The 72,089-nt window shown below is 47.7% G+C and overlaps 1 protein-coding gene and 1 long non-coding RNA gene across 2 annotated transcripts in view; one reads left to right on the top strand and one right to left on the bottom strand.

The window, feature by feature from the left end:
- Positions 1 to 20,766: 20,766 nt before the first annotated feature.
- Positions 20,767 to 41,709, bottom strand: TTL (tubulin tyrosine ligase). Its single transcript, XM_040427335.1, has 3 exons — positions 41,370 to 41,709; positions 34,944 to 35,022; positions 20,767 to 21,004 (listed from the first exon to the last, which is right to left on the bottom strand). Exons 1-3 carry the CDS (start codon positions 41,524 to 41,526, stop codon positions 20,767 to 20,769), a joined length of 474 nt encoding a protein of 157 aa, XP_040283269.1. The 5' UTR covers positions 41,527 to 41,709.
- Positions 41,710 to 57,239: 15,530 nt separating this feature from the next.
- LOC120999887 overlaps positions 57,240 to 72,089 on the top strand; it is a 22,420-nt gene continuing 7,570 nt past the window's right edge. Inside the window, exons 1-2 of the long non-coding RNA XR_005778665.1 lie at positions 57,240 to 57,253; positions 60,404 to 60,409. This is a non-coding gene — a long non-coding RNA (uncharacterized LOC120999887). The remainder of the gene's footprint in view (positions 57,254 to 60,403; positions 60,410 to 72,089) is intronic.

Here is a 72,089-nt window from a genome sequence, read left to right as displayed (position 1 = left end):
TGCTGGTGAGGTCCTCTTCAGGTATGGAGTTTAGCCTGCTCACAGTGTACTGTCTATTTCCCATACACCAGACGGACCTTTTCTATGGGTTATATACAGAGAGGTTTTCCTGCTGGTGAGGTCCTCTTCAGGTATGGAGTTTAGCCTGCTCACAGTGTACTGTCTATTTCCCATACACCAGACGGACCTTTTCTATGTGTTACCTACAGAGAGGTTCTCCTGCTGGTGAGGTCCTCTCAGACATGGAGTTTAGCCTGCTCACAGTGAACTGTCTATTACCCATACACCAGATGGCAATACAGGTGCAGAAGATGTCTGGCCTTGCAGTTGTAGTAGCAGTTGGTTGCAGCAGTGACAGTGTGGAACATGACGGACAAGGTGCAGGAGATGTTGTCTGGCTGTGGTGGGTTTGCAGTGGCGGCAGGAGCGGACGAACCTAGAAATGATTTTCTTTTGCCAAACATTTGCTAACCAAATCTACCTCTGTCTATCACACATAATTTTTTCCAGAAACAGTTGCATTACACCCACATTTTTCACTTTCACAAGGGGTAACAGGACAAAATAAACCCCACATGATGTATAGCCGCACGGCAGGCTTCAGAGTGGAAGGAGCACCATATGGCGGTTAGGAGAGAGTATTTAGCTGGAATGGTAATGGGGAGCTATGTCGCATATGAAGACACCCAGAGGTGGCCCTAGAGGAGTGGAAACCCCCAAAAGTGACCCCATTCCAGAAACTACACCCCCGTACGAACATTTTAAGTGGTGGAAAGGGTACTTTTTACCAAACAGGTGTCTCACAGAAGGCAGAAATACTAGAGAGAGGATTTCAAAGCACACATTTGTAAAAATGAAAAATTACTAGCAGACCCCAATTTTTCACTTACACAAGGGGTTAAAGGAGAAAATGCACCTCAGTATATGTTCCCCATTTTGCAAACACCCCATATGTGCTCATAGTCTGCTGTATTGGCGCACAGCAGGCCTCTACAGGCAAAGTGCAAAATATGGTTTTTGCAGGCCTGAATTGGCAGACATGGATTTTAGCTGCCATTCAAACCGCTTCCGGTTTATGGTCTGACTGTAAATTGGAGTTTGGTAGAAAATGTCAGAATTCCAATATTGTCTAACGTTTGGCTTCTTTACTATGCCCATATGCAGCACGAGTCCCCAAAACTTCATCATCTCTGCTGCATCTACTGGGGTCCAACCTATGGGTCTAGCGTATGGCGAACTAGGGTTCTGAGCAATGAATTGTTGGGCGTATAAGTTGTTTGGGCCACCATTAGATTTACAAAATCTTCAGAGAAGAAGATTTTGAAAAAATCTAGCTCAGTGAAGTCCGTACAATCTATCAGAATTCCTGAGTGGCCCACGAACTCCGGAATTTGGGGCTGATAATCGTCAGGGGGTGGGGTCCATGTGGGCTCACTCTGGGGGGCTGCCTCCGCTGCTACCCTGTGGCACCTTCTAAAGCAGGCATGCTCAACCTGCGGCCCCCCAGCTGTTGCAAAACTACAACTCCCAGCAAGCCCGAACAGCCTACAGCAGGGCATTGTGGGAGTTGTAGTTTTACAACAGCTGGAGGGCCGCAGGTTGAGCATGCCTGTTCTAAAGGGTCCCTCATCAGCGGATGATGATGAGGGGGTAGAGGAAAGTCGGCATCCTCTTCTTCCCCACTGGCAGACTCTGTATCGGAGGCAAGCATGGCGTATGCCTCTTCAGCTGAGTATAGTCGTTACTGATGAATGGGACATTTTTTTTTTATTGGGGTGTGACGTGTGAAACGTGTAAACCTTTATTTAGTGTGGGGAGTGTATGTAGTGTTTTCACACGTGAAGGGGCTTGTAATAAATTTGAAATTAGAAGAAAAGTTCTAAAAAAACAAAAACCTTTTCTGCAAAAAAATAAATAAATACTTGTAGCGCAAACTGAGCAGTCACGATCAGTAATGGACACTACTGATCGGTGCTCAGTGGTTGCAAAATGCACGTACGCAGATGGTGCATTCGTGCTGAAATCTAAACTGACACTGAAATTGAGATATATATATATATATATATATATATATATATTTATATTATCTCTCTCTATCTATCTCTAACTAACTACCACTAACTGCAGTTATTTTTTCACACACAAATGTGAAAAAAAATCCTCAAATGTGCAGATGCTACTGAGCACACTACTGATTGTGCGTGCTGCAGAGCACCACAGATCGTATAAAACGTTACTACATTGGCAAAAATCTTTACTTATATCTATATATATATATATAGAAATATATAACTCTATATATATTTATATAAAGCCCTAACTACCAGTTCTTTTTTAACCCGAAAAAATTTTATATGAAAAAAATTTGCTAAAAAAATCAGCACAAATAATCCTCAGGTGCTGATCAGGCAGGTATGCACTGAAAAGCACTTGGCAGTCACAGCTCGCACACAGAAAAAGTGATGCAGAGCTGGAAAATGGTTAAAAAATAAAATAAAATTCCCAAAAAAGTGCACGGACCAAATGGTGTCCGTAAAAAAAAGGATGGGGGAGACGGGGGGTGGGAAGGGACAGGAACGGAGGGATCTGGAACAGCTGCAAATGAAAAAAAAAAATTGTGCAGCTATTCCAGATGTTGTTCTTCTTTTCAGCAGCAAAGGCGTTAAATTCGTAGTGGTGGTACAGCACAAGTCCCAGCAAGCCACAGCAGCACAGAACCTATCTGCAAGCAGTCACTAGCTAGAATGGCTGCATGCAGGGACGTTCTGCCTCTTCCTGTGCAGCTATAGCGCTGCCATTGGCTGGAGCGTTGTTTCAGATAATCGCAGCGCTGGCAGGGGACCCAAAACACTGGTGTCCCCTGCCTCACCTCGGATGTGACCAGTGCTGACCAGTTCAGCACAAGCCACTGTCCCCTGACCTCCTCCCGACCCTCCCCGCAGCTGCTGACAGCTTCCTGTGCTGCGATGTGACCGACACATTGATCATCCAACCGCAGCGCTTGGAGCTGCAGGAGAGTGGAGCTGCACCATGCTGCTCTTTCCCGGCATAGCTGCCTGCCGGTAAGAGCAGCCATGGTGAAGCCATTCCACCCCGATCTTCCCCCAGACCTCATGAAGTACATGTACGTCATGGGTCTTTAAGTCCCATCAAGATATGACGTACATGTACGTCATGGGTCCTTAAGGGGTTAAAACAGCACCCAGCAGCTATGGTGCTCACTCGCGGCTGCCATATTTATATACCCACCCACCGAGGTACAGTCCTGATCAAAAGTTTAAGACCACTTGAAAAATGGCAAAAAATCATATTTAGCATGGCTGGATCTTAACAAGGTTCCAAGTAGAGCTTCAACATGCAACAAGAAGAAATGAGAGTGAGACAAAACATTTTTTGAGCATTCATTTTAATGAAAACAACGAATAAACTGAAACAGGCTATTTTTCAGCTGATCAAAAGTTTAGGACCACATGCCTTTAATAGGCCAAATCTGTGCAAAGATGTGGATTCATTGTCATTTTCTGTCAGGTAGTCAGACGTTGTGATGGCAAAGGCAAAAAAACTCTCCCTTTTTGAACGTGGTCGGGTTGTTGAACTGCATAAGCAGGGTCTCCCACAGCGCGCCATCACTACTGAGGTGGGACGCAGTAAGACAGTCATTTGGAATTTCTTAAAGGGTTTCTACCACCAGAAATACTGTTATGTAGCTGACTGACATTAGCGATGCACTAATGTCAGCACTACATAACAGTATGTTTCTAACATTAGTCCCTGCAGCCGTTTTTGTAATAAAAAAAAAGCACTTTTATAATATGCTAATGAGCCTCTAGGTGCTATGTGGGCGTAAAATCAGCACCTAGAGGCTCCGTCCCGAGCCACTTGAGAAACCTTGGCGCGGTGCTCGGGCTCAGACATGTCCTCCAAGCAGGATATGTTGGCTAATTCTCAATTTTACACCAGTATGAGGGTTAGTAAGACCGCAGAGTGCACCTGTCTTTGTTTTTGTTATGTTATTTTGACTGTCTATCACACCCACACAATTGCTATCCTGTGTAGGATGTCTATTGTGGTACTTGTGGTCCGCTGCAGGCATCCTCCATTGTATGCATTTTTGCTGGGGATTGCCATTAGCAACGGGCCACAAGTGCAGGATCTGCCCCCCGGTATAGATGCACCACTGCATATGGGGTTGAGCACTTCCTGCTTTTTAATACCACGCCAATTTGTAGTTTGTATTTAGAATTTTTTGAGGTGTAGAAACTCCTAGTCTGAATGTGCCTTTATTTCCATCTCCAGGCAGCATTCTGATGCACATGTGAGGCCCGGGCTATATCAGCCAGTCTTGGGTGGGGCTCAGAGCTCTCTGCCTCCTCCCATTGTATGCATGGTCACATGCTGGAGGTTACTGGGAGATTGCTTTGAGTCGGACCTTGAGCTCCTGTAATTCGCCCACTGGCTCCTGGTATTGCCCATATGGCCCAGGTAGGTTTAGTGTTAGGTTCCCAAGCTACTTAAGAAACCTTGGCGCGGTGCTCGGGCTCAGACATGTCCTCCAAGCAGGATATGTTGGCTAATTCTCAATTTTACACCAGTATGAGGGTTAGTAAGACCGCAGAGTGCACCTGTCTTTGTTTTTGTTATGTTATTTTGACTGTATCACATCCACACAATTGCTATCCTGTGTAGGATGTCCATTGTGGTACCTGTGGTCCGCTGCAGGCATCCTCCATTGTATGCATTTTTGCTGGGGATTGCCATTAGCAACGGGCCACAAGTGCAGGATCTGCCCCCCGGTATAGATGCACCACTGCATACGGGGTTGAGCACTTTCTGCTTTTTAATACCACGCCAATTTGTAGTTTGTATTCCGTCCACTCACCCATTATCCCGCCCAGGTCCTCTGTTCTGCCCGCCCCGCTCCTCTTGATTGATGGCACAGTCCACCGCATCGTTGACGAAATCCCGCGCCTGCGCCGTTCACTTCTGTCTTCGGCGCAGTGAGTGAATGATTCCGCACTGCGCCTGCGCCGGATACGTCACAGTGAGGAAGCCGGCATCAGGAGAGCGGCCTTCACTCACTGCGCCTGCTCCGAAGTGAACGGCGCAGGCGCGGGATTTCGCCAACGATGCAGGGAACAGTGGCATCAATCAAGAGGAGCTGGGCGGGCAGAACACTGGACCTGGGCGGGATAAAGCGTGAGTGGACGGAGCCTCTAGGTGCTGATTTTACGCCAACATAGCACCTAGAGGCTCATTAGCATATAATAAAAGTGCAAAAACGGCTGCAGGGACTAATGTTAGAAACATACTGTTATGTAGTGCTGACATTAGAAACCCTTTAAAAATGATCCTGAGGGTTATGGAACAAAAAAGTCAAGTGGAAGACCCCAAAAAATTTCACCACCACTTAGCCGGAGGATCCAATTGGCTGTCCGTCAAGACACTGGACGATCCTCGACCCAAATTAAGGCCCCTACTGGTGCTGACTGCAGCCCCATAACCATCAAATGGCATCTGAGACTGAAGGGCCTCAAAAACAAAAAACGTCTTCAAAGACCTCGTCTCCTTGAACGCCACAGAACTGCTTGGTGCAAGAGAGCACCAAACATGGGACATTTAAAGGTGGAAGAAAGATTTATTCTCTGATGAGAAAAAATGTAACCTTGAATGTCCTGATGGTTTCCAACGTTACTGGCATGACAAGCAGATCCCACCTGAGATGTTTTCTATGCGCCACAGTGGAGGGGGCACCATAATGGTCTGGGGTGCTTTTTCCTGCAGTAGAACAATGGAGCTTCAGGAAGTGCAGGGGCGTCAAACGGCTGCTGGCTATGTCCAGATGTTGCAGAGAGCATTCCTCATGACTGAGGGCCCTTGTCTGTGTGGTAACGACTGGGTTTTTCAACAGGACAACGCTACAGTACACAATGCCCGCAGGACAAGGGACTTCTTCCAGGAGAATAACATCACTCTTTTGGCCCATCCTGCGTGTTCCCCTGATCTAAATCCAATTGAGAACCTTTGGGGATGGATGGCAAGGGAAGTTTACAAAAAATGGACAACAGTTCCAGACAGTAGATGGCCTTCGTGCGGCCGTCTTCACCACTTGGAGAAATGTTCCCACTCACCTCATGGAAACGCTTGCATCAAAACAGCCTGTTTCAGTTTATTCGTTGTTTTCATTAAATTGAATGCTCAAAAAATGTTTGGTCTCACTCCCATTTCTTCTTGTTGCATGTTGAAGCTTTACTTGGAACCTTGTTAAGATTCGGCCATGCTAAATAGGATTTTTTGCAATTTTTTTGCCTTAAACTTTTGATCAGGACTGTATATTTACGTAGGGTGGTCAGAAAGGGGTTAAAGCATTGTACAGGGAGTCCCCTTGTAGCAGTAAATGCTGCTCCTCACAGATCCGCAGGGCGGTGTAATGTGTGCGTCTGTTAGGCCATTGTTTGTGTCGAGGGCAGTGAGTGTTGGAGGCTTCATCCGAAGTCGCTTCGTTTAAAACTTCGGATTAATACTGTACAGTGATTAATCTACGTACAGTCTTTAAAAATCAACTACCTGAGTTATTCAATGGAGTCTCGCGCAACTTCGTGAATAACTTACTTCGGCTCCGAGGAGCCCATACATTCTAAGACTGTACAGAGCCGAATCACTGTACAGTGTTACTCCCAAGTTTTGAATGAAGCATCTGAAGCTTCACTCAACACTGACCATTATAGACGACTGCGCCAGTCTCTATGCACAGCTACAAGCGCCGAGAATACAGAAGAACTGCAATAAAAAATAATTAATTAAAAAAATAGAGAATTGAACATAAATATATAGAATACATTTTTTTGGGTTCAACAATAAGTTTTTATTAAAAACAGTAAAACCTGCAGCTTTCACTTCGACTTGTACAGTAGAAAATACATAAGAATAAATATCGGGTGCGGAGAAGATGAAAACCTGTTCTATTTAGTAAAAAATGTGACATACAACGTGGCCTCCCCAGATAGCAGCCCGCAAACAAAATCACACTGCGCCCCCCCCACATACCAAATCACACAGCACCCCCCCTGCATCCAATATTACTTGGCCCCCTCTCTGCACAATATTACAATGCCCGCCCCCTGCATACAATATTATACGGGGGCCCCCCCCTGCATACAATATTATAAGCCCCCCCCCCCCTGCATACAATATTAAACGGGGCCCCCCCGCATACAATATTAAACGGGGCCCCCCCCCCCCCATGCAATATTAAACGGGGCCCCCCCCGCATACAATATTAAACGGGGCCCCCCCCCCCGCATGCAATATTAAACGGGGCCCCCCCCCCGCATGCAATATTAAACGGGGCCCCCCCCCCGCATGCAATATTAAACGGGGCCCCCCCCCGCATGCAATATTAAACGGGGCCCCCCCCCCGCATTCAATATTAAACGGGGCCCCCCCCCGCATACAATATTAAACGGGGCCCCCCCCCGCATACAATATTAAACGGGGCCCCCCCCCGCATACAATATTAAACGGGGCCCCCCCCCCGCATACAATATTAAACGGGGCCCCCCCAAGAATACAATCCCACAGGCAGCCCCCCCTATCCCACATGTCAGCCCCATCATAAAATCTCACACAGGAGCCCCCCATCCCACATGTAAGTCCCCCATCATACAATCCCACACGGCAGTCCCCCCCCATCCCACATGGCAGCCCCCCTCACACCATTGTCCCCCCCATCCCACATGGCAGCCCACCCCATCATACAATCTCACACCGTAGTCCCCCCCATCCCACATGGCAGCCACCCCCATCATACAATCCCACACAGCAGCCAACCCCATCATACAATCCCACACAGCAGTCCTCCCCCATCCCACAAAGCAGTCCTCCCCCATCCCACATGGCAGCCCTCCCCATCATTCAATCTCACACCGTAGCCCCCCCATCATACAATCTCACACTGTAGCCCCCCCCCATCATACAATCTCACACCGTAGCCCCCCCCCATCATACAATCTCACACCGTAGCCCCCCCATCATACAATCTCACACCGTAGCCCCCCCATCATACAATCTCACACCGTAGCCCCCCCATCATACAATCTCACACCGTGGCCCCCCCATCATACAATCTCACACCGTGGCCCCCCCATCATACAATCTCACACCGTAGGCCCCCCCCCATCATACAATCTCACACCGTAGGCCCCCCCCCATCATACAATCTCACACCGTAGCCCCCCCCCCATCATACAATCTCACACCGTAGCCCCCCCCCCCATCATACAATCTCACACCGTAGCCCCCCCCCCATCATACAATCTCACACCGTAGCCCCCCCCCCCCATCATACAATCTCACACCGTAGCCCCCCCCATCATACAATCTCACAGCGTAGCCCCCCCCATCATACAATCTCACACCGTAGCCCCCCCCCCATCATACAATCTCACACCGTAGCCCCCCCCCCCATCATACAATCTCACACCGTAGCCCCCCCCCCCATACAATCTTACACCGTAGCCCCCCCATCATACAATCTCACACCGTAGCCCCCCCATCATACAATCTCACACCGTAGCCCCCCCATCATACAATCTCACACCGTAGCCCCCCCATCATACAATCTCACACCGTAGCCCCCCTATCATACAATCTCACACCGTAGCCCCCCCATCATACAATCTCACACCGTAGCCCCCCCATCATACAATCTCACACCGTAGCCCCCCCATCATACAATCTCACACCGTAGCCCCCCCATCATACAATCTCACACCGTAGCCCCCCCATCATACAATCTCACACCGTAGCCCCCCATCATACAATCTCACACCGTAGTCCTCCCACATGGCAGCCCCCCCTCTCACACCGTAGTCCCCCCCATCCCACATGGCAGCCCCCCCATCATACAATCCCACACAGCAGCCCCACCATCATACAATCTCACACCGTAGTCCTCCCCCCATGGCAGCCCCCCATCATACAATCTCACAGGACAGTCCCCCCCCATCCCACATGGCAGCCCCCTATCATACAATCTCACACTGTAGCCCCCCATCATACAATCTCACACCGTAGCCCCCCCATCATACAATCTCACACCGTAGCCCCCCCATCATACAATCTCACACCGTAGCCCCCCCCATCATACAATCTCACACCGTAGCCCCCCCCATCATACAATCTCACACCGTAGCCCCCCCCCCATCATACAATCTCACACCGTAGCCCCCCCCCCATCATACAATCTCACACCGTAGCCCCCCCCCATCATACAATCTCACACCGTAGTCCCCCCCATCCCACATGGCAGCCCCATCATACAATCCCACAGGACAGTCCCCCCCCATCCCACATGGCAGCCCCCATCATACAATCCCACACAGCAGCCCCACCATCATACAATCTCACACCGTAGTCCCCCCCTCCCATGGCAGCCCCCCATCATACAATCTCACAGGACAGTCCCCCCCCCATCCCACATGGCAGCCCCCCATCATACAATCTCACACCGTAGCCCCCCATCATACAATCTCACACCGTAGCCCCAACATACAATCTCACACCGTAGCCCCCCCATCATACAATCTCACACCGTAGCCCCCCCATCATACAATCTCACACCGTAGCCCCCCATCATACAATCTCACACCGTAGCCCCCCATCATACAATCTCACACCGTAGTCCTCCCACATGGCAGCCCCCCCTCTCACACCGTAGTCCCCCCCATCCCACATGGCAGCCCCCCATCATACAATCCCACACAGCAGCCCCACCATCATACAATCTCACACCGTAGTCCTCCCCCCATGGCAGCCCCCCATCATACAATCTCACAGGACAGTCCCCCCCCATCCCACAGGACAGTCCCCCCCCATCCCACATGGCAGCCCCCCATCATACAATCTCACACGGCAGCCCCCCATCATACAATCTCACACCGTAGCCCCCCCAACATACAATCTCACACCGTAGCCCCCCATCATACAATCTCACACCGTAGCCCCCCCAACATACAATCTCACACCGTAGCCCCCCCATCATACAATCTCACACCGTAGCCCCCCCATCATACAATCTCACACCGTAGCCCCCCCATCATACAATCTCACACCGTAGCCCCCCCATCATACAATCTCACACCGTAGCCCCCCCATCATACAATCTCACACCGTAGCCCCCCCATCATACAATCTCACACCGTAGCCCCCCCATCATACAATCTCACACCGTAGCCCCCCCATCATACAATCTCACACCGTAGCCCCCCCATCATACAATCTCACACCGTAGCCCCCCCATCATACAATCTCACACCGTAGCCCCCCCATCATACAATCTCACACCGTAGCCCCCCCATCATACAATCTCACACCGTAGCCCCCCCATCATACAATCTCACACCGTAGCCCCCCCATCATACAATCTCACACCGTAGCCCCCCCATCATACAATCTCACACCGTAGCCCCCCATCATACAATCTCACACCGTAGCCCCCCCATCATACAATCTCACACCGTAGCCCCCCCATCATACAATCTCACACCGTAGCCCCCCCATCATACAATCTCACACCGTAGCCCCCCCATCATACAATCTCACACCGTAGCCCCCCCATCATACAATCTCACACCGTAGCCCCCCCATCATACAATCTCACACCGTAGCCCCCCCATCATACAATCTCACACCGTAGCCCCCCCATCATACAATCTCACACCGTAGCCCCCCCATCATACAATCTCACACCGTAGCCCCCCCATCATACAATCTCACACCGTAGCCCCCCCATCATACAATCTCACACCGTAGCCCCCCCATCATACAATCTCACACCGTAGCCCCCCCATCATACAATCTCACACCGTAGCCCCCCCATCATACAATCTCACACCGTAGCCCCCCCATCATACAATCTCACACCGTAGCCCCCCCATCATACAATCTCACACCGTAGCCCCCCCCTCATACAATCTCACACCGTAGCCCCCCCATCATACAATCTCACACCGTAGCCCCCCCATCATACAATCTCACACCGTAGCCCCCCCATCATACAATCTCACACCATAGCCCCCCCATCATACAATCTCACACCGTAGCCCCCCCATCATACAATCTCACACCGTAGCCCCCCCATCATACAATCTCACACCGTAGCCCCCCCATCATACAATCTCACACCGTAGCCCCCCCATCATACAATCTCACACCGTAGCCCCCCCATCATACAATCTCACACCGTAGCCCCCCCCATCATACAATCTCACACCGTAGCCCCCCCATCATACAATCTCACACCGTAGCCCCCCCATCATACAATCTCACACCGTAGCCCCCCCATCATACAATCTCACACCGTAGCCCCCCCATCATACAATCTCACACCGTAGCCCCCCCATCATACAATCTCACACCGTAGCCCCCCCATCATACAATCTCACACCGTAGCCCCCCCATCATACAATCTCACACCGTAGCCCCCCCATCATACAATCTCACACCGTAGCCCCCCCATCATACAATCTCACCCCGTAGCCCCCCCATCATACAATCTCACACCGTAGCCCCCCCATCATACAATCTCACACCGTAGCCCCCCCATCATACAATCTCACACCGTAGCCCCCCCATCATACAATCTCACACCGTAGCCCCCCCATCATACAATCTCACACCGTAGCCCCCCCATCATACAATCTCACACCGTAGCCCCCCCATCATACAATCTCACACCGTAGCCCCCCCATCATACAATCTCACACCGTAGTCCCCCCATCATACAATCTCACACCGTAGCCCCCCCATCATACAATCTCACACCGTAGCCCCCCCATCATACAATCTCACACCGTAGCCCCCCCATCATACAATCTCACACCGTAGCCCCCCCCTCATACAATCTCACACCGTAGCCCCCCCATCATACAATCTCACACCGTAGCCCCCCCATCATACAATCTCACACCGTAGCCCCCCCATCATACAATCTCACACCGTAGCCCCCCCATCATACAATCTCACACCGTAGCCCCCCCATCATACAATCTCACACCGTAGCCCCCCCATCATACAATCTCACACCGTAGCCCCCCCATCATACAATCTCACACCGTAGCCCCCCCATCATACAATCTCACACCGTAGCCCCCCCATCATACAATCTCACACCGTAGCCCCCCCCTCATACAATCTCACACCGTAGCCCCCCCATCATACAATCTCACACCGTAGCCCCCCCATCATACAATCTCACACCGTAGCCCCCCCATCATACAATCTCACACCGTAGCCCCCCCATCATACAATCTCACACCGTAGCCCCCCCATCATACAATCTCACACCGTAGCCCCCCCATCATACAATCTCACACCGTAGCCCCCCCATCATACAATCTCACACCGTAGCCCCCCCATCATACAATCTCACACCGTAGCCCCCCCATCATACAATCTCACACCGTAGCCCCCCCATCATACAATCTCACACCGTAGCCCCCCCATCATACAATCTCACACCGTAGCCCCCCCATCATACAATCTCACACCGTAGCCCCCCCATCATACAATCTCACACCGTAGCCCCCCCATCATACAATCTCACACCGTAGCCCCCCCATCATACAATCTCACACCGTAGCCCCCCCATCATACAATCTCACACCGTAGCCCCCCATCATACAATCTCACACCGTAGCCCCCCCATCATACAATCTCACACCGTAGCCCCCCCATCATACAATCTCACACCGTAGCCCCCCCATCATACAATCTCACACCGTAGCCCCCCCATCATACAATCTCACACCGTAGCCCCCCCATCATACAATCTCACACCGTAGCCCCCCCATCATACAATCTCACACCGTAGCCCCCCCATCATACAATCTCACACCGTAGCCCCCCCATCATACAATCTCACACCGTAGCCCCCCCATCATACAATCTCACACCGTAGCCCCCCCATCATACAATCTCACACCGTAGCCCCCCCATCATACAATCTCACACCGTAGCCCCCCCATCATACAATCTCACACCGTAGCCCCCCCATCATACAATCTCACACCGTAGCCCCCCCATCATACAATCTCACACCGTAGCCCCCCCATCATACAATCTCACACCGTAGCCCCCCCATCATACAATCTCACACCGTAGCCCCCCCATCATACAATCTCACACCGTAGCCCCCCCATCATACAATCTCACACCGTAGCCCCCCCATCATACAATCTCACACCGTAGCCCCCCCATCATACAATCTCACACCGTAGCCCCCCCATCATACAATCTCACACCGTAGCCCCCCCATCATACAATCTCACACCGTAGCCCCCCCATCATACAATCTCACACCGTAGCCCCCCCATCATACAATCTCACACCGTAGCCCCCCCATCATACAATCTCACACCGTAGCCCCCCCATCATACAATCTCACACCGTAGCCCCCCCATCATACAATCTCACACCGTAGCCCCCCCATCATACAATCTCACACCGTAGCCCCCCCATCATACAATCTCACACCGTAGCCCCCCCATCATACAATCTCACACCGTAGCCCCCCCATCATACAATCTCACACCGTAGCCCCCCCATCATACAATCTCACACCGTAGCCCCCCCATCATACAATCTCACACCGTAGCCCCCCCATCATACAATCTCACACCGTAGCCCCCCCATCATACAATCTCACCCCGTAGCCCCCCCATCATACAATCTCACACCGTAGCCCCCCCATCATACAATCTCACACCGTAGCCCCCCCATCATACAATCTCACACCGTAGCCCCCCCATCATACAATCTCACACCGTAGCCCCCCCATCATACAATCTCACACCGTAGCCCCCCCCCATCCCACATGGCAGCCCCCCATCATACAATACCACAGGACAGTCCCCCATCATACAATCTCACAGGACAGTCCCCCCTTCATCCCACATGGCAGCCCCCCATCATACAATCTCACAGGACAGTCCCCCCCATCCCACATGGCAGCCCCCCCATCATACAATCTCACACCGTAGCCCCCCCATCATACAATCTCACACCGTAGCCCCCCCCATCATACAATCTCACACCGTAGCCCCCCCAATCATACAATCTCACACCGTAGCCCCCCATCATACAATCTCACACCGTAGCCCCCCCCATCATACAATCTCACACCGTAGCCCCCCCCCCCATCATACAATCTCACATGTGTAATGTACTGACACATATGTTTTGTTTATATTGTAGTTTTACAAAGTTATTCAGAAAAGAGAATACATACAGATCTGATGTCTCACGTTTCTTGACTTCTGAATTATTGTTAGGCTGTCCGACTAGTGTTATACAACAGTCAATAACGCGAAGAAGAACAGTAACACATACCCATACTCCTATCTCAAGTCGTAATGGCAAAACAGTTTAAAGGGATTCTGTCACCTCTTTTCGGTTATAGAGATGCGGACATGCACGGCTAGATCGCCGCTAGCATGTCCGCAATATACCTGTCCTATAGGGCGGTGTCCTTTTATTTTGTTTAAAAAATGATTTTAGAGATATGTAAATGAGCTTTGTAAGGTGCCCAAGGGGCTGTACGAACCTTCTTGGTGCCCAGCCACCCCCCCTGTGAAGGAGCCCAGCACCGCCTATGTCCTCCGAATCTCCTCCTTTCGTCACAGTTAGATTGCCGTAATCTCGCGATGCGCAGTGCCGGTATAGTGTTCCCTCCCTGTGCTGGCATCAGCCTCAGGGAAAGAACTGCGCATCGCGAGATTACGGCGATCTAACTGTGACGAAAGGAGGAGATTCGGAGGACATAGGCGGTGGTGGGCTCCTTCACAGGGGGGGGTGGCTGGGCACCAGGAAGGTTAGTACAGCCCCTTGGGCTCCTTACAAGGCTCATTTACATATCTCTGTAGACTATAGGTGGAACTAGTGTGCAGTCATTGTGGATTACAGAATCGTGACATGATGAAACTGTACAGTGATCCCTCAAGATACAATGGCCTCAGGATACAATATTTTCAATATGCAATGGTCTATTCTGATCCATCAAAAGTTGAAACTAGACAACATACAATGTCTCAGACTCAGATCCAACCAATCAACATGGCCATTTAACTGGTAAAATACCTTAACTGGTTGTCTAGTAGACCCTCTGTGGTACTAAATGTACTGTACTGCCCCCTGTCTATGCCGGGATGAACTGCTCCTTTGGGCAGAAGTTGAGTGGCGACTTGCTTTTATTCCTCTGGCACATCTACGCACTATGCAAGACCATGAAGAATCTCCTGTCCACACCATAGAAAACGGTTTACAGCTTTCAGCATCTAGTCCTGTCTGTTTTACCCAGGGACTTGCTTTATCTATCTTGGTTATCTGCTTATTTCTTAAGCTGGGCTGACATTATGGGCTTTGGAACCAATTACTGGTTTTCCATAGAGTTATAGACAACTTACAATGGTTGTCCCAGAACCAATTAATATTGTAATTTGAGGAAGTGCTGTATTGGACTGGTTTCAACCGGGATATGCCCATTATGCAGAAGTATCCAGTCACAAATGCGGTGTGTCATCGGGTGACAGGATGTCAAAAGAAACAACTAAAACGGCTCTTAAAAATCCCATTTTATACAAAAATTTATAAGAAGTAATGGCATTATACAAAGTTCAACTGCTGAACTCATATGAACATGGTTCCATCATCCACATGTGCACCAGTGTACCACAGAATATTAAAAGGGGTTGTCCAGCTTTTGTAAATCGATGGCCTATCCTCAGGGTCTGACAACCGTAACCTCTGCCGATCAGCTGTTCTGTGCAGCTCATTCGTTGCTGGAGCTACAGAGCACCGTCAACGTTCTAGTGGACAATGCTAGCAACTGCAGCGCTGCTCCCACTGACTTCCGGCGATGGGGCTACTCAGAATAGGTGTTCTGTGGGGTGTCGCTGATCATTCTGAGGACAGGCCACTGCATAAAAAGGTTTGCAAACCCCTTTAAGGCCGAATGCACACGGCCGTCAGCGGTCCGTGGTAACACGGCCTGGATTCCTGCTGAGAGCAGGAGCGCACGGCGTCATTGGTTGCTATGACGCCGTGCGCTTCATGCCGCCGCTGCGAGTGTATTACTGTAGTGCAGCGGCGGCATGAAGCGCACGGCGTCATAGCAACCAATGACGCCGTGCGCTCCTGCTGTCAGCAGGAATCCAGGCCGTGTTACCACGGACCGCTCATGGCCGTGTGCATTCGGCCTAACTGTTAAGCTACATATATGAAAAGGCACAATTGTTCAACACTAGTTTTTGCAACCCACAAACGTTAAAAGGGTTGGCCAATGTGTTTGTGAGATGATTATAGGGCACTTACTAATATAGCCGTTGTTAAAATTCTGCCCCATTTTCTGTATTTCATAAGCTATGCCCCTTTGTTTGCCAAGTCTTTTGTGCTGTCCATAGTGAGGTCCTGTCCATAAAATGGCTGCTTATGGAGGGTCATGTGACCAGGCAAATCACCCCCATGTGAGGTCTCCTCCATTCTAACACACTGCTCCTGCCGTCTGCGCTTGTTCTGTTGGGAGTTTTGTGCAGCAGTGTGTTTGAATGGAGAAGGAATCACATGGAGGTGATTTGCCTGGTCACATGACCCTCCATCAGCAGCCATTTTATGGACAGGACCTCGCAGTGGACAGCACAAAAGACACTAACAAGGGGGCATACCTAATGAAATATAGAAAACGGTGCAGAATTTCAGCAAAGGCTGTATTAGTAAGTGTTATACGGTCATCCAAGCCAAGGAAATTATCTGCATGGAATAACGACCATGTTATGGACTTTGAATCCTCACAGGGCCGGCGCCACCAGTAAGGCGACTTAGGCAGTCGCCTAGGGTGCCATTTAGCAGGGGGCGCCCGTTGCGGTGTAAAAAAAAAAAAAAAGTTGGTTATATAAGTTCGGCCGGCGGCGCCCCTCATGCTGCGCCTCCTGAGTCTCCGGCGGCCGGAAATTCAAATTAGAGCGGCAAGCGCTCAGGACAGAGTCCTGAGCGCTTGCCGCTCTAATTTGAATCTCCGGCCGCCGGCTCATTGCTGAGCAGCCTGCGCCTGCTGTGTGTCTGCTCTGTGCTTTTGTTAATGTAGCGTGGCCGAGCTCTCTTCGGTCCGCGGTACTGGAGCTTTTGTTTCCTGTACCCGGCCGGACTGACAGGAAGTGCTCACTTAGTGTGCACTTCCTGTCAGTCCTGCCGGGTACAGGAAACAAATGCTCCTGTACCGCGGACCGAAGAGAGCTCGGCCACGCTACATTAGAGGTGTGTGTGTGGGGGGAATAATGACAATGACATTGACAAGGGAGGGGGGGGGGAATAATGACATTGACAAGGGAGGGGGGGTGGAATAATGAGAGTGACAAGGGAGGGGGGGTGACAAGGGAGGGGGGGTGGAATAATGAGAGTGACAAGGGAGGGGGGGTGGAATAATGAGAGTGACAAGGGAGGGGGGTGGAATAATGAGAGTGACAAGGGAGGGGGCGGGGTGGAATAATGAGAGTGACAAGGGAGGGGGCGGGGTAGAATAATGAGAGTGACAAGGGAGGGGGCGGGGTTGAATAATGAGAGTGACAAGGGAGGGGGCGGGGTGGAATAATGAGAGTGACAAGGGAGGGGGCGGGGTGGAATAATGAGAGTGACAAGGGAGGGGGCGGGGTGGAATAATGAGAGTGACAAGGGAGGGGGCGGGGTGGAATAATGAGAGTGACAAGGGAGGGGGCGGGGTTGAATAATGAGAGTGACAAGGGAGGGGGCGGGGTGGAATAATGAGAGTGACAAGGGAGGGGGCGGGGTGGAATAATGAGAGTGACAAGGGAGGGGGCGGGGTGGAATAATGAGAGTGACAAGGGAGGGGGCGGGGTGGAATAATGAGAGTGACAAGGGAGGGGGCGGGGTGGAATAATGAGAGTGACAAGGGAGGGGGCGGGGTGGAATAATGAGAGTGACAAGGGAGGGGGGGGGAATAATGACATTGACAAGGGAGGGGGGAGGGGGGAATAATGAGAGTGACAAGGGAGGGGGGAGGGGGGAATAATGAGAGTGACAAGGGAGGGGGGAGGGGGGGAATAATGAGAGTGACAAGGGAGGGGGGAGGGGGGGAATAATGAGAGTGACAAGGGAGGGGGGGGGGTATAATGAGATTGACAAGGGAGGGGGGGGAATAATGACATTGACAAGGGAGGGGGGAGGGGGAATAATGAGAGTGACAAGGGAGGGGGGGGTGGAATAATGAGAGTGACAAGGGAGGGGGGGGGGGTGGAATAATGAGAGTGACAAGGGAGGGGGGTGCCGGGGTGGAATAATGAGAGTGACAAGGGAGGGGGGTGCCGGGGTGGAATAATGAGAGTGACAAGGGAGGGGGGTGCCGGGGTGGAATAATGAGAGTGACAAGGGAGGGGGGTGCCGGGGTGGAATAATGAGAGTGACAAGGGAGGGGGGTGCCGGGGTGGAATAATGAGAGTGACAAGGGAGGGGGGTGCCGGGGTGGAATAATGAGAGTGACAAGGGAGGGGGGAGAAGAGAGTGACAAGGGAGTCCCCAGAGCCAGACTGCAGCCAGAGACCAGATCATCTTATTGTCCTGGTGGTAAGTAGACAATGCAATATGTTTATTATGTAATTGTTTAGTTATTAATACTACATTGGAAACTAATTTACCTCACATTTAGGGTCCATTCACACATCCATGTGTGTTTTGCGGATCCACGAAACACGGACAGCAGCAATGTGCGTTCCGCATTTTGCGGACCGCACATTGCCGGCACTAACAGAATATGCCTATTCTTGTCCGCTATTGCAGACAAGAATAGGACATGTTCTATTTTTTTCCGGATTGGAATTGCGAATCCGCAATTCCGGATCGGGGCCGCACGTCATGCGGCCCCATAGAAATGTATGGGTCCGCAATTCCGTTCCGCAAAAAAAGACAGCTACAAGAAGCTGGATTAACCCTAAGGGAAACCTAGCAATTCTTTTTATTTAAAAGCTGAGAAAGGGGTGGAACATATGTGATGTCATGATATGGGCAGATCATCTGATAAGGGGGGGGCGGCAATTTTTATCTTGCCTAGGGCGGCAAAAATCCTTGCACCGGCCCTGAATCCTCAGCATGTTCTTTTACTGCCCCGGATGAGCTCCACTGAACTACAATGGACTGCATGCAGATCTGCTCTCTAATATGAGGCATAAACACAAGTTTCAGCTGCAGAATACAGTTAAACAAAGTAACAGAAGAGTTGTCCAGGTTGGCATAGCAACATATCAAAGGTTTTCATCAGTAGGGGTCCTAGTGCCGAGACCCCCACAGTTTGCTATAATGAGGAGAGAGAAGCGCTTGAACAGCCCGCTCTCTCTACTTACTGCAGTAATGGTCCTAATAGAAAGTCTATGGTCTGTCTGGATTGGGTCTCTGTTAGCAAGGAGAGGGAGCTGGCTGTGTGACCGTTTCTCTCTCCTCGTTCTAGCGTTTGGTGGGGGGTCTCCGTATTTAGACCCCCAGCGATCAAAACCTTTGATATGTCCCTATGACGAATCCTGCACAACCGCTTTACCTGAAAACAATCTCAGTTATCAATTCTTTAGGGTCCATTCACGTCAGTATTTTGTAATTCGCATTCGTTTCGCTAATTTGCGGAACGGAATGCGGACCCATTCATTTCATTGGCCCCGCAAAAAATGCAGACAGCACTCAGTGTGTTCCGCATCCGTTGTTCCGTTCCGATATGTGGATCCGCAAAAAAATATCCGCAATTGCAGATCCGTTTCCAGGAAATAGAAATAATTATTTTTTTAATACCCTACCAACATATATTCCTCCTTAGTTTTTTTTTTTTGCAGAAAAACAGAACGGATGCGGATGTACAATTCGGAAGCACGGAACCGCAAAAAACGGAACGAAAATCTGGAAAAGAAAAATACTGACGTGTGAATGGACCCTCTGCTTTCCCCAACAGCAGAGGTTTGGGAAAAGATGCATCAGACATGGTGGATGCTTGATCCTTTGTTCTCAAGGGAGAAAAGTCACCACCAGAGGTATCTGACAGCCAGTTCACAGTGTTCGCCAACGAACACATGCGGGCTGCCATCTTAACTCACAAGTCCGGCGAGGCACAGGTAAGCCCTCACCGGGAGCAGGCAGTTCCGAGAAAAGCCGCCGGGGGCCTTCATCGGGCTGTTCTCGGAACTGCCTGCTCCCGGTGACCGCATTTGTTTCAGACCGGCTCCCGATATAGGCACAGGTGAGGGCTTACCTGTGCCTCGCCGGACTTGTGAGTTAAGATGGCAGCCATCACTGCTGACAGCGTCTTACACTCCCATAATAAACACATGCATGCTGGGCTGAGCCAAGTGTGCATGTAAAGACGAGCATTTGGCAGACAGCCATCTAAGGAATATGGGCACCTTAACACACGATACTAGATTTACATCTCTGGAGCTGGAAGCACTAAATACTAAGACTCTGATCAAATGGTAAATGTAACAGAGAATGGGTCAGCAATTTTAAGCAGAGGTGGCTGAATATGGTACAACCCTAAATGAACCATTACAACATCACATGCGCAGAAGTGATGGATGGAGGCTACTGCATAGGTTATACCAGATTTGAAACCCGGACGGCCTGGTGCCCTTTCCCAAAGTGCCACTGGACACAGGCTTTTTGCGTCTGCTCTAACCAATCATCACTACTAATAAGGAGAAGAGTGCGGTTCCTTTCCGTACGTTTGGACTAACCTTTGGCACCGGATGAGGATTTTGCTATCCACACATTTCCTTTTCCACTCTCCTTTCTTCCGTTAAATGATTCTAGAAACTCTTCACGCTCGTCTGTACGGGTGCTGTTGATTAGATCTTGGAGCCCGTTCCTTCCTTTTGCCACAGGAGACTTCTGATTAGTTGGGTAAATGACATACGATTCTGGGAACCACGTGCAGGACTCCAAAAGCTCAGGACTCGTTTTAATTAATCTGTAAAATAAAATGATTAAAACTGTAATCACATTATACAAAATTCATAAATTCACTAATATGACCTGAATATAATGCATACCAAAGCAGACATATATACAGCAACATAGATAGACCACCTCACCAAGACCAGTAAAATGCCAACCCATTGAAATAAAGCTAAGGCCTCAAGCACACGTTCTATCAGCAGACAGCACACTGACCCATTCATTTCTATGGTGACATGCACACATCAGATTTTTATGTGGATCCGTATAGCCTTTCCGCAGTTTCTAGAACATAATGTACTGTGGACAAGAATAGCCTTTCTATTAATGGGGGGGGGGGGGGGGAGAGATATGGGGTGCACACAGAAGGAGTTTTTATTTAGCGGATCCGTTTTGGGCATGGCCGTGTGCATGAGGCCTTAAGGGGGTTGTGCATGTTTAAGGGGGGGGAGGTCCTGTGCGCTCTGGCCTCCGTTGCTCCACTCTGATCCCTGGATGTAAACTTCCAGTTTGACGCTGCTGCAGCCAGTTGCTGGCCACAGTGGTGACCTGCTCCCCTTGTGTCATGACAAATGGTCAGGTCACACAATACCTGCAACTAATTTGGGGGAAATGCCTATTAAAAGGAAGACATGGCACTTATTAACCACTTCAGCCCCCAGTGCTTAAACACCCTGAAAGACCAGGCCACTTTTTACACTTCTGACCTACACTACTTTCACCGTTTATTGCTCGGTCATGCAACTTACCACCCAAATGAATTTTACCTCCTTTTCTTCTCACTAATAGAGCTTTCATTTGGTGGTATTTCATTGCTGCTGACATTTTTACTTTTTTTGTTATTAATCAAAATTTAACGATTTTTTTGCAAAAAAATGACATTTTTCACTTTCAGTTGTAAAATTTTGCAAAAAAAACGAGATCCATATAGAAATTTTGCTCTAAATTTATAGTTCTACATGTCTTTGATAAAAAAAAAATGTTTGGGTAAAAAAAAAATGGTTTGGGTAAAAGTTATAGCGTTTACAAACTATGGTACAAAAATGTGAATTTCCGCTTTTTGAAGCAGCTCTGACTTTCTGAGCACCTGTCATGTTTCCTGAGGTTCTACAATGGCCAGACAGTACAAACGCCCCACAAATGACCCCATTTCGGAAAGTACACACCCTAAGGTATTCGCTGATGGGCATAGTGAGTTCCTAGAATTTTTTATTTTTTGTCACAAGTTAGTGGAAAATGATGATTTTTTTTTATTTTATTTTTTTCATACAAAGTCTCATATTCCACTAACTTGTGACAAAAAATAAAAACTTCCATGAACTCACTATGCCCATCAGCGAATACCTTGGGGTCTCTTCTTTCCAAAATGGGGTCACTTGTGGGGTAGTTATACTGCCCTGGCATTCTAGGGGCCCAAATGTGTGGTAAGGAGTTTGAAATCAAATTCAGTAAAAAATGACCTATGAAATCCAAAAGGTGCTCTTTGGAATGTGGGCCCCTTTGCCCACCTAGGCTGCAAAAAAGTGTCACACATCTGGTATCCCCGTACTCAGGAGAAGTTGAGGAATGTGTTTTGGGGTGTCTTTTTACATATACCCATGCTGGGTGAGATAAATATCTTGGTCAAATGCCAACTTTGTATAAAAAAATGGGAAAAGTTGTCTTTTGCCAAGATATTTCTCTCACCCAGCATGGGTATATGTAAAATGACACCCCAAAACACATTCCCCACCTTCTCCTGAGTACGGAGATACCAGATGTGTGAGACTTTTTTGCAGCCTAGGTGGGCAAAGGGGCCCATATTCCAAAGAGCACCTTTCGGATTTGACAGGTCATTTTTTTCAGAATTTGATTTCAAACTCCTTACCACACATTTGGGCCCCTAGAATGCCAGGGCAGTATAACTACCCCACAAGTGACCCCATTTTGGAAAGAAGAGACCCCAAGGTATTCGCTGATGGGCATAGTGAGTTCATGGAAATTTTTATTTTTTGTCACAAGTTAGTGGAATATGAGACTTTGTATGAAAAAAATAAATAAAAAAAAAATCATCATTTTCCACTAACTTGTAACAAAAAATAAAAAATTCTAGGAACTTGCCATGCCCCTCACGGAATACCTTGGGGTGTCTTCTTTCCAAAATGGGGTCACTTGTGGGGTAGTTATACTGCCCTGGCATTTTCCAGGGGCCCTAATGTCTGGTAAGTAGGTAAATGACCTGTGAAATCCGAAAGGTGCTCTTTGGAATGTGGGCCCCTTTGCCCACCTAGGCTGCAAAAAAGTGTCACACATCTGGTATCTCCGTACTCAGGAGAAGGTGGGGAATGTGTTTTGGGGTGTCATTTTACATATACCCATGCTGGGTGAGAGAAATATCTTGGCAAAAGACAACTTTTCCCATTTTTTTTATACAAAGTTGGCATTTGACCAAGATATTTATCTCACCCAGCATGGGTATATGTAAAATGACACCCCAAAACATATTCCCCAACTTCTGCTGAATACGGAGATACCACATGTGTGACACTTTTTTGCAGCCTAGGTGGGCAAAGGTGCCCAAATTCCTTTTAGGAGGGCATTTTTAGACATTTGGATACCAGACTTCTTCTCACGCTTTGGGGCCCCTAAAATGCCAGGGCAGTATAAATACCCCACATGTGACCCCATTTTGGAAAGAAGACACCCCAAGGTATTCAATGAGGGGCATGGCGAGTTCATTGAAAAAAAAAATTTTGGCACAAGTTAGCGGAAATAGATTTTTTTGATTTTGTTCTCACAAAGTCTCCCTTTCCGCTAAGGGCTCTTTCACACTTGCGTTATTGTCTTCCGGCATAGAGTTCCGTCGTCGGGACTCTATGCCGGAAGAATACTGATCAGGATTATCCTAATGCATTCTGAATGGAGAGTAATCCGTTCAGGATGCATCAGGATGTCTTCAGTTCCGGTACGGAACGTTTTTTGGCCGGAGAAAATACCGCAGCATGCTGCGCTTTTTGCTCCGGCCAAAAATCCTGAAGACTTGCCGCAAGGCCGGATCCGGGATCAATGCCCATTGAAAGGCATTGATCCGGATCCGGCCTTAAGCTAAACGTCGTTTCGGCGCATTGCCGGACCCGACGTTTAGCTTTTTCTGAATAGTTACCATGGCTGCCGGGACGCTAAAGTCCTGACAGCCATGGTAAGTGTAGCGGGGAGCAGGGGAGCAGTGTACTTACCGTCCGTGCGGCTCCCCGGGCGCTCCAGAGTGACGTCAGGGCGCCCCAAGCGCATGGATCATGTGATCGCATTGGACACGTCATCCATGCGCATGGGGCGCTCTGACGTCATTCTGGAGCGCCCGGGGAGCCGCACGGACTGTAAGTATACTGCTCCCCCGCTCCCCGCTCCTACTATGGCAACCAGGACTTTAATAGCGTCCTGGGTGCCATAGTAACACTGAAAGCATTTGGAAGACGGTTCCGTCTTCAAATGCTTTCAGTACACTTGCGTTGTTACGGATCCGGCAGGCACCTCCGGCAACGGAAGTGCATGCCGGATCCCAACAACGCAAGTGTGAAAGAGGCCTTACTTGGGACAAAAATTTCAATCTTTCATGGACTCAATATGCCCCTCAGCGAATACCTTGGGGTGTCTTCTTTCCAAAATGGTGTTATTTGTGGGGTGTTTGTACTGCCCTGGCATTTGAGGGTCTCCGCAATCATTACATGTATGCCCAGCATTAGGAGTTTCTGCTATTCTCCTTATATTGAGCATACGGGTAATGAGATTTTTTTTTTCCGTTCAGCCTCTGGGCTGAAAGAAAAAAATGAACGGCACAGATTTCTTCATTCGCATCGATCAATGTGGATGAAAAAATCTCTGCCAAAAAAAGAAAAAGGAGGGGAAAGGCGTCTGCCAGGACATAGGAGCTCCGCCCAATCTCCATACCCACTTCAGCTCGTATGCCCTGGCAAACCAGATTTCTCCATTCACATCAATCGATGTGGATGAATAAATCATTGCCGGGATTTTTTTTTTTATATATACAAAGTGTTTGCCAAAGTATATGAACACCGCCACCTCCTCAGCTCATATGCCTCGGCAAACGTATCTTTTACTGCAGAGGAGAAATCTCGTCTTGCAGCGCCGCATACACCGACTTGCGTGTAATCTGACAGCAGCGCAATGCTTCTGTCCGAATGCACATCAGTGCTGCAGCTAGTCGATCGGTTGGTCCACCTGAAAGGTAAAAAAAACAAAACAAAAAAGAAAAAACCAGGCCGCAAAGCAATAACTTTATTAACTGTTGAACAGAACATAGAAACTTTTTTAAACTTTTTTAACTGAACATTTAACTTTTTTACTTACCGGTATTTTTTTTTTTGTTTAGTTTTTTTTACCTTTTATAGAACAAACCTCTCCTTCCCCATGGGACAATGTGCAAAGCGCAAATCGCCCAAAGATGTGGCGAAGTACGTTATGCACTTTATCCTAGGTGAAAGGAGAGGTTTGCAGCAGCTGTGAGTGAATGGGCCCTAATAGCCCTGTGTACCTGTCCTGGTGAGATGTGATCCCTATGCTAGGTGTACCTGTGTGTGGTACTTCCGGAAACACTCTCCATAGCATAGGGCAGGGTGGTCAGCACAGTCAGGACAGAAATAGCGGGTGTCACGCCTTATTCCACTCCTGCTACAGACACGACATCTTTTTCGGGGTGACGGTTGGGTTGAGGTACCAGGAACGACACTGGGGAAATGTCGCTCGTGTAGACGGCTAACTACACTGGTGGATGGGGCCACGGAACCTCCTGGGTAAAGGAGGTTCTCGATGATCTCTTCCTGGAATTTGAGGAAGGATCCTGTTCTCCCAGCCTTACTGTAGAGAACAAAACTATTGTAGAGCGCCAATTGAATTAAATATACAGACACCTTCTTATACCAGCGTCTGGTTCTGCGGGAAACTAAATACGGAGACAACATCTGGTCATTGAAGTCCACCCCTCCCATGAGCGCATTATAGTCGTGGACACAGAGGGGCTTTTCAATGACACGGGTTGCTCGCTCAATTTGGATTGTCGTGTCTGCGTGAATGGAGGAGAGCATGTAAACGTCACGCTTGTCTCTCCATTTCACCGCGAGCAGTTCTTCGTTACACAAGGCAGCCCTCTGCCCCCTTGCAAGACGGGTGGTTACAAGCCGTTGGGGGAAGCCCACGCGACTAGTTCGCGCGGTGCCACAGGCGCAAATCCGTTCTAGAAACAAATGCCTAAAGAGGGCCACACTTGTGTAGAAATTGTCCACATAAAGATGGTACCCCTTGCCGAATAAGGGTGACACCAAGTCCCAGACTGTCTTCCCACTGCTCCCCAGGTAGTCAGGGCAACCGACCGGCTCCAGGGTCTGATCTTTTCCCTCATAGATCCGAAATTTGTGGGTATAGCCTGTGGCCCTTTCACAGAGCTTATACAATTTGACCCCATACCGGGCACGCTTGCTTGGGATGTATTGTTTGAAGCCAAGGCGCCCGGTAAAATGTATTAGGGACTCGTCTACGCAGATGTTTTGCTCAGGGGTATACAAATCTGCAAATTTCAGGTTGAAATGGTCTATGAGGGGCCGAATTTTGTGGAGCCGGTCAAAAGCAGGGTGGCCTCTGGGACGGGAGGTGGTATTGTCGCTAAAATGCAGAAAACGTAGGATGGTCTCAAATCGTGTCCTGGACATAGCAGCAGAGAACATGGGCATGTGATGAATTGGGTGCGTTGACCAATATGACCGCAATTCATGCTTTTTTGTCAGGCCCATGTTGAGGAGAAGGCCCAAAAAAATGTTAAGTTCGGAAACTTGGACTGGTTTCCACCGGAAAGGCTGGGCATAATAGCTTCCCGGGTTAGCGGTTATAAATTGTGTGGCATACTGGTTGGTCTCTGCCACGACTAAGTCCAAGAGCTCCGCAGTCAAGAACAGCTCAAAAAATCCCAGGGCCGAACCGATTTGAGCCGTCTCAACCCGAACTCCAGACTGGGCGGTGAAAGGGGGAACTACTGGTGCGGCTGAAGTTGGTGACTGCCAATCAGGATTTGCCAGCACCTCAGGGACTCTAGGGGCTCTACGGGCCCGTCTTTGCGGTGGCTGCGACGGGGTAACTATTGCACGTGCCACCGTACCAGCTTCAACTGCCCTTCTGGTGCTCGCTACTTCACCATGTTGTACGGCAGTGCTGGTACTAGGTCCAGGAAGGGCTGCGCTGCTGGTGTATGCCTCACCACGTGATCCGGCAGCGACAGCCCCACTCTGCTGCTCTTGAAGCGGATCCTGCGTAACCTGTGGTCTAGCGACATGGGGCCGGGTACGCCTGGTGCTGCCAGGGACCTCCACCTCCTCGTCCGAACTTTGGGTCAGAGAGCCACTGCTTTCCACAGGTTCATATTCTGACCCGCTAGATTCGTCAGATGAGGGTTCCCACTCCTCATCCGACTGGGTCAGAATCCTGTAGGCCTCTTCAGAAGAATACCCCCTGTTTGACATTTTGGACTACTAAATTTAGGGGTATTCCCTGAGACTACCCAAGAAAAAAAGCAAACCTGTCTTACAAAGGGGAGGCTAGCGAAGTACCGGAGGCTGCTGCAGTTGATAAAAAATATCAAAACTGATTTTTTTATCGCCGCAGTGCGTGTAAAATGAATGTGCAGTGATCAAAAAATATATATTTTTTGTCACTGCGGTGGGGCGGGCGTGGGTGAACGCACGTGTGGGCGACCGATCAGGCCTGATCGGGCAAACACTGCGTTTTGGGTGGAGGGCGAGCTAAGGTGACACTAATACTATTATAGATCTGACCGTGATCAGTTTTGATCACTTACAGATACTATAAAAGTACAAATGCTGATTAGCGATACGCTAAACAGCGAATAAAAGTGACTGCGGTGCGGTGGGGTGGGCGCTAACTGACGCTAACTACCTAACCAAGGGGCCTAAACTATCCCTAAAACCTAACAGCCAATACCAGTGAAAAAAAAAAAGTGACAGTTTACACTGATCACTTTTTTTCCTTTCACTAGTGATTGACAGGGGCGATCAAAGGGGTGATCAAAGGGTTAATTGGGGTGCAGGTGGGTGATCTGGGGCTAAGGTGTAGTGTTGGTGCTACTCACAGTTCAGTCTGCTCCTGTGCTGGATCCAACCGACGAAAAGGACCAGCACAGGAGCAGACAAGCCATATAACAGATCATATTTACTAATATGATCTGTTATATGACTTTGGATTGGATTTTTTGAAAATCGCCAGCCTGCCAGCCAATGATCGTTGCTGGCAGGCTGGTGACTAAATACTTCTTTAAATTTTGCCGGCCCGCGATGCGCATGCGCGGGCCGGCTTTGAGCGAAATCTCGCGTCTCGCGAGATGACGCGTATATGCGTGACTCTGCGCAGCGCTGCCACCTCCGGAACGCAATCCTGCGTTAGGCGGTCCGGAGGTGGTTAATATAGCCTTTATAGAGATTTTGTGCTTATTGATAAGCCATGTTCCCTTCTTAAGCAAAGTTTCTGTGCTGTCTGCATAGAGGTCCTGTCCATAAGATGGCCGCTGATGGAGGGTCATGTGACCAGACACATCACTCAGCCTCCTCCATTCTAACACACTGCACCGGCATGAAACGGTATTCGAATGGAGGAGACAGACGAAGGTGATCCGCCTGGTCACATGACCCTCCATCAGCAGCCATTTTATAGCCAGCACAAAAGACTTGGTAAACAAGGGGAGATGAAATATAGAAAACGGTGCATAATATCAACAAAGATTATAATAGATAGGTGTGTTTTGCTTTTAATGAAGCAAATTGCAAATGGTTGTCAAACTGTCGCTACAAACATGAATGTTCATTTTGCAGTGGATCTCATCCTATGCTGAGGTGTTTTAAAAGGAACTCCCAGTCTACCCAGCAGTGAAGCTTTTAGAAATGCTACTATGGTTAAAAATGTATCCAGACCGAATGAAGGCTAAATTCATTTCTGCGGGTTTTTATTTTGGTTTTGAGGTACCTGAATTTTTTGGGGAAAGGTTGCTGCTGGGTAGATAATTTGAAATCTGTCGTTGTATTTAAAGAAGTAGTAAGGAGTAAATTGCAAAAGGAATTGGGCCTTGGTAGGATAGCAGGTCCTTTTGTGAATCCTCCTTTTGAGAACTTTCGTTTGCCGCCATTGGAAGTGGTCCCAGAAAAGGTCCCAGGGGAGTTTAGGCTTATACACCACTTCTCGTTTCCAGAAAAATACTCTCTTAATAATTTGGTGGACAAATCTAAGGCCTCTGTAGAATAGGAGTCTTCTAATGTCGCATTGTCTTTGGTAAGGCGTTTTGGGAATAGGGCTTTACTGGCTAAAGCAGATGTGAAGTCGGCCTTTCGCTTGTTGCCAGTAAGGCCATCTGGGCAGTGGCGTGCCCAGGGTGTTTGGCACCCAGGGCGGGTTCTTTCTCTGGCACCCCCTCCCCCCCCCTACTTGACCACATACCTCCAGGGACATCTCCTGTCATGTAGACCTTCTCTTTCCTCTTCTCCTCCGTTAGACGGACGTGACAAATTCTTTCAGTCGCATCTCGAGTTTGTAACACAGACACGTTAGATTTCTCAATTTTGCCATCAACCTCCCCATCCTGGTGTCCCCAGAGTGTCATCCTGCTGCCAATACTAATCAGAAGTCTCCTGTGGCAAAAGGAAGGAACGGGCTCCAAAATCTAATCAACAGCACCCGTACAGACGAGCGTGAAGAGTTTCTAGGTACTCCAGTAGACATAACTGGTGTAAAGTAGAACTGGATTTCCAAAAGAGCTGTCAAAAATGAAAGGTGGAATCTGATTGGCTGCTATGGGCAACTAAGCCAGTTCTGCTTTACACCATTTTGATAAATTACCCCAAATGTCCCTATAGTGTCTACAGCAGCTATAATGTACCCTAGAGTGCCCCCACGCAGTAATTTGCCCCACGCAGTAGTGTCCCCCACACTGCCCCCCACACAGTAGTGTCCCCCACACTGCCCCCCACACAGTAGTGTCCCCCACACTGCCCCTATAGTAATTTGCCCCCACACAGTATCCCACCATATTTCCCCCCCACGTCCTTCTGTGTGCACCCTCCTCATGTCCCCCAAAGTTGGCACATAAAAAAAAAAAAACTAAAAGCTAAATACTCACCTGCGCTTGCTCACAGAGTCCCGGCACTGTGCTGCCGAGTCCCGACACAGGCGCGTGCGATGACGTCATCATGCGCGCCTGTGACGGGATTTCACTACCGCATAGGCTTCAGGCCTACTAGGCCTGAATCCTATGGCGGTGATCGGCGGCGGGACAGGGAAATATGCGCTGCTGTACCCCGCCGCAGTATGTGGGTGTCAGCGCCTCAGCTATGAGCGCTTCCATCTGTATTGATGGAAGCGCTTATTGCTTCTGGGCATGCTGGCACCCCCGTATTCATTGGGTTTTCAGTTTGATGGGGGTTATTAATTTGATAAATGCCTTTCAATGGGGAAGTTAGAGAAGATTACGTTTTTGTTGGTTTCTTTAAGGCTGGGTTCACACGGGCGTCACGTTTTGGCTCAAGATGTGTCCCGGGTGCATTGCGGCAAACCCGCGCAAGTAGGTACCCAATTGCAGTCGGGTGCAATGCGTTTTGCTCGCGCGTGATAAAAAACTGAATGTGGTACCCAGACCCGAACTTCTTCACTGAAGTTCAGGTTTGGGTTCAGTGTTGTGTAGATGTAATTATTTTCCCTTATAACATGGTTTTAAGGGAAAATAATAGCATTCTTTAATACAGAATGCTTAGTACAAGGTCAATTGAGGGTTAAAAAAAAATATATATAATTAACTCCCCTCCTCCAATTGATCGCGTAGCTGCCGGTCTCCTGTTCTTTCTTCAGGACCTGTGGTGATGTCACTGAGCTCATCACATGGTCCAATCACATCATCCATCACCACGGTGATAGACCATGGGATGTGACGTCACCACAGGTCCTTTAGCCGGCAGCTCATGATTAAAGAAGTAAGAAGAGATCGACAACTACGCGATCAAGAGGAGGCGAGTTAATTTATTTTTTATCCCTTAATTGACCTTCTACTATGCATTCTGTATTAAAGAATGCTATTATTTTCCCTTATAACCATGTTATAAGGGAAAATAATACAGTGAATAGACTGTCATCTTAGCAACCATGCGTGAAAATCGCACCGCATCCGCACTTGCTTGCGGATGCTTGCGATTTTCACGCAGCCCCATTCACTTCTATGGGGCCTGCGTTGCGTGATAAACGCACAATATAGAGCATGCTGCGATTTTCACGCAACGCACAAGTGATGCGTGAAAATCCCATAGAAGTGAATGGGTCCGGATTCAGTGCGGGTGCAATGCGGTCACCTCACGCATTGCACCCGCGCGGAAATCTCGCCTGTGTGAACCCAGCCTAATAAGGAAAGAAAAATGCACGTTGAAGGAGTTGCAATCCTTGCTAGGTACGTTGAACTTTGCTTGCAGGATCATTCCAGTGGGAAGGGTCTTTTCCAAACGGCTGTACTTTTCTACTAGAGGTCTGAAATCTCCAAGTTCGCATATTAGGTTAGTTAAAAGTTTCAAAGATGATATGGCGATTCGTGGAGTTCGTGGAGGCTGATGCCTTGGGTTTATTTACAGACGCGGTAGGGAGTTGTGGTTATGGCGCTTTTTGGGATGGTAAATGGTCAGCAGAGGCTTGGCCAGTTTCATGGATTAATAATGGATTGACTGGTAACATTGTTCTTCTAGAATTTTTTCCTGTGCTGGTGTTTTATGGGGTAGGTTTTTTAAAAACAGAAGGATTTTGATCAACACAGATAACAAAGGTGTTGTATTTGCAATTAATATGCTTTAGTCTAAGGCTACTTTCACACTCACGTTTTGTGCGGATCTGTCGTGGACGGAACTGTTCAGATAATACGACCGTCTGCATCCGTTCAGAACTGATCCGTTTGTATTATCTTTAACATAGCCAAGACACCACTGAAAGTCAATGATGGACGGATCCGTTTCTATTGTGCCAGATTGGGTGAGTGAAAACGGATCCGTCCCTATGGACTTACATTGTGTGCCAGGACGGATCAGTTTGGCTCAGTTTCAAGCAGCGTTTTGGTGTCAGTCTCCAAAGCGGAATGGAGACGGAACGAAGCCAAACTGATGCATTCTGAGCGGATCTTTTTCAATTCAGGATGCAAACTGATCCGTTTTGGACCGCTTCTGAGATCCCTGAACGGATCTCACAAACGGAAAGCCAAAAAGCGAGTGTGAAAGTGTTAAATAGTGGTTAAGTTATTGAGGCATTTTGTTTTATGTTGTATGAAACTTTATATTTGGGTTAAGGCAAGATATGTTCAAGGTACATTTAATTTCTTAGCAGATTCTTTATCTCGTTCTTAGTTTGGCAAGTTTCGGGAGCTAGCACCAGGAGCGGATGTGAAGGGAGTTCCTTGTCCTTGTCATCTTTGGGATCTGGTATGGGATTGATAGCTAAGGCTATTAAACAGTCTGTAGTGCCTAAAACATGGGCTGCATGTGCAGCCGCATGGCGGGATTGGCTATTGTTTTCTAAATTATTAAGCGGAGAGCATGATGATATTGAGCGAGTTTGCTGTTTGTTGCTAATCTATAAAAAAACAAACAGTCTTTTTCTTCAGTTGCTAGAAGTGTTGCTGGAATCTCGTTTTTTCAGAAGTTATTTGGCAAAAAACAGTTGTCAGCTTATTTTCCTATTAAGCAGATGTTAAAGGGATACCGTAAAAGGTTTTCGGAATTAGATAACAGGAGACCGATATCTGTTAAGCTGTTGGGAAGTCTATATGAGATTCTGTCTGTGGTGTGTGTGGATTCATTCGAAGTATTACTTTTTCATACTAGTTTTGTTCTAGCATTTTTTTTTAAGCTTTTGCTTTTTTTTTTGCAGCATTTTTTTTGCAGCAGATTGGGGAGTTAGTTTCGGCAAGTTGTTCAGTTTGTTCTGGTTTAGATTTTTCAGATGTCTCCTTAAACGTTGATTTTGTTGAAATTTTTCTGAAGCGGTCTATAACCGATCAATTTGGAAGGCTAAATGCTTGGGTTGGTTCTTTACTATGTTCAGTTAATATAGTGCGTGATTGGCTTGTGGTGCGGCCGGCTGTGTCGGGCCCATTTTTGATTCATAAAGATGGCTCTCCTCTTACCAAGTTTCAATTTTGCTCGGTACTTAAGAAATGTTTGGCTGCTCTTGGCCTTAGCTCTCTTAAAATTTCCTTGCATTTTTTCAGGATTGGAGCAGCAACAGAGGCGGCGAGGTGTGGGTTGGATGAAGCAATTATTAGAAGAATAGGGCGTTGGGACTCACATAGAGCTAAATTATATGTTAGACCAGATCTGCTATTATCAGACTAAATTATGTTTTATTTTTCAGGAGATCATTTAATTGTTTGGATTATTGGCCATTCTTATGTATTCTGGGCTCAGAAGAGAGCAGAGAAGAGAACATACACTGAGAATTGATTTGGAGGGCTCCATTTTAGGCCTTTTCCGATCTGACAATGTGCATTTGTCAGAAATTGGGGTTGACATTTTTAATGTTGCTTTGAAATGTGCTATTGAGAAAGGGCTGCAATGCTTGTGGGGGGCCTCACCTTGTTAAGGAGGGGCTGGTGGGATTCATCACTCAGCTATAGCTGAGTGGATTGTGGTCTTTAATGGTTAATGATTTGGTTTTTAAGGGTTAATTATTTATTTATTCTGATCTGTTGATTATTTATTTATTGGGTAACTCATAATAAAGTATTGCGGCCATTTCTTCTATCAGATAGACGTCTTTGTCTTTATTTATTATTTAGTTATGCTCAAGGGTACTTTCACACTAGCGTTTTTCAGTTCCGTCACAGGGATACCTAATATGTTACATTTTTTATTGTTTATATATTATTATTTGTAAAATTGGGAAAGGAGGGGGGGGGAATTAAAATGTATTATTAGTTAGAACCTGGGATCTTTTACTCCCTCTATTAGGGTGAAATGGATCTTACACTGTCCCTGCTGCCCTGTGCTGTGTGCACACAGCAGCAGGGAGCTTACCATGGCAGCTGTGGATGGCGCTGCCATGGTAACCGATTGGAGCCCCGCGATATCACTGCTGGGGCTCCAATCGGAAGCTGCCACTGTCACCAATAACTATAACAATGAGGGGGGGGGGTGCCACCAATGAAGATAATTAACATGATTATAATTCCAAGTTGGGGGAGGCCACTGCACCACCAATGCATATGATTAACCATTAAAAAAAAATGTAGGCTGCGTGTGATGGCTGTATGACATACGCAGCACCCGCTTTCAATGACAGGGCGCTGCGAACCGCGTCCATAAACCCCTCAGGGGTTAATTGACGGGGATCGCCACGCCCTGTCATAGAGGACGGGTTCCCGGTATGTGATAGAGCTGGCACCCGCAGCCTACAATTGTATTTAAGGGTTAATCATATGCATTGGTGGCGCAGTGGCCTCCCCCAACGGCCAGTACGTATTGATCTCGGTACAAAAGTATCGTTGGGTATCGAATATTCGATACCCGGTGCAACCCTACACAGCTTACCAAACACTGTACTATACATTGTACAGCGGTTCTGCTCTGTATTGCATCCCAGACCCCTTCACTTAACTGGGACTCTGCTGTGCTTGGTTATGTGACCGATGAACGTGATGCCACTGCCCTAGGAAGAGGACACGGTTCACCAGAACACTGCAGCCTCTTCAAACAGCTGATTGGGGGGACCCCACCGATCAGATACTGATGACCAATCAGGAGGACAGGACAGCGATATTAAACTCTCGGAAAACTCCATTAAGTAGGAACCAGTACATTCAGAAAACAACATGCTTCTCATGGAAATGAGGAAAAGGTGAAATTACTTTAAGCAGTTCACAAAGCAAAACAGAGGCCACTTACTTTACCAAGGAAGCCTTACGACAAAGCTTATCTGCTCCACGATAGTAATTTACCAGCTGCACAATGCCAGGCTCATGACCTGTAGAACATAAAGACACAAGATGAGGCAGGTCAGTAGTCCTAACAGTTGTAGCCATCACCTGATAAGGGCTATTTTTCATGCAGTAAAGTGGTTGTTAGAAAGCACACGCTGAATATTCACATATGGACTGGGGGGATTCGCTCCTGTAATTAGGATAATCGGGCGCAGTACAGAGGCAAAATACAAGTTCGTAATTTAAACTTCAGTGTTTATTCACACATGGTGCCAAAAACAAAACTTCACTTTTGCACTGTTGGTGTTACTTCACACCCAATGGCAAATTAATATAACAAAAAGTTCCCCTGATATACGGGTCTCAGCTCTTCAGCCCAACACAGGCCTCAGGACCCAGCAGACAGACATGGCTTCTGAGCCCAGCTGTCTATTCAAGGACAGCCAGGTGCTGCCAAAACCCAGACCGGCACTTAAAATCCGGTCCAGTATTTGACCTCACCTGGCTGTAAATCAGCCCAGCAGCACATGCTGGGAGGAAAATACCTGTTTTCCCAGACTAAACCTCTGAATGTGTCACAGGACATATAGCTTAATTGTGAAGTGCCCCTCTGCTCTGAGCTGCTTCACAGCCAGATTTCTCTGCTGAGTGACAGCTGAAATGGTCTCCTGCTATAGCGGTCCGAGAAGAAGAGATGGTTTGTCATCAGTCCAATACAGAGAACTTCACAGTGAAGCTCTTCCTCCAATTGCATTCAAAATCTGTAACCGTACCAGTCTTCAGTCGGCGCAGGCGCACTGAGAGGAGGACGCTCGCTCGGCCGCTCCTTCCTCAATGCGCCTGTGCCGGGTGTAGATGTGATGTCATCGGCGCAGGCGCATTGAGGATGGAGCGGCCGAGCGAGAGTCCGCCTCTCAGTGCGCCTGCGCCGACTGAAGACAGGTACGGCGCAGGCGCCAGATTTTGAATGCAAACAGGGCCAGCAGAGAAAGATCCCGTCCTCTGGCCCTGTCAATCAACATGAGGAGGGGGCGTCTTTAGGATAGGAGGATGCGGCTGCTACCAGCAAGTAGCCGCCCTACTTGCTGGTAGCAAGGTAATTTGCATATTTTAAAAGTAAATTTTTAACATAATCTGCTGAACCAAAATTCTTAATTACAGTATGTATGCATAAATCGCAGTATAGGGATTATAATTAACCAAAAAATAAAAATAAAAAATGTTTAGTGGGGTGACAGAAGCCCTTTAAATACAGTTTTCTCCTTTTTTTCAGCGATACATGGGGCTTTATTTTTCTGTCATTCTATTTTAGCACTTACATTAGCATTCGGAGATCTGGCAGAGACAGACCCCACAATTAATGGGCCCATTTTTAAACCCCTGTTAAAAACGTCTAACGTCCTGTGGCAATGTGAATAGTGAAGGGTGCAGTAAAGTCCCGGGGGGGCATGAAAAAAGGAGGTTGTTTGCACCAGGAGCGTGTCACCAAGGGGCCCGGCCTTGGTGGAGTAAGGGCCCTAGATATAGGTGGCCACCAAGTTAGTTGCTAGACACCAAGACAGCTAGTCCGGGGCGGGCTTTTACTGGGAACAGGCAATGTGTTGAGTGGTTGCCTGTTCCCCATGCTCCAGTCCGGGATTTTGGAATATGCCCATGTCCAGGGATGGTATTTAATCCTGTTGCTGGACTTGGGTGTGGCTCCCAGTCTGGAGAAGGAGACAGAGTTTTTGTAAAACCCAGTCCTGCTGGAGGCACTGTGTGGTCTCAGCTGGACAAGGCTGAAAGACCATGAGGCTGGGAGATAGTCTGGACTGACCGTGCTACAGCCAGGCGGACCACTGGCTGAGAAAGCTGCACCAGAGACGGTGTGTGAACTGCGCTCTGTATAGGTGAGTCAGGGATTTAGGTTATATGTTTAGGTGGAGCCCAGACGGGCAGGTTTTCAGTTTGTACTGTGTTTGTTGGTGCTGGTGTCAAAAATAAATGCACTGTTTGGACAATCAACACGGTTGTCAGCGAGAATTCTGTGACTGAGACCCTGAAGATAGAGCTAAGCCCCCACAGTCTGTTAAATTAAATAAAAAAGCCTCTCAGGCCTAAATAAATAAATAATATACATCCACACTTCAACACTTGCTCCTCACTGAAGGCTGCAGGACCTTACACTCCCATCATCGTGACGCTACATTATCACACTGGGAGCATCAGGTCCTGCTGCCTCCAGTGCAGAGCGAGTGTTCCCTAGTCTGCGTATCCATATTTAATGGTCAGGTTTTTTTTCACTGTAGTGCAAATGGCATCTGTATTCTGTCAGTGGTTTTCACTGACTACAGGTAGGAGAGGCTCTGGAACGCCTTTTTAGTGTAGCAGTGCATGTGTAATATAGAGGACACACAAAACGTATATATGGACCAACAACGGACCCTTTGCAGATATCTTTAAGGCCTCATGCACATGACCGTTGTTGTGTCCGTTGTTCCGTTTTTTTGTGATTTTCTGCGGACCCATCGACTTTCAATGGGTCCGTTGAAAACTTGGCTAATGCACCGTTTGTCATCCACGTCTGTGATCCGTGGTTCCAGTCCGTCAAAAAAATATAACCTGTCCTATTTTTTTCAAGGAAAACTGTTCGCGGACCCATTCAAGTGAATGGGACCTTGAAAAAACGCGGAGGCACACAAGATTGTCATCCGCGTCTGTTTTTTTCCTATCATTTGCATGGCAAACTTGACTTAGACTTTTTTTTTACTTTCCTTCTTGTCTGGTGATCCTCCAAAAATAAAGGAAGACACACGGAAACAAAAACGGAAACTGATCACGGAACAACGGAACCCCATTTTGCGGAACGGAACACAACAACGGTCGTGTGCATCAGGCCTAAGGGTGACACACACTGTTTTGACATGTATGTCATCAACGGGTTGTCCAGGAACATAATTTCTAACCGGGGTCAGCAGCCTCCCTTCCTCTACTGAGTCTCCACCTTCCGGTCCAGGCTTTGTTTTCTTCCTCCCCGGCATGGTCATGGTCATGATTCGCTTCAGCGGCGACATGTCTCTTGTGGACAGATCGCTGCTGAAGAGGACCATGCCCATGTCAGGAAAGAAGAAAACAAAGCCTGGACCATAAGATGGAGACATGGGAGACAGCGCCGAGGACAGTGCACAGTGGCGGGGAGCAGGTAAGTTCACATAACTGTTTAGGCTGAGTTTACACTTCAGTTATTCCCATCAGTTAGGCCCCTTTCACACGGGCGAGAATTCCTTTCGGGTGCAATGCGTGAGGAGAACGCATTGCATCCGTACTGAATCCGGCCCATTCACTTCTATGGGGCTGTGCACATTAACGGTGATTTTCACGCATCATTTGTGCGTTGCGTGAAAATCACAGCAGGTTCTATATTCTGCGTTTTTCACGCAACGCAGGCCCCATAGAAATGAATGGGTATGCGTGAAAATCGCAAGTGCGGATGCGGTGCGATTTTCCCGCATGGTTGCTAGGAGATGATAGCAGCTCTTTTCGTGCAGCCCCAAGACTGAGTTCCAGCAAAAGAAGATCTCTTCTGAGCATAATAATATAATATAATAAAAGGATTTTAGAAACCCGAAAGTTGGTGGAACTTTACTATGTGCCCTGAAACCTTTTATCCGCAGAAGGAATATCCGTGGTGGAGATCTTTTTTTGCTGGAACTCCGTGTTGGGGCTGCACAAAAAGAGCTGCCATAATCTCTTTCTACACTTGGAGGCTGGAGTCCGTGGCAGCGCGACCTCCTTCTTCAATGGAATGTGACTTTCTGTGAAAATTACCCACTTCACACAGTTGTTCAGCAACGCCCAAAAAAACGAAAACATACACAGTGGTGACTTTTTTCAATTTTTCTTTTTGTATTTTTTATTTTTTTATTTTATTTGTAGGAGAGGATAGGGAAGAAAGCAACCCTGGACCCCATTAAAGTCTATTCCCTGTAATATTGTGATGTAATCGCGCTCAGGTGACGTCAGCACAGGTCCTGCTGAATGAAAATAGAAGATCCTTCTATTTTCATTCAGCAGGACCTGTGCTGACGTCACCTGAGCGCAATTACGTCACCAAAGGTCCTTTTGCAGGTCCTGAAAGAAGAAGCAAGAAGACGATGCCGGCTGCCCTATCAATTGGAACAGGTAAGTTAGTTTATTTTTATTTTTTAACACCTCATTCTACATTTTACTTTGCATTCTGTATTCAGAATGCTATTATTTCCCCTTACAACCATGTTATAAGGGAAAATATTAAAATCTACAGAACCCCTAACCCAAACCTGAACTTCAGTGAAGAAGTCCAGGTTCGGGTCTGGGTACCACAGTCAGTATTTTATCACGCGAGCTAACAATGCACCCGTGCGATAAAAACTGAACATCGGAACGCAATCGCAGTCAAAACTGACTGCAATTGCGTACCTACTCGCATGATTTTCCCTGATCGCAGACGCAACGCATCCGGACCTAATCTGGACACGCTCGTCTGCAAGGGGCCTTACTGTGAGCCAAAACCAGGAGTGACTCCCAATAACTGATGGAAATAACAGTCTAAATAATCGAAGAGTGAGCTCACCCTTAGGCTACTTTCACACTAGTGTTCTTGCTGGATCCGGCAGGGTTCAGCAAAAACGCTTCCGTTACTGATAATACAACCATCTGCATCCGTTATGAACGGACCCGGTTGTATTATCTTTAACATTGCCAGATATGACAGATTCCCTTTAAATACCGGGCGCTAATGTGCGCTGCCAAGATACTGTCCGGCCCCACTCACTAGAACGGGGACAGTCGGAGGTTCGGCCGCTACCCGGCAAATATGCTGAGAAGCAGTCGTACGAAAACTGCAGCATGCAGTGGTATTATGTCCGCCTGCTCCACAGCATATTTGTTGGGTAGGGGCCAGATAGCCGCCGGTCCCAATTATAGTGAATGGTGCCGGATGGCATCTCGGCAGTGCAAGTATTCACGGATCCGGCAGGCTGTTCCCAGCCAGAACAGCCTGCTGGATCTTTTTACCGCAAATGTGAAACAGACCTAAAAGATGCATTTTGTTTTTTTTTCATTTATTTTTCTGTTGGATCAGAAGAACAGAAAGCTAAAGCGTGATGTGAACTCAGCCGAATGGCTCATTCGGACAACTGTATCCGTTTTGCGGTCCAAAAATTGCGGCTCCGCGGAACAGAAGTAAGGATGCAGACAGCATGAGCGAGTCTGCATCTGTTCCGGAAAATTGCAGAACTAATGTGGACACAAATATACGGTCATCTGACTGAGCCCTATGTATGATCCTTTCTGTAGGGCAGGAGAGATGCTGGCACTTGTCAGAATTTATGTTTTCCTGAACAACCCCTTTAAGGGGGTCATTTGCATGAAATAAAAGCAAACCAAAATTAAAAGGGGGGGTTAACTAAACTCCATTCACCTATAGATATTTATTTATTTAGTTTGACTCCGTTAGAGGAGCAGAACAATGAAAATGATGAAAGTGCCCAATGGGCACAGAAACAGTGCCCGACGGACTCCACTGACTACAAAGGGGTCCATCACTGCATCCGGCACTATTTTCTCCAGCTTTTATAGTACAATCCCCCAGGTGTGAACGCTCTATAATGCAGCAGGAGTGCACGGAACATTTCCCAAGGGCGTCAATGTAAAAATGCAACCATCTATGTGAAAACCAGGTCTTCTTATCGGACTGGTGACAAATCCCTGTCTCCTCCAGCTTCAGCAGCTCTATCTAAAGTGATGAGCGGTGGTCAGCGCTGTCGCCTGTGAAGTCCCAGGGCTCCGGGGGGCGCTGCAGCAGCACTGGCTCAGATCGCCTTGGTGCAGTAGGAAACACCCAAATGCAGTTCCCTGCACGTGTGTGTGTGTCTATATATATATATATATATATATATACGCACTGGAATTCCCCCGCAAGTCCTCATGCACACCACCGTATGTATTTGGTGGTCCGCAAACTGCCGGCTGTGTGCATACCCCATTTTTCTTTGGCCCAAGAATAGAAATGCCTATTGTTCTCTGCAAAACCGACAAGAATAGGACACGTCCCATCATTTTCGGGACGGACACTGATGTGGACAGCACACCGATGACATTCGTGTGCAGTCTGCGTTTTTTTGTGGTCCCATAGAAATGAATGGAGGAAACGTGAGGCCTAATTATTGATCTGTCCGGTATTGGATCCGCTTCCAAGAAGTTCTGGTCCCGGTAATGTGTCACTGGGGTCACTCTCATTCTAAGATGGGCACAGTTTTACAAGTACAGTTCCTATTACTCCTCTGTGAATGGAAGGATTTGGGGATCTGCTAAATATGACGTCAGAGGGAGGCTAAATGAGGATGACGTCATGGAGAGCCCCGGGACTTACCCAACCTCCCGAACGGCAGTCTGTTCCTCTCCCCCAGCATGAGGTTGAACCTGGGGTTGTCCTTCTTCAGCCGCTTCCATTGTCCCGAGGCCAGCAGGATCTTGGCCACTTCGGCATACACGGTGCTGTTCTCGTCCCTCACCACGAAGGTATACATGGTCCTCAGGGCGGCTCCCTATGGACGAGGAGGCGCTATTGTTCGGCTCCCCTGCACCATGCTACAGTATAGGGAGGCGCTCCACGCAGGGGTCTCGTGATCTCGTAGAAGGGAGACGGTTTTCTGACAGAGCACCGGGCAGCTTCTCTCTCCAGCTCCGTGCAGACCCCTCCCAGACTCTGGAGGCTGAGCTCTGGGGGTCAGGGGCCAGTGGGAGGGGACACAGTCAGCAGAAGCAGATGGTGGCCACACTGAAGGACAGGCCCCCCCAAGTGTCCCTCTTTTTGACCCAAGTCCCTCTTTGATCCTAATGTCCCTCTTTTTGGACCTGGCGGATTAATGCTTAAATGTGCATTAATACATGTACTAATTGCTCCTTACTGAAGTGTTTCTCTGGGTTCTACCTGTATATCAGACGGTAACTTCATTATTTGGTGCAATTTGGACCTTTAAATATTTATAATCCGATGATTTATGTGCTAATATTTAAATGGATATTGAAACGCAAGAAAAAATATTGTCCCAGGGGCTCCACATGCTGTAAAAAAATAAAGGAACTTACGCTCACCGATCCCAGCTGCTGCAGTTTTGACGGTGTCGGTAATGATGCTTTGGGTGGAGTTTGAGGCGTGGCCTAGTAATAAAAAAAATTGCTGCGATGCGTGCCGGTATATATTGTCCCTCTTTGTGACTTTTAAAGACTCACAAAGTCTTAATATATAAAGCTGAGCGTATGTGTGTATGTCTGCTAAAGGAATCCGCACCGTCGCATTTACAATCACGAAATTTGGCACACAGGTACATCAGGTGTCTGGGAAGGTTTTAGACCAGGTCTCAGCTCTCTAGGGCATACCGTTCCTGAGATATTCCCAAAAAATGCATTCACCAATAGAAGCTTGGTCACATGACCCTTATCAGCCAATAGAAGCTCGCAGGTCCTCCAGTCTCCACATACAGTTTTACTCCAGGTTTCCATAACAACCAAGCCATTTATCTTCACTGCTGTAGGAGAGCTTTAACCCCTTCCCGACCCATGATGAAACCACTGCGTTCCCGCAATTTGCCATAATAGTACGTCATGGTGATCGCGCGGGCACCAGAGCGATGCTCGTGCGATCACTGCAGGGGCCCGGCAGTCCCTGGTAGCCGGGCCCCTGCTGTATCCGCCGGCATCGTTGTAAAAGCCGATGCTGGCAATTAACCCCTTCTATGCTGCGGTCCGCGCTGACATAGAAGGGGTTTGTGTCAGGTGAGTGAGCGCATCGAGTCCTCACGCTGCTGTGGCGGGGACTCGATGTGTCAGAAGGCAGCCCGATGCCGTGCAGAGGCTGCCCAATGCCTTGCACAGCATCGGGACCTGCCTTCTACGGGTGACGAAGAGATCAAGCCATTGCAAAAATTGCAACAGCAAGTGATCAAAAAGGTGTATGCCCCCCACAATAGTACCAATCAGACCGTCACCTCATCCCGCAAAAAATTAGACCCTACCTAAGAGAATCTGTCAAAAAAGCTATCACTCTCAGACAATGGAGACACTAAAATATGATTTTTTTTCACTTTAGCACAATAGCAGTTTTGAAGCAAAAAATAAAGTATACATTTTAGGTATCGCCACTTCCGTAACAACAAGCTCTATAAAAATATTGCATACAGAGAGGCTGAGCACTCTCCCAATGGACCACACAAAGACTATTCAAAAATTATTAGATTTATTACACCAATATATAGATCTAAAAACAAAATAACAATAGAGCAAAATACACAATAAAAATACACATTAAAAATATAATATTAAAATTGTTCAGATAATAAGCATAAATACTTAAATTGCGGTGGTATACAAAAGAATAATATATGCAACTTGGATAAAAGGGATATGTCCTGATTGGAAGAAACAAGAGAATCGATATTGGATTATTCGACACTATGAAGATAAATTTTCGACTGTGTGAAAATAAATATTCGAATAAATATGAAAATACATTTTCGAATGAATGTCCAGATTACAAGATAAATTTTCGACTGTGTGAAAATAAATATTCGAATAAATATGAAAATAAATTTTCGAATGAATGTCCAGACTGAAATCCGATATAAGCTTGTAGTTATTCTATCGATTATATAATATTCAGTCGATATTCTCTGTATGGCAAAACGAAATACACACTAACTCTTGCAAAATACCGTCTGACTATAGCGCACGGTGGCGTCCCACGTGGCTGATGGAGTCAGATTCGGCGGTACCTGTTTGTAGCAGTTCAGCAGGAGCAGTGTGAGCGATGTAGCCCTCCGTGTAGAGATTCTTTGGTAAAGAAATTTTGATTACAGCTCTGTCACTTCAAGGGTTTAGATGGTTTAAATGTTCGCTATGTGCCATAAGAGTCCATCAGGGTGAAAAGGGGTCGATTCAAATCGTTAGAATCAGGACGTCCATCAGCTGATGTGCGGGTCTTTTGAAACCAGACGCGTTTCGGGGTCTTTTCCTAGCCCCTTCCACTGAGGAAGGGGCTAGGAAAAGACCCCGAAACGCGTCTGGTTTCAAAAGACCCGCACATCAGCTGATGGACGTCCTGATTCTAACGATTTGAATCGACCCCTTTTCACCCTGATGGACTCTTATGGCACATAGCGAACATTTAAACTATCTAAACCCTTGAAGTGACAGAGCTGTAATCAAAATTTCTTTACCAAAGAATCTCTACACGGAGGGCTACATCGCTCACACTGCTCCTGCTGAACTGCTACAAACAGGTACCGCCGAATCTGACTCCATCAGCCACGTGGGACGCCACCGTGCGCTATAGTCAGACGGTATTTTGCAAGAGTTAGTGTGTATTTCGTTTTGCCATACAGAGAATATCGACTGAATATTATATAATCGATAGAATAACTACAAGCTTATATCGGATTTCAGTCTGGACATTCATTCGAAAATTTATTTTCATATTTATTCGAATATTTATTTTCACACAGTCGAAAATTTATCTTGTAATCTGGACATTCATTCGAAAATGTATTTTCATATTTATTCGAATATTTATTTTCACACAGTCGAAAATTTATCTTCATAGTGTCGAATAATCCAATATCGATTCTCTTGTTTCTTCCAATCAGGACATATCCCTTTTATCCAAGTTGCATATATTATTCTTTTGTATACCACCGCAATTTAAGTATTTATGCTTATTATCTGAACAATTTTAATATTATATTTTTAATGTGTATTTTTATTGTGTATTTTGCTCTATTGTTGTTTTGTTTTTAGATCTATATATTGGTGTAATAAATCTAATAATTTTTGAATAGTCTTTGTGTGGTCCATTGGGAGAGTGCTCAGCCTCTCTGTATGCATTATTAATCTTTTTGACTGGGTGAGTCATTAGGCTTAGCAGCACCCACTCATAGTTAAAGGCGATAGAGAGCCACCATACTCTTTATATTATCTATAAAAATATCACATGACCTAACCCCTCAGATGAACACCATAAAAAAAAAAAGACAATTGGTCAAAAAATAAAAGAGCTATGGCTCTCAGACTATGGATACACTAAAATATCATTATTTCGGTTTCAAAAATTCTATTATTGTATAAAACTTAAATAAATAAGAAAAAGTAGACATTAGGTATTGCCACGTCCGTAACGATCTGCTCTATAAAAAGTCACATGACCTAATACCTCAGGTAAATGCTGTAAAAATTAATAAATAGAAACTGTGCCAAAACAACCAATTTTTGGGTTCCCTTGCCCCATAAAGTGTAATAATGAATGATCAAAAAAATCATATATACCCAAAAACGGTACTAATAAAAACGTCAACTCTTCCTGCAAAATGTCATCCCCTGCACAAGATGATCGGCAGAAAAAAATAATAGGGCGTTCAGAAAATGGAGATACAAAAACCAAATTTTTGTTTTCAAAAATGCTTTAGTATGTAAAACTGAAACAAACATCATAGAAAGTAGACATATTTGATATCATTGCGTCCGTAACAACCTGCTCTATAAAAATAGCGCATGATCTAACCTGTCAGATGAATGTTGTTAAAAATAAAAACAGTTTCAAAACATCCATTTTTTGCTCACCTTGCCTCACAAAAAACATAATATAGAGCAATTAAAAATCATATGTACCCCAAAATAGTACCAATAAAACTGGCACCTTATCCCGTAGTTTCCAAAATGTGGTCACTTTTTTGAGTTTCTACTGTGGGGGTGCATCACGGGGGCTTCAAATGGGACATGGCATCTAAAAACCAGTTCAGCTAAATCTGCCTTCCAAAAACCATATGGCGTTCCTTTCCTACTGTGCCCTGCCGTGTGCCCGTACAGCAGTTTACGATCACATGCGGGGTGTTTTTGTAAACTGCAGAATCAGGGTAATAAATATTGAGTTGTATTTGGCTGTAAACCCTTGCTTTGCTACTGGAAAAAATGGATTAAAATTTAAAATCTGCCAAAAAGTGAAATTCTGAAATTTCATCTCCATTTTCCATTAATTCTTATGGAACACCTAAAGGGTTAACAAAGTTTGTAAAATCAATTTAGTATACCTTGAGGGGTTTTTAGTTTCTTAAATTGGGTAATTTTTGGGTGGTTTCTATTATGTAAGCCTCACGAAATGACTTCAGACCTGAACTTGTCCTTTAAAAAGTGGGTTTTGGAAATTTTCCGAAAAATTTCAAGATTTGCTTTCAAACTTCTAAGCCTTCTAACATCCCCAAAAAATAAAATTTCATTTTCAAAATGATCCAAACATGAAGTAGACATATGGGAAATGTAAAGTAATAACTATTATACGAGGTATCACTATCTATTATAAAAGTAGAGAAATAGAAATGTAAAAACTTGGGAATTTTAAAAAAAAATTGGTAAATTTGGGATTTTTTTCACAAATAAAGGTGAAATATATTGACTCAAGTTTATGACTATCATGAAGTACAATGTGTCACGAGATAACAGTCTCAGAATGGCTTGGATAAGTAAGTGTTCCAAAGTTATTACCACATAAAGTGACACATGTCAGATTTGCAAAAAATGGCCTGGGCAGGAAGGTGAAAACATGCCCGGGGTTGAAGGGGTTAAAGGAAATCTGTCACCAGTATAATTGCTATTGAAGTAAAGCCATGGCCTAATAGCACTTAGTACCTTATTTCTAGATGTGCCTTTGTTCCAGCAATAGATGTTTTTATCCTCTGAAAATCCAGTTTATTTGGTATGCAAATGAGCCAGTAAGGTGCCCAGAGGGGTGTCCTTCTTGCAGGAAGGAGACCAGACATGCCCCCTGCCACAATGTGTCCACCCTCAAAAGACTTAAAACCCCACCCCCATGTCCCACTAAGCCACGCCCCTGATCTGGTTAGACCACGTCCCCTCCCACTCCTGAGCCGACGGGGATTGAAAAATGAAGGTAAATATCAACTTCTGTCAGCTGCAGAGGTGGGAGGGAGGGTGACTTTCTTCCTGCAGCTCACACTCAGACAGCACAGTGCTGCTGTCTGAGAGTGAGCTGTTCAAAAGGACACTCCCCCGATCCAGTAAAGACCACTGTTAAAGGGGCGGGCCCCTGTGAAGGTCACTGTCAAGGGGGTGGTATGCTGTGAAAGTCACTGTTAAAGGGGAAGGCTGCTGTAAAGGTCAAAGTTAAGAGGGTGGGCTGCTGTGGAGGTCCAATTTTAAGGGACGGGGCATTGTGGGGGGGGGTCAGTGTTGAGGGGTGGGGGGGGTGTGAAGGTCACTGTTTTGGGGGCGAGGTGCTGTAGATGTCACTGTTATAGTGGATAGTGTTGATATCTTTTAACGACACACACAAACATTAAATTAAAAAGATTTAATATACCCGAGCGAAGCAGAGTCCTTCAGCTAGTTAGAAATATAATGCACTGGAGTACAACCAAATCCCCTACACACTCATGGTTACTGATAAAGCGCAATAGAAAACGCTCACTTTTTTTTTTCACCATAAACCCCTCCCCTCCAATTTTTTGGATGTCAAAGACGGACACTTATGGCTCATTGTGTAAAAGATACATTTTTCCTGCATATCTATACACTAGTTTTCTTTTGCACAATAGAGCAAAAAGTATTTGAATATAGAAATTTCAAACATGAAATGATATACAAGACGGGCTCCAATATACAGAGAGGACCGACAAACACTTTCTGGGTCAATGTTGTAAATGTAATAATGCAAATCTATCCCGCAGATCAAAAAAGAGGAGCAAAGAGGGACTTGGGTCAAAAGTAGGGACTGTCCCTCCAAAAGAGGGACACTTGGGAGGTATACCACACTGCATGCAGTTTTTATGGCGGTTTTTTAGTGACTTTTCTTAGGCCCCTTTCACAAGAACAATATGGATTGTGTCGGGATCTGTACAGGAAAAAAACACGAAGGTTTTGCACGCAAGTTCAGTCAGTTTTGTCTGCGATTGTGTCACAATAGGTAGGTAAGAGGGGAAATAACCAAACACGGGAAAACAAACAGAACAAATGACTAGGCCCAAAAGCTAGGGAGAAAAGGGTCACCTCCTAGCGATCCCTAAAAGCTTTCCCTAAACTGCTGTGCCCATGTGCATACCCTTAGGGTGGATATGCACATGCCCTCGTGCCTAAAACCTAAACACCCTGGGCAAACCCTAAGAAGCAGGGAAAAGGGAAGAGGCAACCTGCTTCTTCAAACCAGGAGGAAGCAAGCATCTCCCTAGAGGCCTAGATAAAAGACACAAAGGGAAATGAAGGAGAGGACTTATCTTGAGCACAGCTCGCGCAGACGATCCACCACACATCCAGAGCTCACAGGAAAGAACTATAACCCGCACAGGCCACTGGGGGGGGGGGGGGGGGGGAGGGATAAATAGCCTCACTAACAATGAAACCCAGTACACCTGAGGGAAGGTGGATCCAGCTCAAACCCAAACCAAAACAAACAGAAGTCAGACATGTGCAGCCAGTCTGACAGACCTCCGCACATTTACAGGGCAAGGCGTGACAGATTGCGTTCAGTGGTTCAGTATTTTCCACACCGGTGCAATCTTTTTTAATGCGTTTTAGGCTACTTTCACACCTGCATTAGGTGCGGATCCGTCTGGTATCTGCACAGACGGATCTGCACCTATAATGCAAACGCTTAGATCCGTTCAGAACGGATCCGTTTGCATTACCATGAACAAAAATAAATAAATATATATATATTTTTTTTTGTTCATGATAATGCAAACGGATCCGTTTTGACTTTACATTGAAAGTCAATGGGGGACGGATCCGTTTGAAAATTGAGCCATATTGTGTCAACTTCAAACGGATCCGTCCCCATTGACTTACATTGTAAGTCTGGACGGATCCGTTTGCCTCCGCACGGCCAGGCGGACACCCGAACGCTGCAAGCAGCGTTCAGGTGTCCGTCTGCTGAGCGGAGCGGAGGCTGAATGCTGCCAGACTGATGCATTCTGAGCGGATCCGCATCCACTCAGAATGCATTAGGACTGGACGGATGCGTTCGGGGCCGCTTGTGAGAGCCTTCAAACGGAGCTCACAAGCGGAGCCCCGAACGCTAGTGTGAAAGTAGCCTTAACTGAAGATTTACAAATAACATCTAGTAACCTTTGCATCCGGATGCAATGCGTTTTTCACAGAAACCCCACTAACTTCTAGGGGACCAGGGTTGCACGAAAAACGCAGAATATAGAACATGCTGCTATTTTCATGTAACACAAAGATGATGCGCGAAAATCAACGCTCATGTGCACAAACTCATAGAAATGAATGGGTCAGGATTCAGTGTGGGTGCAATGCGTACAAGTCATTGAACTCGTACGGTAAACTCGCTTGTGTGAAAGAGGCCTTAGGCTGGGTTCAGACCTGAGCGTATTTGATATGCGCATTTAACGCGCGTTTTTGTCGCGCGTTTTTATGCGCGTTTTTTGCAATAGTAAACGCGCGTTTGACGCGCGTTTGTGTGATTGACTGCAGTGTCCTATGGCCACAAACGCGCGTCAAAACGCCCCAAAGAAGCTCAAGAACTTGTTTGAGCGTAGGGCGTTTTTCAGCGCGTTCAAACGCGCTGTAAAACGCTCAAGTGAGAACCAGGGCCATAGGGAAGCATTGGTTTTCATGTGTTGAGCGTTTTACAGCGCGTTTGAACGCGCTGTAAAACGCTCAAGTGTGAACCCAGCCTTAGTGTTTGAATGGAGTTGTTTCTGGCATTTTTCCCTGTAGAGAAGGAAATACAAAAACACCTTGCTGCGTTTTGGAGAAAAAAATGGCAGAGAGACAAAAAAAAAGTCACCAATTGGAAAAAAAAAAACGCCACCGGGCAAAAAAAAGTGATTGTGTCTTTTGCGCATACTATCACAGTCAAAGGGAAAGCTAAAACCGTTAAATCTTTATTAGTATCTAAATTAAATAAAATGACCAGGAAGAAGTAACCCTATTTACAACCTTCGGTCCCTAAGGCTACTTTCACACTTGCGGCAGAGGAATCCAGCAGGCAGTTCCATCCGGCAAAATGTATGCCAACTGATTGCATTTTAAGACGGATCAGGATCCTGATCCGTCTTACAAATGCATTGCAAGAACGGATCCGTCTGTCGGTTTGTCATACGGACAAACGGATCCGTTTAGATTTTTTTCCCCACATTTTTACTGGTCTGCACATGTGCAGACCGGAAGGACTGATCCGGCATTCTGGTATTTTAAATGCCGGATCCGGCACTAATACATTCCTATGTAAAAAAAAATGCCGGATCCGGCATTCAGGCAAGTCTTCAGTTTTTTTGGCCGGAGATAAAACTGTAGCATGCTGCGGTATTATCTTTGTCCTGATCAGTCAAAAAGACTGAACTGAAGACATCCTGATGCATCCTGAACGGATTACTCTCCATTAAGAATGCATTAGGATAAAACTGATCAGTTCTTTTCCGGTATAGAGCCCTTAGGCTGAGTTCACACCAGCGGATGCCGTGCGTGGCATCCGCTCCGTGAAAGAGTGCCAAGACCCGATGCAGACTGCAGAAGCACGGAGCATTAACATGACTGATAATGCTCTGTGCCTCTCTGTGACCTCTTTACTACGAAATCACAGTGAGATAAAGTTGTCATCGTGATTTCGTAGTAAAGAGGTCACAGAGAGGCACGGAGCATTATCAGTCATGTTAATGCTCCGTGCCTCTGCAGTCTGCATCGGGTCTTGGCACTCTTTCACGGAGCGGATGCCACGCACGGCATCCGCTCGTGTGAACTCAGCCTTAGGACAGAACTCAATGCTGGAAAAGAAAAACACTGGTGTGAAAGTACCCTAAGGGAGTATGTATAGTGCCCTGAACAAGCCCTGTCAGGGTACATAAAGAAGACGTAATCCCTTGTAATTATACACTGCTCAAAAAAATAAAGGGAACACAAGAATAACACATCCTAGATCTGAGTTAATTAAATATTCTTCTGAAATACTTTGTTCTTTGCATAGTTGAATGTGCTGACAACAAAATCACACAAAAAAAAAAATGGAAATCAAATTTTTCAACCCATGGAGGTCTGGATTTGGAGTCACACTCAAAATTAAAGTGGAAAAACACACTACAAGCTGATCCAACTTTGATGTAATGTCCTTAAAACAAGTCAAAATGAGGCTCAGTAGTGTGTGTGGCCTCCACGTGACTGTATGACCTCCCTACAATGCCTGTGCATGCTCCTGATGAGGTGGCGGACGGTCTCCTGAGGGATCTCCTCCCAGACCTGGACTAAAGCATCTGCCAACTCCTGGACAGTCTGTGGTGCAACGTGACGTTGGTGGATAGAGCGAGACATGATGTCCCAGATGTGCTCAATTGGATTCAGGTCTGGGGAACGGGCGGGCCAGTCCATAGCATCAATGCCTTCGTCTTGCAGGAAGTGCTGACACACTCCAGCCACATGAGGTCTAGCATTGTCTTGCATTAGGAGGAACCCAGGGCCAACCGCACCAGCATATGGTCTCACAAGGGGTCTGAGGATCTCATCTCGGTACCTAATGGCAGTCAGGCTACCTCTGGCGAGCACATGGAGGGCTGTGCGGCCCTCCAAAGAAATGCCACCCCACACCATTACTGACCCAATGCCAAACCGGTCATGCTGGAGGATGTTGCAGGCAGCAGAACGTTCTCCACTGCGTCTCCAGGCTCTGTCACATCTGTCACGTGCTCAGTGTGAACCTGCTTTCATCTGTGAAGAGCACAGGGCGCCAGTGGCGAATTTGCCAATCTTGGTGTTCTCTGGCAAATGCCAAACGTCCTGCACGGTGTTGGGCTGTAAGCACAACCCCCACCTGTGGACGTCGGGCCCTCATATCACCCTCATGGAGTCTGTTTCTGACCGTTTGAGCATACACATGCACATTTGTGGCCTGCTGGAGGTCAATTTGCAGGGCTCTGGCTGTGCTCCTCCTGTTCATCCTTGCACAAAGGCGGAGGTAGCGGTCCTGCTGCTGGGTTGTTGCGCTCCTACGGCCTCCTCCACGTTTTCTGATGTACTGGCCTGTCTCCTGGTAGCGCCTCCATGCTCTGGACACTACGCTGACAGACACAGCAAACCTTCTTGCCACAGCTCGAATTGATGTGCCTTCCTGGATAAGCTGCACTACCCGAGCCACTTGTGTGGGTTGTAGACTCCGTCTCATGCTACCACTAGAGTGAAAGCACCGCCAGTATTCAAAAGTGACCAAAACATCAGCCAGGAAGCATAGGAACTGAGAAGTGGTCTGTGGTTACCACCTGCAGAACCACTCCTTTATTGGGGGTATCTTGCTAATTGCCTATAATTTCCACCTGTTGTCTATCCCATTTGCACAACAGCATGTGAAATTGATTGTCACTCAGTGTTGCTTCCTAAGTGGACAGTTTGATTTCACAGAAGTGTGATTGACTTGGAGTTACATTGTGTTGTTTAAGTGTTCCCTTTATTTTTTTGAGCAGTGTATATAGGACCCCAGATAGCTACTATGTAACACCTCTTAGTTAGGCCTAATGCACTCGACCGTTGTGTGTTTTGCGGCCATTAATATAACTGCCTATTCTTGTCCGCAAAACAAGCTGCGCCTAGGCCATGTGGCCTATAAACGCAACACCATTGGTCTAGAAAAAGGCAACATCACCAGTGCGCCATAGCCTCTTAAAACAGCTGAATGGCAGGGGGGCCAAGAGTCAGACCCCCACCGAACAGATATTGATGACCTAACCCAGTGTTTTCCAACCTTTTTTGTGCAAAGGCACACTTTTTTCATGAAAAAAATCACGAGGCACACCACCACTTTTTTGACTTAGCTATAAGTTCAGCAACGTGATAGCTAGCTTTAAGAGCTCTTTCATTTACCTTTGTGGTTTTTCTCATGAAAGTTGCCTGTTTCTCCGTGTTTTCACGCAGGCGAACAAAATAGTCCGCATTCTTGTTTTGAAGCGAAGGGTGTTTCGTTTGGAGATGGCGTTTAAGTTTACTTGGGACCATAGCACTGTTAGATAGCTTTTCACCACACACCAAGCACAGTGGAGTTGGTTTCTTTGCATCTCCGGTGAAAGTAAATCCAAATGAAATATAGCTTTCGCTATATTGCCTTGTGCCAGAGAATTTGCTTGAGCTAACCATCTTTGCTTTCTTTTGATCCCCACTCATACTTGGGCTCTCATCTGGCTCCGAATTTTGTTCAGGGTCCAGTTCTTTCCTTTTCAAAAACTTGTCCATCACTGTATCTGCTCCTGTCTCACTGTCACTCAGTACTTACTGTGCTTGTCTCCTCCAGATAGCCGCTGTCCGTCACACCTAAGGCGCTCTTCTCCATCCAGATCCATCAATCAGCGCTCTTCTGCTCATGTCTCCTCCAGATCCATCACTCAACGCTCCTCTGCGCTGCGATGCGATAATCAGATCCATCGGCGCTCTTCTGCGCATCAGATCCATCAATCAGCACTCTTCTGCTCATGTCTCCTCCAGATCCATCACTCAGCGCTCCTCTGCGCTGCGACGCGATAATCAGATCCATCGGCGCTCTTCTGCGCATCGGTGATCTACTGCGATGTCTCCTCCTGTCAGACTGTAACAGGACAGTGACACCGGAGCTATATAGTCCGTAACATGCGGCTTCAGCTCACAAATAGACCAAATTGGAATTTTTCCCCACGGCACACCAGACAATATCGCACGGCACACTAGTGTGCCGCGGCACAGTGGTTGAAAAACACTGACCTAACCAATAGTAGTAAGTGGTAATACCTTTTGTCTCATCTTGGGTTTTCTATTTCGACGGCATGAAATGATATTCCCTTCAGCCGCGGTAAGCTGGACAGGGTTTTGAGAGAAGCAACAATGTTTAGGGCACCTTTTCTAGCCCCTTCCTCATACTACGGAGGTGAGCAGTGTTATCCTAAAGAGGGCTTCTCAGTCACTCAGGTAGACGCCGAATCCAGCTGTTGCTTCGTCAGATGACCATTAGACCTGAGCCGCCTGTGTGCTGGTCCGTGTCCACAGCTCCCAGGGATTCCACACCTGCTGCTTCATCGCTCGCCTATCGCCACAGGACTTTGAACTGGTCGAGATGTCATGACTTATGCGTGAATTGGATTTAAAGGGCTTCTGTCACCCCCCCATTGTGCAATTTTCATTAGCCGACATTAGCTATTTGCTAATGTCAGCTGAGTGCAATCATACAGGTGTACTGAGTGAAGCATCAGCGATAATCGGCAGTCTTCTCTTCCGGGTGTAGTGTGATGTAATTGGCGCAGGCGAACTGAGGAAGGAGCTGGCAAGCGCGCGTCCTTCACTCAGTACGCCTGCGCCGATTGAGGAATGTTACGGCACAGGCGCGGGAATTCAGCAGCAGACGGGGCCAACGGGAGGAGGAGAGCGCTCGCTGGCCCTGTCTATCAAGAGGAGATGGGGCGTGTCTAGATGCGGCGGCTACCAGCAAGTACACGCCCAACTTGATGGTAGTGAAGAAATTTGCATATGATAAAAGTATGATTTTTACAAGAAATAAGCCACAGACAAAGGTAGGACATGTATGATTGCACTCAGCAAATAGCTAATGTCGGCTAATGAAATTGCACAATGGGGGGTGACAGAAGCCCTTTAAGTGAGGGAGAGGTGCGCAGAGTCAGGCTCACTCTCTCTCTTCCCGGATTACATCTTGCTCCAGTGGCAGGACAGAAGTCGAGACGGTTGGAGATGGGCTGGGCGCAGTGGTTGACCAGGGCATCTTTCGTGTCTTGCCGTGCTCTTAGCGTACCACATCGCTTGCAGATACTGCCTTCATGACCGTTGGCGCTATTTAGTAGCGCTCATCCGCTTACTCCGCCAGACTGTCTCCACATGCTCGGGATAGACAAATCCCCCTGTTACCGAAGGTCAATGACCCGACGGCTTCTCTCAACCTGGTTTAGCCAGCCTGTCGAAGTTGTTGCCCGGGGTGTGGCCGCTGCGCATGTTACAGCTGCTAGGAGCCACAGGTGAGAGCTGAGTGTCAGGTGGGGACCAAAAGGTGTACAAGCTGCCCTGAAAAGAGCACGACATGCCCTCCACCAGAGGTACTACCCCTCCCCAGACACCCCAACCTAAGAATAGGCTATCAATATCAAAATCAATTAAGAGCCAGTTTGCATCAAAACATATTTTAAAGGGGTGCGTTTACAGGGCCCGATGCAGGGCCACAATGTGTTTCAAATGACAATAAAGAGAGTTGATTGTTGTTTGTTTAAAGGGCCATTACACAGGCCAATGGAAAGTGCATGGGGGACAAACAATCGTTACTATGATTATTAAAGGGGTTGGCCCATCTGGGACTTTGATGGCTTATCGCTAGGATATGCCATCAATGTCAGATAAGTGCAGGTCTCACCTATGGGACCCACACCTATCTAGAGAATGGGTTCCCCCAAGGTGAAGAATGGGCCACGCATGCACAGAGTGCTTTTCGTTCATCCCTATGGGATTGCCAGAACTCCTATAGCGGTAAACTAAAGATTGCTGTGCATGTGCAGCTGCTTTTTGTTCACTTTGAGGATCCCGCTCTGGAGATAGATGCCAGTCCCACCTCTGGGACCCACTCCTATCTGACATTGATGGCATATCTTAGCAATATATCAATGTCCTTGATGGTAATACCCTTTATTGAACATTATGTCTACAGCACTACAGCACATGCTCTGCTTACATGGGAAGATGTGTTGCCAACCAGCAAGCATTTTTATGTGTGCGTAAAAGATAAGCTAAGGCTACTTTCACACTGGCGTTTTGGCTTTCCGTTTGTGAGATCAGTCATGGGCTCTCGCAGGCGGTCCAAAACGGATCAGTTTTGCCCTAATGCATTCTGAATGGAAAAGGATCCGCTCAGAATGCATCAGTTTGTCTCCGTTCAGCCACCATTCCGCTTTGATGTCCGTCTGACGAAACTGAGCCAAACGGATCCGTTCTGACACACAATGTAAGGCCTCATGTACACGACCGTATTTTTTTGCGGTCCGCAAAAACGGGTTCCGTTTTTCCGTGATCCGTGACCGTTTTTTCGTCCGTGGGTCTTCCTTGATTTTTGGAGGATCCACGGACATGAAAAAAAAGTCGTTTTGGTGTCCGCCTGGCCGTGCGGAGCCAAACGGATCCATCCTGAATTACAATGCAAGTCAATGGGGACGGATCCGTTTGACATTGACACAATATGGTGCAATTGCAAACGGATCCGTCCCCCATTGACTTTCAATGTAAAGTCAGGAGTTAATATACCATAAGATTGGAGTTTTCTCCAATCCGATGGTATATTTTAACTTGAAGCGTCCCCATCACCATGGGAACGCCTCTATGTTAGAATATACCGTCGGATTTGAGTTACATCGTGAAACTCAAATCCGACAGTATATTCTAACACAGAGGCGTTCCCATGGTGATGGGGACGCTTCAGGTTAGAATATACTAAAATAACTGTGTACATGACTGCCCCCTGCTGCCTGGCAGGTGCTGCCAGGCAGCAGGGGGCCCCCCTCCCTCCCCTGTAGTTAACACATTGGTGGCCAGTGGGCCCCCCTCCCTCCCCTGTAGTTAACTCGTTGGTGGCCAGTAGGCCCCCCTCCCTCCCCTGTAGTTAACTCGTTGGTGGCCAGTGGGCCCTCTCCCCTCCCTCCCCCTCCTAATTAAAATCTCCCCCCCTATCCTTGGTGGCAGCGGAGAGTACCGATCGGAGTCCCAGTTTAATCGCTGGGGCTCCGATCGGTAACCATGGCAACCAGGACGCTACTGCTGTCCCGGTTGCCATGGTTACTTAGCAATTTGTAGAACCATTATACTTACCTGCGAGCTGCGATCTCTGCGTCCGGCCGGGAGCTCCTCCTACTGGTAAGTGACAGGTCTGTGCGGCGCATTGCTTAATGACCTGTCACTTACCAGTAGGAGGAGCTCCCGGCCGGACGCAGAGATCGCAGCTCGCAGGTAAGTATAATGGTTCTACAAATTGCTAAGTAACCATGGCAACCGGGACAGCAGTAGCGTCCTGGTTGCCATGGTTACCGATCGGAGCCCCAGCGATTAAACTGGGGCTCCGATCGGTACTCTCCGCTGCCACCAATGATAGGGGGGGAGATTTTAATTAGGAGGGGGAGGGAGGGGAGAGGGCCCACTGGCCACCAACGAGTTAACTACAGGGGAGGGAGGGGGGCCCACTGGCCACCAGCGAGTTAACTACAGGGGAGGGAGGGGGGGGATGGCCGCACTGGCCACCAATGTGTTAACTACAGGGGGCAGGGGGCAGTCATGTACACAGTTCTTTTAGTATATTCTAACCTGAAGCGTCCCCATCACTATGGGAACGCCTCTGTGTTAGAATATACTGTCGGATATGAGTTTTCACGAAGTGAAAACTCATCTCTGAAAAAGCTTTTATGCAGACGGATCTTCGGATCCGTCCGTATAAAAAGTAACCTACGGCCACGGATCACGGACACGGATGCCAATCTTGTGTGCATCAGTGTTCTTTCACGGACCCATTGACTTGAATGGGTCCGTGAACCGTTGTCCGTCAAAAAAATAGGACAGGTCATATTTTTTTGACGGACAGGATACACGGATCACGGTCTCGGCTGCAAAACGGTGCATTTTCCGATTTTTCCACGGACCTATTGAAAGTCAATGGGTCCGCGAAAAAAATACGGAAAACGGCACAACGGCCACGGATGCACACAACGGTCATGTGCAGGAGGCCTAAGTCAATGGGGACGGATCCGTTTTCACTGACACAATAGAAAACGGATCCGTCCTCCATTGACTTTTAATGGTGTTCAGGACGGATCCGTCTTGGCTATGTTAAAGATAATACAAACGGATCCGTTCTGAACGGATGCAGACGGTCCTATTATCTGAACGGATCCGTCTGTGCAGATCCATGATGGATCCACAACAAACGCGAGTGTGAAAGTAGCCTTACCAACAAGCTAAGGTCAATGATTAAAGGTTTATTCCAGCTTTTTAGAACTTTTTTAATTCTCCCCCCTCCGCACTGGACCTGTGAAGTCATGCTTATCTGCTCCCCTCTGCGCGGTCCACCGCTCTCTTAGCTGCGCCCTGGTTCTCGCATGTTAACTGCCGGTGGGGATGGGGGTCACATGCACCACTGCAGCCAATGACTGGCCCAAGTGGCACATGACCCAGTCACATGGCCCTTAGAGGATATTCCATGGAAACTGTCAGAAATCCAAGTCTGACCCTCAGGTTACTGTCGCGGTTTTACATTTTGAATGTCACAAGACCACCTAGGGATTTAACTCCATAAGTGATATGTCCCTTCTTGGCATAGTTTGGAAATTTGCACGATACTGCCCTCGGCTATTTCTGGTAGTCGCATAGAGAATAATTGGAGCGGCAGGGGCGCGTGCTTGACCTACTGCTCCATCAGGATGTGGGTATTGGACCCTTAATCTCGGGATTGGAGGGGGTCAGACCCCCCCCACTGAGAAGTTAGTTATAACCTATAATAGGAGATCTAGGAGATAACTTAATGTTGACAGAACACCCCTTTAAGTGCACCCCAAGCCACTTTGTGCAACCTTTCTCCTCCTGCTTCCTCTTTGAGCGCCTCTGTCTTGTTCTGAATTGAAGGGATCAGGTGAGATGACTATGCAGGAACCTGTCACAGGAGGCTCCAGCACAAGAAGCCGGAGGGGCAAAGGTGGACCTGCTCTTGGTGCACGTAACTGCTCATTTTCATTCAGATTAAAATTAGTTTTTCTCCAGAAAGAAGAAACTAAGTGAAAAGATACTGTATGAGTACATTCAACTGAACTAGCCCAACAAGGCATTGTGTCTGGTGTAAGAGTGAATCTCCTGTTACCTCCAGATTCTTACAAAAGAATTCCTTCTCTCGTAGGGCTTCGTGCATATAAGGTGTCATTGTTATCCACAGCAGCCAATCAGATTTGGTTTGCCTTATTGTTTTAGGGCAGATGAAAGAAGTGATCTGATTGGTTGCTTTGTTTATTTTAACAGTTCCTATGTATGAAGCTCAAATTTATTGCGCTGCCTGTAGTTCATTGTAATTGGCTCCTATAATTCTCTAGGGTTAGGGCTGTACTGGCTGCCCTGCAAGGCTCGGTTTACACTTTTCTAACATAGCAAAATGTATGCCCCTGTATGACATACTGTACCACTGGGAATGTTGCCTATGGACTTTAACTGCAACAAACTAAAAGTATTTATAAGGTAAAATGTATTTCCCTGTATTATAATAGCATAGTAGACTCTTCCTTCTCACTGCACTGTGCTGCCCTCTGCTGGTGGAAATATGATAACTAGCACAACAGGTGCGTCTCAATAAGGCTACATGCACACGAACGTTGTTTGTTTCCGTGCCCGTTCCGTTTTTTTTTGTGGCTAGGATGCGGACCCATTTATTTCAATGGGTCCGCCAAAAATGCGGACAGCACACTTTGTGCTGTCCGCATCAGTGTGTCCGTTCTGTAGCCCCGCCAAAAAATAAAATAGAACATGCCCTATTCTTGTCCGTTTTAGGCATTGTTACAATGGATCCGCAAAAAAAACAAAAAACTGATGGCATACGGATGTCATCAGTTTTTTTTTTTTTTCCGGACCGCAAAACACATACGGTCGTGTGCATGTAGCCTAAATTAGAATATCATCAGTAATTCAATTCGAAAAGTGAAACTTATATAGATTCATTACACACAGGGTGATCTACCTCAAGCGCTTATTTCTTTTAATTTTTGAGGATTATGGATTACAGCTAATGCAACTGAATTAGGCCTCTTGCACATGGCCGTTGTACTTCCGTGGCCGTATTGCGGGCCGCATACAGCGGCTCAGCAATACACGGGGCACCGGCCGTGTGCATTCCGCATCACGGAAGTGAATAGGTCCGAAAATGCGGAACAGAAGCACGGAATGGAACCCAACGGAAGCACTACAGAGTGTTTCCGGGGGGTTCCGATCTGTGCTTCTGGTCTGCAAAAAAATAGAACTTGTTCTATCTTTTTGCAGAACGGACAAATCACGGACCCATTCAAGTCGAATGGGTTTGGATCCGTTCTGGCCGCCAATGCACGGAATGGAACCACAACGGCCGTGTGCAGGAGGCCTTACTGAAATAATTTAACTTTCCATGATATTCTAATTTATGGAGATGCACCTGTATGTCATTGACATTACTAGTTTTCCTATACAGCAGCTCGAGTTTCGGGGGTCTTCCTGCTGGTTGGAATACTCATGACTTTTTTTTAACATGTTTAGCAAATTATTTTGAAGCACAGCAGCCATAGAATAGTAACATTTATCATCCTTGTAATTTGGCAAATATATAAGTATGTGTAAGGTGAGTATTTTTCTTTCTGTAGACTGCAAGTGGTAGTGTTAGCATGTGATCGCAAGAGAGGGGTCTTTGCACCGAGTATGATCAACTCTACCAGGCGGTATGCTGCATCAATATTTGATCGGCAGGTGTCAGATTCCCAGCACCCCCACCGATCAAGTGAATGGGAACAGCAATGCAATACCTATGGACGGGCACTACACAGTGTGCAGAGTTCTGGTGCCACAAGTAGTAGAAGCAACTGATCGCGGGAGTGCTGGAAGTCAGATCACCATTGATCTGATAGTACCCATACCAAGGATAGGTTTTCAGTAAGTCAGTCATTTATTTTTTTAAGGCCTATTGCACACGACTGTATGGCTTTTTCATCCGTGTGCATTCCGTTTTTTAAACGCAACATCTGGCCCCTAATAGAACAGTACTATACTTGTCCATTATGCTGACAATAATAGGACATGTTCTATCTTTGAACAGAAAAGCAGTGTGGGGGGGGGTTAGCTCTTCTCCGGGGGTCATTCACACAAACATCTGTTTCAGGTCCAAACCTCGCTTAATTTGGCACCTCAGCAAAACAAACATAAATAATACAAAATAAACACCTGCCTGGCTGGGATCTAACTAAACATAACCTGACTCGCCTAAAAGCACCGTTCACACACAGTCATGACATGCAGAATTCCCAGCCCAATGTCCATCAGCCTCCTGGTTGTACAGAGCACCGTTCACACACGGTCTAAAGTCCAGTGCCTTTATGGGGGAGTGTGGCCCAGTAGTCCTCCCAACTCCGGCCTTGTGACCATCCATCACTATTCACATTGCCCCATATCCCCCCCCCCCCCCCCCCCGTGTTCAACCCTGTGGGGGTGAACACATGTACCAAACGGATGCTTGTGATAGGGCATCCGCATTAACCTGCCATCTTCCAGCTCAACATTCCCCCTGGAAGATGTGGCCAGCATCACAGGCTTCCCTTTATTCTGCCAGATCCAAGACAACAGCGCTTGGTTGGTCACCCTCATGATCTTATTACAGAGCTGACAAGGCCTCTGGGATTTTCTTGCCCATCTCATGAGCAGGTACTGTCTTTTTATATTTCCTGGCTTCTGCACAGGCCCCTCACGTCCTTTCTTGGACTGCGGCAACTCTTGACTGAACTGGTCCCAGTAATGGCTGTGTCCCGACAGTTTCTCTTTTGCCTTGTGGGGCTCCTTCAGCAGAGCAGGTTTCTTATGACCTTCGGGTTTGGGACCAGCTTCAGAGTCTTCTGCGTCTTCAGTGGCTTTTCCCACTTCAGCAGTCGCTCCTTCCGCCCTAACCTTGGTCTCTGGAACATCCAAGGATTTCTCCCATTTCAAGACCTCGGCCTTAGCTTCTTCAGCCTCTGTTTCTTTGGCATCTCCATTCACTTTATTAGCCTTTTCATCCTTCACGGACATGGCATCCTATCCTTGCCTTCTCAACTCCTCCTCCTCTTTCTCATCAAGGTTGGAGGCACTAGTGACATCGGAATCTTCACCAGACTCGTCGCCTTCTGGCAATCCCTGCAGAGGTTCCCCCCCGCAGATTGTTCCCAATCGTTTAGGCTCTAGGAGAGCCAACTCACAGAAGTAGACAGGATCCGCATACTGGTCGCTCATCTCCTCGTATTCCTTCCCCAGCAGGCTGCTGGCTACTTGGACGGCTTTGCAGGCGGAGGAGACTTCTTTCGGGACCAGGTCCTGGCTACCCCCCTGCCATGTGTCTCTTGGCCTCTGCATTCACATCAGCCCCATCAACGGGCTCAGCAGAAAGATCTTCCATCTTCTCCGCCTCAGTCGGCACCACGGCGCCACCATCTCCAAACCCATTCTTAATAGGCTCTGGCTTAGACGTCTTCAACTCATAGACGTTCTTCCCGACATCATCTTTTGTGCTCATTAGATCTTCCATCCCTGCTCTGAGTTGCTTGTTCAGCCTCTCATTCATCTCGCTCCTCAAGCGCTTCAAGGGATCGAGCCAAGGAGAGGGCCTCCTGTTCCAGATGCTCTTCACTCTGCTCTGCTGCAGCCAATGTATGAGTATCACCATTCTCTTTTGGCCGCCCTGTGGGGGTTCCACCCAGGGTCCTTTTAAGCACTTTGTGTCTACTGCAGTCTTCGGTGACTCTGTGAAGACAGCTAGTCCCTTCTCTATCATATCTAGGGACCGTGGGGAGAGAGAAAAATCTTCAGGATTGCAGCTGTACTGACGTGTCAGGTCATCTACCCCTGCCCGGGTATGGGTCTCAGACACTAGGCTGCCGTCTCCTCACTCAGCTCTCATCACGTCAGGTATAACTGTGGTCTGGTCGCTACTAGTGACCGCCTGAATTTTGCAATACCTTTACCTGGTCGCTTCCCTCTCGGAGTGGCTAATGGTCACAGCACATACATCGCCTATGTCACTCGTGTCATTATTAACGCTGACCTCTATGGGCACTGACGAGTTAATCCCTACCTGGGATATTACTTTTATTGACCATAAAACACTGTGGAGACTGCATGTCCACCTCTGGTACGTGTGATGCACCCTCTAGGACTGCTACCCTTTCTTGCACGTTCACCAGAGTAGGATTGCTCCACTCAGTGCTCACAACATTTATCTGCACCCTTCACATGTTTTCCACCCGGGGGCGCTATTCCCCTGACCACCTCCTACAACGGAAAATGCATGTCACCATCACATATTTCACCTGTCATCACCTTTTCATTATGCCTTTCCGCAAACTTGGCACAATCGCTTTGCACCTTATCAGCACCATTGCTTTCAATAGGCAATATTCTTTCCCCATGGCGGTCAATGTGCAGCTCCCTTTAGACCTTCATTTAAACAGGTAAGCACAGGTTCTGCAAGAGTTTTGTCACTATCTGCAGAAGTGTCTACCTTACCCCACAACAACGAAACAATATCACAGCCCAACATCACGTCATATAGGAACATATTTGTAACAACAGGTCCACAATACCAAGTTTTCATTGGAGACTCCCCCTCAGTGAGAACCACCTGCACTTGGCTCAGGCTCTCCTTCAGGTGCCTGGTTCACATTATAGGTCACACCACTTTCATCTATCTTGCACCCAAGCTCACTAACCATAGAACCCCGTGGAGACTGCTTATCTGCACCTAGTACATGTGGTACACCTTCTAGCATTGCCTCATTTTCAATCAACATCCCTACCACATATACAATTAAACCAGCACGGGTAGCTTTTTTCCAGATCACAGCCTGCAAAGGAAAAGGGGTGTTATTATCACTTAATTTACATAACATAACTTCACATTTTCATTAGGCAATGCAGATAACTTGGCACCATTGGTTCTAGTTGTCACTTCAGTCCCAGCTGTCACCATAGTCTCACGTCCGGTGGGAACTATCTGACAGTCCTTTTTTAATCGCATGTCTGTCCAGCATACAGTGGGGGAAATAATTATTTGACCCCTCACTGATTTTGTAAGTTTGTCCAATGACAAGTTTGTCCAAGTCTCAGAACAGTATCATTTCAATGGTAGGTTTATTGTAACAGTGGCAGATAGCACATCAAAAGGAAAATCGAAAAAATAACTTTAAATAAAAGATAGCAACTGATTTGCATTTCATTGAGTGAAATAAGTATTTGAACCCCTACCAACCATTAAGAGTTCTGGCTCCCACAGAGTGGTTAGACACTTCTACTCAATTAGTCACCCTCATTAAGGACACCTGTCTTAACTAGTCACCTGTATAAAAGACACCTGTCCACAGAATCAATCAATCAAGCAGACTCCAAACTCTCCAACATGGGAAAGACCAAAGAGCTGTCCAAGGATGTCAGAGACAAAATTGTAGACCTGCACAAGGCTGGAATGGGCTACAAAACCATTAGCAAGAAGCTGGGAGAGAAGGTGACAACTGTTGGTGCGATTGTTCGAAAATGGAAGGAGCACAAAATGAACATCAATCGACCTCGCTCTGGGGCTCCACGCAAGATCTCACCTCGTGGGGTGTCAATGGTTCTGAGAAAGGTGAAAAAGCATCCTAGAACTACACGGGAGGAGTTAGTTAATGACCTCAAATTAGCAGGGACCACAGTCACCAAGAAAACCATTGGAAACACATTACACCGCAATGGATTAAAATCCTGCAGGGCTCGCAAGGTCCCCCTGCTCAGGAAGGCACATGTGCAGGCCCGTCTGAAGTTTGCCAATGAACACCTGAATGATTCAGAGAGTGACTGGGAGAAGGTGCTGTGGTCTGATGAGACCAAAATAGAGCTCTTTGGCATTAACTCAACTCGCTGTGTTTGGAGGAAGAAAAATGCTGCCTATGACCCCCAAAACACCGTCCCCACCGTCAAGCATGGGGGTGGAAACATTTTGCTTTGGGGGTGTTTTTCTGCTAAGGGCACAGGACAACTTATTCGCATAAACGGGAAAATGGACGGAGCCATGTATCGTGAAATCCTGAGCGACAACCTCCTTCCCTCTGCCAGGAAACTGAAAATGGGTCGTGGATGGGTGTTCCAGCACGACAATGACCCAAAACATACAGCAAAGGCAACAAAGGAGTGGCTCAAGAAGAAGCACATTAAGGTCATGGAGTGGCCTAGTCAGTCTCCGGACCTTAATCCAATCGAAAACCTATGGAGGGAGCTCAAGCTCAGAGTTGCACAGAGACAGCCTCGAAACCTTAGGGATTTAGAGATGATCTGCAAAGAGGAGTGGACCAACATTCCTCCTAAAATGTGCGCAAACTTGGTCATCAATTACAAGAAACGTTTGACCTCTGTGCTTGCAAACAAGGGTTTTTCCACCAAGTATTAAGTCTTTTTTTGTTAGAGGGTTCAAATACTTATTTCACTCAATGAAATGCAAATCAGTTGCTATCTTTTATTTAAAGTTATTTTTTTCGATTTTCCTTTTGATGTGCTATCTGCCACTGTTACAATAAACCTACCATTGAAATGATACTGTTCTGAGACTTTTCATTTCTTTGTCATTGGACAAACTTACAAAATCAGTGAGGGGTCAAATAATTATTTCCCCCACTGTATGTATCACTATACCAGTCTTAGTTTTCAGTATTGTGCTACCCCTTACCCGGACTAGCATAGGGTCTCTAACTTTCACAACCCCAAGCCTAGCCTTGGTCATGGGCATTTTGGGCCGCACAATATCCTTCTCCCCTGCGGATTCCCACGAGGGAGCAACCGCAACAGGCTTACCCGCCTGTTCAGACGCTGTGGTTTCCACAGAGACACATCCCCTTATGACAGTTCCTTGCCTCTGGGACTTGCCACCTGCCGGCCCAGCAGGTAGCAACTGTCGTCGGCGTACTGTCCCGGGGTCTGCCAGCCCAATAATTACAGGAACATTCTTACCGCCTGACATCGCGGATTCTGCAGTCTCTGGAGATGGATATCCCAAGATCATCTCTCCCAAGATCTCCAGCCTTCTCTGGGTTCCTGGTACCACGACCACCTGCAGACTCCTTACTGAAATCGTTGTCACCGGAAACCACATGGCCTGGAGTTCAGACCTCTCCCGGACGGTCACTCCAGGCACACCCTTTAGGACCTTTGTACACAATCACAGGAAACATAGGCACTCCTGAGAGCCGCACCGCTCTCCCCCTCTTTGTCTTTCCGGCGGTTGCCCTGGGCAACGGCATAGATCCACTTTTCCTCGGGAAATCCAGGGACACCACCGACACCTTGGACGTTTACAAAGGGTCCATACAGTGTCGGAGAATTGATCTCGCGGGCCCACTGCAATTGAGCCCTCAACGCCTCACACTCTACATCAAAGCACGCCATTTCACTGGGGCCCCAACCCAGCTCCTTGGCCAGGTTTTCTTGCCGTTTGATATGCTGCCACCGTATGGCATATTCCGTCATGAAAGTCACTTTAACAGACATTTCAGCAGCCAAGTCCGCTTAGCCAGAGACTCCCAAAAAAAACTATTTTTTTTTTTCCAGTCAGTCTCTCTCACCAGGCTTCTGGCCCTTTAACACAGCGACTCCTTTGCAACCCAGCAAAAAAAAAAATGTCCAGAACAGCACGAGCAGCACCTGCTCTTTTCAGTGATGCCTTCTTTCAGCAGGGACACCTGCCCGCATCCGACACCAATTGTGGGGAGTCATTCACACAAGTATCTTCGCCAGACACCAAGTTTCAGGTCCAAACATCGCTTTAATTTGGCACCTCAGCAAAACAAACATAAATGATACAAAATAAACACCTGCCCGGCTGGGCTCTAACTAAACATAACATAACCTGACTCACCTAAAGCACCGTTCACACACAGTCATGACATGCGGCTTTCCCAGCCCAATGTCCATCAGCCTCCTGGCTGTACAGAGCACCGTTCACGCACGGTCTAAAGTCCAGTGCCTTTATGGGGGAGTGTGGCCCAGTAGTCCTCCCAACTCCAGCCTTGTGACCACTTGCGCCCAAGCGTCACTGAGTCCCCCAACAATCCGGCTAGCACCTAGCCCCGTGGCCCCACAGCCAGCCCAGCTGAGACCACTCTTCCAAAGCCTACAGCAGGGCTGTTTCACAAAAAACTCTGTTTCCTTCCCCAGACTGGGAGCCACACCCAAGTCCGCCCAGTCGCCCACCCTCAAGCCACACCCACGCACAGCCCTACCTATATATCGCGCCCATACCTCTTACATCCAGTGACGTCTCCTTTGATGTACAGTAGATGTTCTCTTTCTTCATCCTCTGCATTCAGACCGGACCACCATGATGATTTCTTTCAGCCATCTCTCATCTCTGCAGAGTTACACAGACAGACATCTTAGTTTCCTACCCCCAGTCAGCCCCCATCAGACCTCAGATCAGCCCAAAGACCCCCATCAGACCCCCAGCCAGCCCCCATCAGACCTCAGATCAGCCCAGACACACATCAGACCTTCAGTCAGCCCCCATTATACCTCAGATCAGCCCAAAGACCCCCACTCAGCCCCCATGCCCATCAGACCTCAGATCAGCCTAAAGACCCCCCATCAGCCACCAGATCAATCATCAGCTGAAAGACCCCTCAGATCAGCATCAGCCCAGGCCCCAAAAGACTCCAATCCCATCAATAAATTCAGCCCCCCCCCCCCCCCAACAGGGCTGGTCATCGCAGGCCAGGGCCCCCACTGCTCGGCCAGCTCAAACCCCCCCCCCCCCCCGGTCATCTGCCAGGGCCAGGGGGGGCCCCTCACTATTCCAGTCAGTGCGGCTTTTCCTTACTTACTGGCTGCTGCGGCGCTGCACTAGGAAGTGAACTGTGCTGTCTCCTCGGCTCGGCGGTCCTGCTCTCAGTCTCTCTCCCGTCCGCAGGAGTTCACAGGTCTCGCGGGATTGACGCCGACGCCGTGCTCACTCCTGCTGGGGCCCGGCGCTGACGGCTGACCACAAGAGAGAGTAGTGCACGCACAGCTGCAGGGGCCAGGGGTCCGCAGGCGGCCGGGCCCCCTGGGGTGCCGAGCCCGGTCGCAACTGTGACCCCTATATTTACGCCACTGGGTGGTAGCAGTGGAAAAGGAGGAGTCAGCCGAGGAGGAGACAGAGGATGGAGTAGGAGGAGAAGAAAAGGCAGGCCTGCATGCAATCCTTGGCGGTAACACCAAATCCACATCGGAGCCACGGGTTACATGCTTGACAGCCGTCAGAAGGTTCACCCAGTGGGCAGTAAACGTTATGTACCTTCCCTGCCCGTGTTTGCTAGACCACGTGTCTGTGGGGAGATGTATATTAGCATTGGCACAGACACTGTGTGCCAGAGATATATTCACTTGCCGCTGAACGTGGCTATATAGTTCTGGGATGCCCTTCTGGGAGAAATATTTGCTTCCAGGGACCTTCCATTGTGGTGTGCCAATGGCCACAAATTTTCTAAAGGCCTCCGAGTCCACCAGTTTATATGGCAGTAGATGGCGGGCTAGAAGTTCCACGGTCAGCCGCTGGGCAAGAGGGTTATCCGGCGTCTTTAAGGAAAGTCAATAAACAATAAAAAGTCACCTTTTCTCCTGGGTGTTAATTCAGACCCTGTTAGCAGTTCAGCCTCATAAAGTCCATAGGCAGTCCGAGTCCTCCAGCCCGGCTCAAACCACAAATCCCAGCACAGCCCTCAGTTCACAGCACACAGACTCCTGAGCTCCACTGTCAGAAGGAGGTAAATCCACACCTGGCAGTGCTGGCTGGTTTTTATGCCTGGCAGAACCCGGCCTGGAACATGGGGAGTAGTCACCCACCCAGCACTTTGACTACTCCCAGTAAGAGCCTTCCCGGATCAGCTATGACAGCTATACTAACTCTCAAGCTGTCAATTAGCATAGCAGCTTGATGTGCGATTCATTTCTTTTCTCCTTTTTTTTTTTTATATATGTATAAAGATTCTGTCCCTGGATCAGCACTCCTTCCATTCGGCCACGTGATTTGAATTGGCTAAGTATTCTGCAGTAGGGGTTAAGTTAACCTACCATGCTCTCAGTTTGAGTTCCTGAGAGGTTCAGGTAAGGTGAGCTTTGACAACTGTTCACATGGTGCGGTGCTGCACGGGGGCCACTGTTCTGTTTTTCTGGCTGTTTGGTGGGGCCCAGTGCTAAGTATGGCATAGTCTGGCAGCAGGGGTGCTGTTTGGCTGCTGGGTCCTGCCGCCGGCCGGGATGGTACCACAGCGTCGGTGGTCGCCGTGCAGCGCCGTGCCAATTTTAGGTTAGGACCCACTCATAGAGGCAACCTTGGCGTGGTGAGTGGGCTTATGCCTTTTGATCAAAATGTACACTAATGCCTCATTCAGCATGTAGCATAGGAGGCGGTTCACATGCGCTATTTAGTGCTGTCTGCAAAAGTAGCAGGGATGAGATCAAAGCATAGCAGCTGTATGTGTGATTCATTTCTTTTCTTTATATATGTCAATTAGCAATAGCTGCTGCTGACACATAAAATACCGGCTCTTACTTCACCGAGGCCAGGAACCTCGGTGACACATATCTTCCATCCACGATGATTCCAGGTACCTTCTTACAGCACCCACATGACGTCCATCGACACGTCATCATCGTCACCTTCACCACCACTGACATTTGAGATCTCGGAGTAGGCAGCAACAGCGGGGACCTCCCTCCTTGGGCTGATCTAGGTACTGTCATCAGACCGCTGGGTGGCAGCCGTTGCTACCTCCTCTTCCTCATCCGATGTCAAGAATGGCTGCGCATAGGTAAGGTCTGGGAATGGATGGGAAAATAATTCCTCTGACTCAAGTGGAGGGGCTTTGGTGGTGTATTTGGGGGTGCACACAGCAGAGAGTGAGGAGGTTGCAGATACAGAGGATGAGGAGGGCGCAAAAGCAGAAGGCTGAGTGAGCCACTCAACCAACTCTTGTGCGCCATTTGAAGTAATCGCACACACCTTTTCCAACTTCCCACTTAGGCTCCAGCCTGGTGCACCTGCCCGACCCCTACCCTCCCTGCGAAATGACCTGCCTTTTCCTCTGCCTGTCGTTTTCAAAATGACCCTGTGCCTAAGTCCCTAGAGAAGAGCAGTATTTGTGAAAACAGGTATATCGCAGGCCTCAATCAATATTTGGTAGAAACAGGTATATCGAACCCCTTAATCAGTATTTTGTGGAAGCAGGTATATCACAGGCCTCAATCAATATTTGGTGGAAGCAAGACCCCCCCTTTCATCCGCTGTAGTCCCCGTTTGTTTTGGCGCCTCATATGCTAATGAGGCAATTCGGTTCAACTAGGCGGGGACTTGAATTTGTCCTGGGCGTGGTTATCTTCTCCCTGGCTGCGAGCGCTTCCAATCAGAGCGCCCTGCTCTTAGCCAGGGAGAAAGAGCTGAAGTTTTCGCGAGATTCGCGAGAACTTGAGCTTTTACACATCCCGAGCCGTGCGCCATCTTGGAGTCCCCGGCGGAGAGCATCACAGCGGCATAGGTGGCAGCAGCAGCAGCATCCTGTGGGTAAGTATGATAAACAACCCTAGAAAATGAGCAACTTGTTCAACCTTTACTAATACTCCCCCTAGGCAAACGAGCATGACATTAGTTTTACTAATTTACCGCCCACCACCCCCTAAGGGACTCCAAGATGGCGCACGGCTCAGGATGTGTAAAAGCTCAAGTTCTCGCGAATCTTGCAAGAACTTCAGCTCTTTCTCCCTGGCTAAGAGCGGGGAGCTCTGATTGGATGAGCTCGCAGCCAGGTAGAAGATAACCACGCCCAGGACAAATTCAAATCCCCGCCTAGTTGAACAGTCTCACCTCATTAGCATATGAGGCGCCAAAACAAATGGGGACCAGAGCGGACGAAAGGGGGGGGGGGTCCTTTAAAAAAAAAAAGCGGAAAGACATCACTGGGGGCGGTACTGTAAAGTAATATAACTATTTCAATACATGTAGCCTGGTGAAAGGTCCTCTTTAATCAGTATTTTGTGGAAGCAGGTATATCGCAGGTCTCAATTAGTATTTTGTGGAAGCAGGTATATCAAACCCCTTAATCTTAATCAGTATTTTGTGGAAGCAGGTATATCGCACCCCTCAATCAATATTTGGTGGAAGCAGGTGTATCAAACCCCTTAATCAGTATTTTGTGGAATCCGATATGACACCCCTAAATTTTTTTTTTTGCCAGAACAGTTATATCACACCATCATGTTTATTTGGGGCAACAGGTATATCGTAGCCCTCAATCAGTATTTTGTGGAAGAAGGTATATCACACCCCTCAATCAGTTTTTTTGTGGCAACAGGTATATCACACTCGTTGCAATTAGTTGTTCCAATAGCGTTTGTCCCTCTATATAGCTGCGGTATCGCAGCAGAACCACACACAACTGCTGCACAATACAAATGCAATATAATATACTTTTTATGTTAGAAAGTATATTATAAGTATATCACACCCCTCAGTATATCACACATATCGATAGTACACCTATACCAGTCCTTAAAAAGACTTTTGTGGCCCTATTAGCTAGCGTATGGTGTCTCTAACAGCCTGACCCTGCTCCGCAAAGCAACCTCTCCCTACACTGGTAAAACACAGAATGTAAAATGGCTGCCAGATGGGATTCTTTTATAGGGTGGGGGTGTGTCCATATGCTGAAACATCTCAATTGGCTGTCCTGTCCCACCTGATGGATGTGTCATGGGCCAAAGTTTAGCACAATGCAAAAGAATATGGCGCCGGCGCACATCGCCATATGTTCTCATGTTCGGCGAACGCGCAAAGTTCGCCACGAAACGACCACCAGGCGAACCGCAAGGCCATTTCTAGTCTCAGTTCACTTTGGCGGTTATTTGTGTTGAAAGCGTTTAGTGGCCTATTTCAGTACAAAAAGAAAAATATATTCTCAGGTAATGTCGGTGGTTATATGTGTTGAAACCATGGCTGGGAGTCAGCAGGGTGGCATCAGTGGGAGGTCGGGAGCTAAACGTGCCCGGGGTAGACCACCTGCTTCGCAGCAGCCTACCTGCCCAGGAAGTAATGGTGCAGCGGTTCACGGAAGCAGCGGCGGTAGCAGTCAGTGCAGACTGTTGGGGGGAAAATCACCTACTCGGTGGTGTGGCAGTTTTTTGTTAAGCCGCCGGAGGTTAACATTGCCATATGTAGAATATGTGGGCAGAAGGTGAAGCGTGGCCAGGGTGCCAATGTTGGCATCACAGCCCTGCGTCAACATATGCAGTGTCACCATATGCGGTATCCTGATGCTGCTACTGCCATCTCCACACTATGTCACCTTGCCACTCT

This window comes from Bufo bufo, chromosome 4, assembly GCF_905171765.1.
Source record: "Bufo bufo chromosome 4, aBufBuf1.1, whole genome shotgun sequence".
In the NCBI taxonomy this organism is placed as follows: domain Eukaryota; kingdom Metazoa; phylum Chordata; class Amphibia; order Anura; family Bufonidae; genus Bufo; species Bufo bufo.
Note: the sequence above shows the minus strand (reverse complement) of the source record. Positions and strands in the feature narration are given on the sequence as shown.

Coding starts and splice junctions, on each gene's coding strand:
- TTL (XM_040427335.1), bottom strand. CDS start 41,526: ATGTATACCTTCGTGGTGAGGGACGAGAACAGCACCGTGTATGCCGAA. Junction 35,023..41,369: donor ACTGCCGTTCGGGAGGTTGG/GTAAGTCCCGGG, acceptor TATGTTCTACAG/GTCATGAGCCTGGCATTGTG. Junction 21,005..34,943: donor CGTAAGGCTTCCTTGGTAAA/GTAAGTGGCCTC, acceptor TTTATTTTACAG/ATTAATTAAAACGAGTCCTG.